The sequence below is a fragment of the Helianthus annuus genome, chromosome 2 (assembly GCF_002127325.2).
Source record: "Helianthus annuus cultivar XRQ/B chromosome 2, HanXRQr2.0-SUNRISE, whole genome shotgun sequence".
Taxonomy (NCBI): domain Eukaryota; kingdom Viridiplantae; phylum Streptophyta; class Magnoliopsida; order Asterales; family Asteraceae; genus Helianthus; species Helianthus annuus.
Window position 1 is genome coordinate 128,459,048 of NC_035434.2, and position 65,036 is coordinate 128,524,083.

General features: G+C 36.9%; 4 protein-coding genes, 2 long non-coding RNA genes and 1 other non-coding gene across 24 annotated transcripts; 6 read left to right on the forward strand and 1 right to left on the reverse strand.

Moving 5' to 3' along the window:
* Positions 1-6,911: 6,911 nt before the first annotated feature.
* On the forward strand, positions 6,912-7,017 carry LOC118490024. Its single transcript, XR_004888034.1, has one exon. It is a non-coding gene; the product is annotated as a small nucleolar RNA R71 (small nucleolar RNA).
* Positions 7,018-7,530: 513 nt separating this feature from the next.
* LOC118485716 lies at positions 7,531-21,242 on the reverse strand. Its single transcript, XM_035982129.1, has 2 exons — positions 20,533-21,242; positions 7,531-7,583 (listed from the first exon to the last, which is right to left on the reverse strand). Exons 1-2 carry the CDS (start codon positions 21,095-21,097, stop codon positions 7,531-7,533), a joined length of 618 nt encoding a protein of 205 aa, XP_035838022.1. The 5' UTR covers positions 21,098-21,242.
* Positions 21,243-25,796: 4,554 nt separating this feature from the next.
* On the forward strand, positions 25,797-29,382 carry LOC110921468. Of its 11 annotated transcripts, none has more exons than XR_004879592.1 (7): positions 25,802-26,230; positions 26,339-26,417; positions 27,083-27,177; positions 27,268-27,399; positions 27,471-27,749; positions 28,187-28,290; positions 28,354-29,382. It is a non-coding gene; the product is annotated as an uncharacterized LOC110921468 (long non-coding RNA). The 11 variants fall into 11 exon arrangements; XR_004879598.1 differs by having other exon boundaries at positions 25,803-26,230; positions 27,660-27,749; XR_004879588.1 differs by having other exon boundaries at positions 25,797-26,230; positions 26,339-26,931; positions 27,268-27,749.
* A 4,534-nt stretch (positions 29,383-33,916) lies between these two features.
* LOC110905361 (serpin-ZX) lies at positions 33,917-37,548 on the forward strand. The gene is made up of 2 exons (XM_022151170.1): positions 33,917-34,343; positions 36,672-37,548. Exons 1-2 carry the CDS (start codon positions 33,945-33,947, stop codon positions 37,458-37,460), a joined length of 1,188 nt encoding a protein of 395 aa, XP_022006862.1. The 5' UTR covers positions 33,917-33,944; the 3' UTR covers positions 37,461-37,548.
* Positions 37,549-39,154: 1,606 nt separating this feature from the next.
* On the forward strand, positions 39,155-42,849 carry LOC118486704 (ribose-phosphate pyrophosphokinase 4-like). 8 transcript variants are annotated; one of them, XR_004879603.1, is made up of 11 exons: positions 39,155-39,313; positions 39,376-39,575; positions 39,666-39,726; positions 39,810-39,905; positions 40,070-40,646; positions 40,822-40,921; positions 41,406-41,502; positions 41,603-41,865; positions 42,197-42,413; positions 42,496-42,558; positions 42,685-42,849. XR_004879603.1 is itself a non-coding variant. In XM_035983362.1 (9 exons), the coding sequence occupies exons 4-8, from the start codon at positions 39,866-39,868 to the stop codon at positions 41,483-41,485; spliced, it is 387 nt and encodes a 128-aa protein (XP_035839255.1). In that variant the 5' UTR covers positions 39,158-39,313; positions 39,376-39,575; positions 39,666-39,726; positions 39,810-39,865; the 3' UTR covers positions 41,486-41,502; positions 41,603-42,190. The 8 variants fall into 8 exon arrangements, 1 of the variants encoding a protein (XP_035839255.1); XR_004879605.1 differs by having other exon boundaries at positions 39,810-39,898; XR_004879607.1 differs by having other exon boundaries at positions 39,837-39,905.
* Positions 42,850-45,824: 2,975 nt separating this feature from the next.
* LOC110905371 lies at positions 45,825-46,303 on the forward strand. Its single transcript, XR_002573062.2, has 3 exons — positions 45,825-45,898; positions 45,994-46,096; positions 46,200-46,303. It is a non-coding gene; the product is annotated as an uncharacterized LOC110905371 (long non-coding RNA).
* Positions 46,304-59,636: 13,333 nt separating this feature from the next.
* Positions 59,637-60,101, forward strand: LOC110895489. Its single transcript, XM_022142816.1, has one exon. The coding sequence runs from the start codon at positions 59,637-59,639 to the stop codon at positions 60,099-60,101; it is 465 nt and encodes a 154-aa protein (XP_021998508.1).
* Positions 60,102-65,036: the final 4,935 nt, after the last annotated feature.

Genomic DNA, 65,036 nt, shown 5'->3' on the forward strand with positions numbered 1-65,036 from the left:
GTGAAGAGCAGCATCATGAGCTTCAGACACTCGTATGAATGCTTGATCAATGATCTTGTTGGCTTCAGCTATGTCTGCTTCAACTTCTTTGTCAATCAGCTCACTGTTTGTGATGCCTGCTGATGACTTTTGGCTTACTACTTTAACCTTTTTGGCAAGGACTTGTAGTTTAGCCAATCTTTCTTTATCTGAAGCTATTTTCTTCATAGCTTCTTCAATCTGTTCAGCTTCTTTGTTCTTATCTACTCCAGCAGATAGCATTTCCTTCTTTTCTTTACTCAACTTTGTGATAAAATCTTCTGCTGTGCTGATCTGTGTTTCGAAAAGTTTGACTTGTTCTTGAAGCTTTTTGTAGTCAGACTTTTTGGGAGGGTTAGAGGCTTTCATCCTCTGCTTCTCAAGTCTTTCATAAGCTTCATCAGTTTGTTGCCTAGACCATTTTGATATGGCTTCAGCAGTGCCTATCTTAGCATCCACCAACTCCCTTTTCTTCCTTTTATACTCAGCAGTGAGATCAGCAATGAGTCATTTGTACTTACTCCAGTTTGGAGCAGTTTTCTTCTTTGAGGGATCATTTTTGACCTTTTGGATCCTTTCAGCCTCATGCTTCAAAGCTACTAATGGCCATTCTTTAAACTGGGATTCTTCAGCTGGATAAAACTTTTCTTTCATGATGAAGGCTAGAAACTGTTCTCTCAATCTCTTCTTTTGATCAGCCTTTTCTTTGTCTAGCTCTTGTGCATATTCTTCCATCTGCTTAACCTTTGCAAGGTAGAACTCCAGTCTATTCGCAATGCCTTCTTCGCTTAGTTTTTCTTTCTCACTGTCAACCTTGGCTTTAACTTTAGCTTGCCTTGCCTTTATCTTGAGATAATCATTTATATCTTCTGGAGCTATATAGCCGATGAGTGAGGAGAATTTTCTTTTTGATGGGTCTGCTTCTGTATAAAACTGTCTCATCTCATTTTTTGATGGCATCAAGCTCTAGTGGATATTTTTCAGCATTTGGATCATGTATCCCTTCATCGGCAGTAATTGGCTTTCTTTTTCTTTTTAGGAGCTGTGGTTGTGATATGGGAAGAGATATAGGAAGAATTAGGACAGTTGTGGATGTCTGACTAACAGTGGTTGAAACAACTGGTGTCTCAACTGCTGTTGTCATTACAATTACTGATGTATCAGTAGTTGTCTTCTGCTTTTGAGCAGGGGATGGAGAATGGGGAATGATATTTGAAGGTGGTGATGGTGGTGGTGACTCATCATCAGGAATGAAGACCCTTCTTCTTTTTGAAGAGGAAACTGATGATGTTTTGGGTGGATCAGTGGTTTGTGATTGTGATTGACTAACAGTGGTTGAAACAACTGGTGTTTCAATCACTGTTGTCACTACAGCAGATGTTGTAACATCTGCTGTCTTCTGCTTTATTGCAGGAGGCAGTGGTGGTTTTTGTGTTATAGACACAGGTGGTGGTGGAACAGTAGTTATGATGGTGTGTGATGAGGTGGTGTGTGTTGAAGGTGTGTGTGTTGATGAGATGGCAGCTGTTTGGCTACTGACAGCAGTTTTTGTAACTACTGCTGTATCAGCTGTTGAAGTTTGTGAGGTTTTGGGTTTCTCTGGTTCAATGTACACCCCATCTTCTATACCTTTCTTTTTCAACCTGGTTTTCTCCCCCTTTTTGGCATTATCTGCCAGGGGTGTGTCCATGAAGAAAATGGCAGAAGGAGCTTTCTCTCTTTGAGCATTCTGTTGTATGCTGGCCTTTATAGCCTTGATGTCTGCTTGAGTGTCTTTGAACCGAGATTCCACCATGTTGGTCAGCATTTTTACTTGATTAGCGTGCTGTTTAACAGCCAATTGTTGCTGATGTTCAAGCAGTGGTTGGAGAATATTCCATAGCTCATTTGCTGCAAATGCTTGTGGAGTAGGTGCTTGAGCAGGAGGAGCAGAAGATTGGGCTATTTGAGCTTCTAACAGCTGCTGCACCATATCTTTTATTTCTGCAACTGAAGATTCCAGGTTTTCAACTCTGGCCGTCAATTCATTATATCTTGAATCATCACCTGAATTAACAGGATCATCTGAATCCCCACCAGCAGTGGTTGTATCAATGTTTGACTTAGGAAGTGAATCCCAAATATCATCCATTGATGCCCCTTGTTCTTGGTACTGGGGACTTCTTTCTTCAGCAACCGATAGACCTTTGATGGTACCAGTGGTTATATTTAACTTACTGGTGGTTACCGATGTTGCCATGGAAGAAATTGCTTTCAAGGGAGTCTTAGTTTTGAAACAACTGTCCAACTGAAGATCTGTTGATCCATCAGTTGTAGTTGCTGCTCCACTTGAACTACCACCAAGAGTTACTTGTAACTCAAGGGGTGTAACCTCCTCAACTGTTGCTGGGATAGCAGAGGCATTAACATCAGACCCATTCACTTGTGAAGGTATGCTCTCAGTAATAGGTGATTGAGAGGAACTGGTTTTTGTCTGTGCAATATCAACTGCATGCAACAGGGGTATTATTGATTGTGGCATTATTGTTGGTGAGGGTGTGGGGGTAGAAAGAGACATGTCCTTGGCATCAGGACTGTGGAAGATGGATCCGAGTGGATACAGAGCTTCATAATGTGGTGTCCCTGTGCTTACAACCTGACCCTTTTGTGAGGATGCAGGAGGAGTTTTAGGCTGGGGTTGAGATCTTTCTTCCAACTGCTGTGAGGAAGTAGCAGCAGTGGTTTCTTGCGACTTTTGTGTTGTCACTGGCATTAACTCTGGGATCTCATCTTCCAGAGTTGCCTTTGGTGTGGGTTTGGTGGGTTTTCTGGATGTTTTTCTTTTGGTCTTTTTGGTGGCAGGTGTTGGTTTCAAAGCAGTGGGTGTGCTACTTTGATCACTTGGAGCAGTGGGCTTAGCAGTGGTTACTACAGGGTCAGTGGCAGTTTCTAAAACCTGCTCTGCCTCTTTTGTTTTTAATTTTATAGGTGCCATCATTCTTGAAAAAGTTTCTATTGTTAAACAGTTTATTTTGAATGAGGCACCTTGTTTGGGCAGTTCTGCATCTTTCTCTACAAATGTTTGTTCAAAATAATAGCTTAGAAATCTCGGAAAGAGCAGAAAAGCCTTATTATCAACGTTCTTTACCAAATCATCAAATATTGTCTGGGAGTAGTTAAAATTTTTATCGTTTAAAATTGCATATTCCAGACATTGAATTTTCGTTGGTATCTCATTGAAGGACGTTGTTTTATTTGAAACACACATGAGCAGTGTGTGAAATAAAAATCTGGGTGCAGAAGGGAAGTAACCCTTTTGTAGGGTATCTACCTTTGGTTGTTCTGCATAACCCCTGTTCATGAAATCCTTTACCAACTCGTCTTTTGTAAAAGAAGTTTTTCCATTTAAATCATCGAGTTTAAAGGTTTCAGATATGGATTTCGGAGAGATTTTTACCTTCTTACCCTGTATCGAGGAGTTGATGGCGGCGGTGATATCTCCTTGTTTTTCAAGGGTATCATTTTTCCAGAACTCTCTCTGGGTATCAAGGTAAATAAGAGCGTCTGCTGTTATCAAAGTTTTGTACTTTGATGCAGAGAGAATGTCAAGGATGGAGTCGAATGTGTGGTTATCGGTGGGTTTTGTGAGTATACCCACATAATTGTGTGGAGCTTTGTAGCGTATCTCCATGGTTTCAGCGGCCATTTCAGTGGCTTCTGCTGTTTTGGAGGAAGATGATGAAGGTTTTGTTTTTGATTTTGATTTTGGCTTCGTCATTTTTGATGATGAATATCGAAGAAGATTTTTGGAGTTATGAGAGGGAAACTGTTTTGTGAAAAGAATGTTTGGAATTCAATTCGACAGTGTAATCCTCTGTTTGGATTTAATCAGGGTTTTATTTAGGGCAAAAGTGATTGCTGATGTGGCAGCGGTTATTTTGATCTGGAGGCTAAAAACTGACCACGTGTCAAACATCCGAGGAAATGGAAAATGATGGAAGACAGTTGTTTTGACAACTACTGATGAATCAAGCATTAGTAGTTACAACGGTAATAAATGAAACAGTGGAAGAAACAATGATTTTGAGCATCACTGTTTTTGAAGAACAGAGGTTGACACTTTAGCAGTGGACAGACTTTAGAGAGCAGATGTTAAGGCACAACAGCATTTTAGATACAGCAGTGGATAAAAACAAATGAGGGTCATATGTTTAGCAACTGTTTGTGCAGCAGTGTTTTGACTTTTGACAAATAATTTTAGCATCTGTTGATTTTAGATGTAGATATTGATTTTTGTCTTTGTGAAAACACAATATCTTATCTATCATCTGTTGGTTTCAGAAATGCTATTCTTAACAGGATACATTTTAGATGTATCATATCAAAATTAAATTGTCAGCAGTGATTCTCAGAAATTTTGTTCAAGGTTTTGCCATCTGTCTATTTTTCAGACAGTGGTTTAGCATCCCACATGATGGAGTCTTGCTCTACTCAGAACAACTCATTTTATGTCTAATTACTAGAACATGAGTGTCTTAGTAGTTCACAAATGAATTTACAATCAATTTCTGATTCGTGACAAACTAAACTTGAGCTCAACATGACCTTGATGAGTGAGTTATTTCCTTTTGACCAATTTTAAGGATAGTAATTTCACACAAAAAAATAAGGAGATTACATCCTGACCAGAGATGAACTTTCACTATTAAAAATGAGTAAAAGTTCAAAATACATTTTATGGAAATTAAAATGCATCTGGTTTTAAAAGAAAACACCTAAAAAAAATTAAAGGATGTTTTGGAACTAATCAAAAGGATCTGACACTCTTTTCAAGTAAATGATCAAATTATGCTCAAGTTATTCTGACCATTATTTAGGTCATTTTCTTGTCAATTGATTGTAAATTTCTTTTACACACAATTACTGGATATGCCATTGTTACCAGAACAATTTCTGTATTGATGAATGCACACAGTTGTATGATGCCCACTGAAGATCTAATTCTATCCTCACAAGTGTTTTATGCTAATACTCTTTTCTTTTGATTTCAAAAGTTTTGAGATAGCCACACCTTGAGATTTTTATTTCCCTATTTACCCTTATTATTCATATGTTCAGAAATACTCACTAGGAGATTTTATTTTGAACATACCTTGTCCATAATCACTTTGAAGCAATGTTTTAAGAAATCTGACCATGTTTGAGCATGTTTTAGTTCAGATCTCACATTACTTATGATTAGGACTGTTTTATCATTTTATTTTTCTCAATATGTGTTAGACAAGGTTGATTTGGTCCTTTTGAAGGTACTCATCTTGCCTTTGAACACATGAGAGATTTTGACTAAAGTTTTTCTCCCTCTTTTCGATATCAGCAGTATGCAGGTGTTTTAGATGAACACAAGTTTTGCTGATCTGAGGTACATACTTTAGTGTTTATTAAAAAAAAACATCACAAATATTGAAACAGCAATTGTAGTTCATTTTGAAACATTTAACGATCTCATAATTTATCAGATATTTTGCGAATCTGAAAACTATAAGTGACATATGTATGAAAACATTTGTTGTGTGAGATTTGTGTGTCATATGACATCTTGGTTGATTTACAGAGTTTTTGAATAACCATTTTGATCATGATTTGCTCATTACTCTGTATTTCAACTGAATGCAACCAACCTTAGTATCAATGAATTTTGAGCTGAACTGTTATGTCAAATTGATTGTTAGATCGAATTTGACTGTCCAGGCTCTGATACCAATTGTTAGGATCTGAGGCTGTCATGATTCGTGTTTGTTTGCATAAAACAAGTAAGTGCAGCGGAAATGAGTAGCAAACTATGTAAACACAAACAAAGGAATGTATAGATTGATAAACAATTGCTTTTCAATGATTCAAATGATTTACATAAAAGCAAAAGATTACAGTAAAAGCTTACAATCTAAACTCCCCCTCAGCCTGATACACCAGAGTTGGTTGCACAAGATGAAAGGATGAATTGAGGAGAAGAACTCACTCAAAATGATCAAGTGTAACAGTACAGAGTACTGTCATACTTATAGGCAAACCAAACTGCTGATATACTTCAGCTGACGTCACCATGATAGTGACATCTAACGACCTAACAAACTACAAATACTGTCCTATACAAACTACTGTTATGTAACATCTGATATTCACTAACATACAAAACAAAATGAAAACTACTGCTTCACGTTCCACTGTTGTAGCCTTAGCACAGATGTTGAGTCTTCAATGCTTTCTTCAAAGGTGATCAGTCTTTGAGAGGGCAGTGCTTGAGTCTTCAGCATCACTTAGGAAACAGTAGTAGATAGAGCAACAGAGTTTGTCTTTAGCAGTTGTTAGGTAATCATCAGAGTTTGGTTTATCAGTTGTTGTAGTTGAGCAGCACTTAAGATTATCAGTTGTTAGATAACCACTGTCAAGGGGAGAGATTAGAGTAAACTGCTGCTTATTTGAAGTCCACTGATGGGATCCGATTTTGGCTTTACATTATCTGTTCCTCTGTTAGGGTTCAATCCCAACAACTTCCAAAATTCATAAGGCAATCAAAAGCAACATGCCCCATATCTCCATATATTTCACATAACTCTTGTACCTGCGAAACAAGAGAAACATCCTTTCCCAACTTTTGGCAAATCATATCAATTTTCTTTTCTAATGCATCAAACCTTTCATTACTGGGTTGGTTATTTACAACTTTAATTTGATGTGGTTTAACACTTCGATCAGCGGAAGCTTGAATTTTTAAACCTTTACTTAAAGTTTCTAAAAAGTTCCATTCATAATTCTCATCATGAGTTAAAAAGGTTCCACCGCTACATGCAAAAACAACTTTTTGATCCTCGGTGACTAAACCATCATAAAAATTTTTGACCAAATCCCATTTAGGGATGTCATGATGAGGACACATTCTAAGCATTTCATTAAAACGTTTGAAGGCTTCATGAAATGTTTCCCCAACATGTTGACTAAAAGATTTGATAGCATTTCGAGCTTCACTAGTTTTACTCATTGGATAGTATTCCTCAAGAAAAGTTCTTTGCATTTCATCCCATGTTCGAATACTATCGGATGGTACAGTTGAAAACCATTGTTTAGCTCTATCTTTAAGTGAAAATTGAAAAAGACGTAATTTTACCTCTTCGGGTGTAAAGCCTTGTTTCCCAATGGTGCTAGATATTGCTGCATAGTCAATCAAATGCGTGTAAGGCTCATCTGATGCAACTCCCCTAAAGGTTGGTAAAATAGCCAAGTACTGAGGCCGGATTTCAAATACTCTCCCATTTAAAACCGGTGTAACAATTGGAGATGGGTTTCTAAAGATCGTCGGCCTGAAATGAGTGTCTACTCCGGGTAGTGGTGGATCACCTTCACCACCTGCCATATTTGTGCTTTCGGTATCGCTTTCTTCAGAATCATAAATGTATGAAGAGATTGGACTTGAAGTCAAGCTTGCTCTATGGACAATTCGGTTATGCCTTTCTAATCTTCCTATCTCCGGAACAAATGCTAATGGTGATGATCTTCCAGAATGTCTAGTGTGCATGCAATGAAACTACTACCTGCACAATCACCACACCAAACGTAATAAAGAGTAAAAAGATACAAGACTTATGATATTTTTGGATTTTTTGCAATATTTAACAAAAACATAAAAGCAATCAACTAAAAACAAACACCAAGCGCACGCGCTCCCCGGCAACGGCGCCAAAATTTGATCGACATCGAAGTACCGATCAAAGATAAAAAGATTATATGTTCCTAAGTACCCTAAATTAGTAGTGGCAAATAGGGTGTCGAACCACGAAGAGCTAGTGGTTGGTGTAAGATCTCAATCGATTGCAAAACATGGTAAAAACTTAAAATTGGATTTGTATTTTGATTTGAGAAACTAGAATTAACTACAATTGTAAATTCAATAAAGTAACAATGAGCACAACCAAGTATCAAGTTTGAAAGCACAATTAGTAATTTAAGTTTGTGAATCTGGTTTGGTAGATTATATAGACATAATCTTGTGACATCATATGTGAATTGAGTATTGAAAGACCTATACTTGTGTATCTAAGCTTACAACGATTGAACACCGATGTAATTAGTCTATCACAAAATGATCACCATCAAATATAAACATGTTAACATAACCTTCAATCATATATCTTGACATTCAATGATTAAACACCAATTAACTCAAAATACATGAAGTGATTCAAGAAAACAACGTCTAAGAACAATCAACACATGAAATAAAAAATAAAAACTTAGCAAATGTCATAGATCTCTAACAAACACCATGAATTCATGTCCAACATAGATAAACAACTCAAATTGAACTAAATGGCATACAAACCCTAGCCCTTGGTTGTGATCACAAGGGTTTTAGCCACACATGATCATGCTTGATGAAGAAATGTTGCGATTTCGGTAGCAATTGGAGCAATCTTGATGTTAGAACACTTTGTGAATGAGTATTCCTTGTCCCTTGATGTCTCCTAGCCTCCAATGGTGAAGAATGAATGAAAAATCCCGAAAAAACCACTTTATTTTTGTCCAAAACCAAACAAAACCGTTTTGCATCTGCACTCGGAGTATGGAACGCCTGGTTTGGGAGTATGGAACGCCGGGCAGAAACCCAAACGCCCATGCTTCACTGTCAAACGCTGGTTCAATGTTAAAGTGAACGTCGGGGTGTTCCAAACAAGCCTAGATCACTTTCCTTGAGTTCCTTTGATGTGTGTAAAGCTCCATGTGGTAGGTTTATGATCCGAAATCATCACACAATCTTCCACCGCTACCCTACGTGTAAACATGCATCAAAGTAACAAGTCTCGATACAAATTCGATGCTAAAACATATAAATATTAACCATTTAGGAGTACCAAAAGCATACGCATCAATAATCCCGATATTAACTTAAGTATAAGGAATCTTCCAACCCATTCCCGACCCTGGGAATCCCATGCCTTGGTAAGGGTGTGAACTCACCTTGGTTTGCTCGGCAGATACACAAAAAGGTCAAGTCTAGCTCCTTCAAAGGAACTATGAGGGTCTCATCTGACAGACACTTATTCAGATTCGACACGTGGAAAACATTGTGAACTGCCCCGAGTTCTGCTGGTAGGTTCAGTTTGTAGGCCACTTTGCCTATTCTTTCTATGATCTCGAATGGTCCGACATACCGCGGATTGAGTTTACCCCTTTTGCCAAAACGAACTACCCCTTTCCAGGGTGACACTTTAAGTAGCACTCGATCCCCAACCTGGAACTCGAGTGGTTTCCTGCGCTTATCAGCTTAACTTTTCTGACAATCACGAGCCGCCGCCATGCGTTGCCGTATCTGTGCAATCCGTTCAGTAGCATCAACTACCATTTCTGGACCTGTGATTTGACTATCCCCCACCTCTGCCCAACAGAGAGGTGACCGACATTTACGTCCGTACAATGCCTCGAATGGAGCGGCTTGAATGCTGGTATGGTAACTGTTATTGTACGGGAACTCCACTAAAGGGAGATGCTTTTCCCAGCTGTTGCCGAAATCGATAACACATGCCCGAAGCATGTCTTCTAAGGTTTGAATCGTGCGCTCAGACTGCCCATCCGTCTGAGGGTGATATGCTGTGCTCATGTCTAACCGAGAGCCAAAAGATTTGTGCATTGCTTGCCACAGTTCTGAAGTAAATCGTGCATCGCGATCAGAAATGATAGAGGTGGGCACCCCGTGCCTCGAGACCACTTCCTTCAAGTAGATGTCTGCTAATGTGGAGAACTTGTCTGTTTCTTTGATTGCCAAGAAATGAGCAGACTTTGTGAGTTGATCCACGACCACCCAAATAGTATCGTTCCCACGCTGGGATCTAGGCAGGCCAGTAACAAAATCCATGGAAATTTCCTCCCATTTCCATTGTGGTATCTTGGGTTGCTGAAGTAGGCCTGATGGTTTCTGGTATTCCGTTTTGACCCTCGCACAGGTCAAACACTTGCTGACGTAAGTTGCTATGTGGGCCTTCATGCTAGGCCACCAGTACGTAGTTCTGAGATCGTGGTACATTTTATCCGAACCTGGATGTACTGGATAGCGAGACTTATGAGCTTCGTCCATTACAAGCTCTCGTAAGTTGCCATATAGTGGGACCCAAATACACCCCGTTACATAATAGGCACCGTCTTCCTTCTATTCTAATCGCTGCCTTGAGCCGCGTAGGGCTTCAGCCCTGACATTTTCTGGTTTCAATGCTTCTACCTGAGCATCTCGTATCTGTGCAGGAAGACCAGACTGAATAGTAAGCTGTAGTGCTCGCAAGCGTCTAGGTAGAGTGTCTTTTCGACTGAGAGCGTCAGCCACAACGTTGGCTTTGCCTGGATGGTACTTGATGGCACATTCGTAGTCGTTCAGTAGTTCAACCCATCGTCGTTGACGCATGTTCAATTCCTTCTGCTTGAAGATATGCTCGAGACTCCTGTGATCGGTGTAGATGGTGCACTTGGTACCGTACAGGTAGTGTCGCCATATCTTAAGTGCAAAAATCACAGCTCCCAGCTCTAAATCGTGCGTAGTATAGTTCCGTTCGTGAACCTTGAGTTGGCGCGAAGCGTAAGCAATAACTTTATCCCGTTGCATCAATACACAACCAAGCCCCTGTATCGATGCGTCACAATAGACCACAAAATCATCCGTGCCCTCTGGCAATGAGAGGATAGGTGCACTGCAAAGTCTATCCTTTAAGTGCTGAAAAGCGTTTTCCTGAGTATTACCCCATCGGTAGGTGACACCCTTCTGTGTCAGTAGTGTAAGCGGCTGTGCAATCTTTGAGAAATCCTTGATGAATCGTCTGTAATACCCCGCCAAACCCAAGAATTGGCGTATTTCCATTGGTGTACGTGGTGCAGGCCAGTTCCTGATCGAATCTACCTTGGATGGATCGACATGGATCCCATCCTGGTTTACCACGTGGCCTAGAAAGTGGACTTCACGAAGCCAGAAGTCGCATTTTGAATACTTGGCGTACAACTATTCTGTTCATAGGAGCTTCAAAATAAGTCGTAGGTGCTGCTTGTGTTCCTCCCGACTCTTAGAGTAGATCAGGATGTCGTCGATGAAGACAATCACAAACTTATCTAGGTAGGGCTTGCACACTCTATTCATAAGATCCATGAAGACTGCCGGTGCGTTCGTTAGCCCAAATGGCATGACAAGAAACTCATAGTGGCCGTAGCGAGTTCTGAATGCAGTTTTGGAGACGTCCTCATCCCGGACTCTCAACTGATGATAACCTGACCTCACGTCTATCTTAGAGTAGTAGCTCGACCCTTGCAACTGGTCGAATAAGTCATCAATTCGTGGAAGAGGGTAGCGGTTCTTCACTGTCACCTTGTTCAGTTCACGGTAATCAATGCACATGCGGAAGGTACCGTCCTTCTTTTTCACGAATAATACTGGAGCTCCCCAGGGCGAAGAGCTAGGTCGGATAAATCCCTTATCTAAGAGTTCTTGTAGCTGTGCAGAGAGTTCTTCCAACTCTGATGGAGCTAAGCGATACGGTGCACGTGCTATTAGTGCTGCTCCTGGTGCTAGCTCGATTTGAAACTCGACCTGGCGATGAGGCGGTAGACCCGGTAAATCTTCAGGGACACCTGGGGAAAGTCGCGTACAACTGGAATGTCTTCCAATTTCTTTTCTTCTGCTGAAGCATCGGTAACAAGTGCTAGAATGGCAGTGTGGCCCTTACGCAAACACTTCTGAGCCTTTAGAAAGGAGATGATGCCAACCACTGCACCACTCTTGTCGCCTTGAACTTCGAGTGGTTCTTTACCAGAACGAGGAATACGAACGATCTTCTCTTTACATAAGATCTCAGCGCGCTGTTGGGATAACCAATCCATTCCAATGACGATGTCGAAACTACCCAAAACTATGGGAATGAGATCGATCGAGAAATTCTGACGAACGAGGATAAGATTACAACCCTGAACTTCGTGTGTGGCCTCTAGACTTTTACCGTTAGCTAACTCTACGACATGCTTGGTGTTTAAGAGAGTTGGTGCACGTTTTAACATTTGGCTAACTTTTAGAGACATATAACTTGTATCCGCACCCGAATCAAACAATACAGTAACATAAAAGTTGTCGAGAAGAAACTTACCATGACTACGTTGGGATCATTCCTTGCTTCTCCCTGCCCCAAAACAAATGCACGTCCCCTAGCTTCATTTCTGTTGTTGTTTCCACCGTTGTTGTTACCATTCCCCTGATTATTATTGTTGTTGCGGTTCTGGTTCAGCTGGGGGTAATCCCGCTTGAAGTGACCTTCAGCACCACACTGAAAGCATCCCCTGTTGCCTCGCTGTTGCTGCTGTTGCTGCTGGTTCTGAGGAGCTGGTGGTTGTTGTTGGTTCTGGTTCGCAGGTCGTGAGCTCCTGCAATCTTTAGCTTCGTGCCCTATCTTGAGACATCTCTGACAGCGGCCCTTGCGGCACTGACCACTGTGGTGTCTGTTGCACCTGTTATACAGTGGGTCAATTCCTCGATATCCACCCTGCCCCTGACCACCAAAAGTTTGCTGACCCGGGCTCTGGTAATCACTATTCTTACGCTGCTGCTGTGCCTAAGACTGAACGGTAGCTGAACCCTTGCTGGAATCCCCATCCCATTTCCGCTTGTTGTCAATAGGAGTAGAAGGAGTAGCAGAAGTGGTAGCGGTAGTAGTTGCACTAATACGTTTGGGCAGCTTGTTCTGTTCCACTGCCTGATCCGTGAGGCGATGAGCAAGACGCTGAATGTCCTGGATATTGTCGAGGTTAGCCGATGTCACATGGCTCTGAATCTCTGATGCTAGACCCTTGAGGTACAACTCGATGCGCTTGATTGGAGGGTCCACCATGGTTGGACACAAGATAGCCAGTTCGTTCGACCGTTTCGTATATGCTTCGATTTCCGACCCCGTCATTTTCAGATGATAAAGCTCCACTTCCAACTTTTGGATGTCATCACGCGTGCAGTATTCTCGCTTGATGAGTTCCTTGAAATCGTTCCAAGGGGTGGCGTTAGCAGCTGCCAGCCCTAGAATCTGAACTTGGGCGTTCCACCAAGTCAGGGCAATTCCTTCCAAAGTACCAGTGGCGTATTTCACCCTGCGAGCCTCAGGGCATTCACACATTTCAAACACCGACTCGAGCTTCTCAAACCAATGGAGGAGTCTCACTGCTCCTTCAGTGCCACTAAACGTGCTTGGACGACAGTCCATGAAGTTCTTGAAAGTGCAAACAGGTTGCTGTGCGGGTTGACCTATTGTGTACGAATAGGACAAAGTTAAACACAAGAGTTGGTTTAGGAGTGTAGGATCTAAAGATCCTAGTGTGAGTTATGACTACAGGATATACCTCCTGCTTGTGCGGCTGCAAGTGCCGCAGCAACTTGTTCGTTAATGAGAGCCGTCAACTGGGCTTGCGTCATGTTAATACGTCCAGACATGATCTTCATAGCAAAAGTAACATAAGTGAGAGAGGGGTTCGCGAAAAGTGTGATGACAAAGGAGAGTAAGCACACAAAGGTTCTCAAGCAATAGTGTTATGTGTATCTAAGCATACCCTAAGCAAAGTTCTATGTAATCTAACAAGTAGGCAATATAAACATAAACCATATTACCTAGGATGTTGAGTCTTGCACGTGGAGCGAAGCGTCGTTGTGGATCGTTGAGAGCACTGTTCTGGTTATAGTCTGGTTTTAATAAAAACGTTTTCCCCATATTAAAACCAAGTTCTCTATAACCAATGGCTCTGATACCAATCTGTCACACCCCCAAAATCCACACGCGGAGTACCACCGCTTGGAGGCGTGACATGACCAGGATCAAGCCACCAATCATATCAAACATAATAAGTAATAATAAACGTAAGTGTATATCAACCCATAATATGAAAGGTGTTCAAATAACATAGTTTAAGTAGCGGAAGCATAGCATAAAATCCAACGTAATTATTAATTTTTCAACTGTCATAAGTGTTTATCAAAACATCCACGATCCATGTCCACAACGACTGTGCCTCCCGTGCAAGCTCCAAGAGTACCTAAGGTCCTGCAAGGCATGTAACAGAGAGTCAACAACTAGTTGAGCGAGTTCACAGTGGTTTGTTCAGTTATAGTAATCGTATTGTAAATCGTATGTTCGTTTAGTAATCCATGTATCGTATGCATTTGTATCGCAACCCTCTAGGCATGTGTGCGAATATTAGTGGGAATTTCCCAAGTATTCTAGACTAGGTATATTTGTATCGCAGCCCACCCGGCATGTGTGCGAAGTTTAGTGTATGGTTCGCAGCCATTTTAGGCATGTTTGCGAAGATTAGTTCTATTATCGCAGCCATTCCCGGCGTGTGTGCGAAGAGAAGTATTTGTATCACTAGTCTAGTAGTATTTATCAATAACCTTCCTCTCCCGAGGCCCAAAGTACATAATCCCGATATTAACTTAAGTATAAGGAATCTTCCAACCCATTCCCGACCCTGGGAATCCCATGCCTTGGTAAGGGTGTGAACTCACCTTGGTTTGCTCGGCAGATACACAAAAAGGTCAAGTCTAGCTGCTAGTGGTCAACCACGTCCTAACAGGGTTACCATACAAGTCAGGTTTTGGTTTCGAGTAGTGCACATAAGTATCACATAAGCTTGCAGATTAAGAACACGCATTGATCATGGCAAATACACATAATTCATGTTATCACGTTGACAGTAGCATTCGAGTACTCATCATGTCTAATTTGTACGATCCAAAAGATAAAGCCCAATAACAGGCGGCCCAACATGTTGTGCGTTCAGCACAGCCTTGTGCGATCCACAACATGTTGTGTGATTCAGTTAAACACCCGGCCCAAAATAGTTTAAAGCCCAAACATAAAATACGCGGCCCAATCTAATAACATGTAAAAGTCTTGTGCGATCCGGATGGGCTTGTACGATCCGGTCGCCTTGTGCGATTCGTTTGGGTTGTGCGATCGGACTAGTCCACCCCAAATCGTATACACGACCTAATCGTTACAACTTGTGCAATCCAGTAGGCCTTGTGCGACTGGGGCTCCTTGTGCGATTGGATCATCTTGTGCGACCAAGAGATCTTGTGCGATTAGTTTAAATGTCCGGATTTCATATAATCGGTTACAATTAATCAATGGTTTCCAAATTTGTCATTTATCAATTAACAAGTTTCCAATTATCCGTTTATCATACAATCGATCAAACCAAACAAGTTGCTAATAATTCATAAGAACCCTAAACATAATCACAACATGAACATCAACCACAACTTCAACATATTAACAGATTTGTGTCCTTGATTTCTAGCATGCATTCGAACATATCATTACCACAATTCGTCTAACCTAAACACAATTATAGCCGATTACATTCAAGCATTTGGTTCTAGCTCATCATGCCAAACATAACCTCATCTAACCCTATATCGATCCATACATACTACTCATATGAGCCGGTTCCATGAACACCAAGTTCATCAATTTACATTGCGATTAAACATACATCATCATTGAATCATTATGTAAAACATGCAACCCATAATATCATCAATCATACAAACAAGGTGATACACTAACCGATTAAAGGAGAGAGGGCAAGGATTGATCCGAACACCACAAACTTCGATGGAGAAGATGTTTGGCTGCCGTCGGGTTCGTGAGAGAGAGAGAGAGAGAGAGAGAGAGAGAGAGAGAGAGAGAGAGAGAGAGAGAGAGCACTAGGGTTTGTGTAAAGTGTTTTGCAAGTTATCAGGGAACAACCCCAATGATGTGTTTGTTTTCGTTTAAGGGTAGTGGGCCGAACCCTCATTTGGGCTGCCCATTGATCCGTGTACAAAGAATAAGGCCCGAATGGGCTTGTGCGATCGGGTTTATGTTGTGCGGTTGGGTTCGAATACATAATAACACATAACATAGCATACATTCATTAATCATAATAGTTCACATAATCACATAGCGTTACACAAAGATAGTTTCGAAATACGAGTTGTCACACAAACTACCGACTCTGGAACTGCCATTCCAACAGCGGCAAGTGGCCGGAAAAGAGATGTCGGAGGAAGTGAAGTGGGTCAACCCGATTGAAGAAGCCATACCCAGAAACACAGATTGAAAAGATGATGATGATTAAAACAAGGGAAGATGATGAAATTGAATATCCTGGAGTCTGAGTAAAATGGTTATTTTTGGAAGGATTTGCATTAGATTATGCACTGGCATACAACATCACCAAATATTCCCATAATTCTTTTTTAAAAAATATTTTTTAAAGAATAAATTACAAGTTTTGTCCTTTAAATAAGTAAAAAGACTAAATTATCCATGTGTAATAAGATTTAACAGAAAAATTTAACTAGGTTAGGCTTAAAGGACGTAACTTGTAACAAAATTCTATATGAAGGGCAAAACTTGTCAAAATTCGTTGAAAAGGACACCGCCTGAAAATGGGTACATAGATAAAGGATAAAACTTGTAATTTGTCCAATTCAAATTTTGGAGAGTCCTTCCAACAAGTCCAACTAGTGTCTGCCCCCACATTATTTGCTTCCACTAGTTTGTTTCTAATGAAACTGATCGTCAAATGCTCTTTACTTTGCTCCCAGCCCTAGATATCATCTTTCGAAAAAAACTTAAACTCAAGTAAACAATCTTTTAACCCAGTAAGGCAGGTATGGATCCGATTTCCACTTTCAATTCCACTCGGTATCCATGTCATTACTCACCGCATAATCTTCCACCAATGCGAATGTATTGGCCACTAACAGAAAAATGTTCGGAAACCTTTTACAAAGAGGGCCCCCATCCAATCAGTTGTCGAGCCAAAATAAAGTCTTCGAACCGTTTCCCACATTACTCCACAGATTGTCAAGAATGGACAAATTTAGTTAGGAAAACTCCTTTTCAATGGGCTCGATAGCTTTCCACACTCCTTAATTTTCACTTGTTGAATGGAAAAGCTTGAACCGATCTACTACTAAAGTGAATAGACCGAACCACTCTCACCCATTAAGCCGACGGATTGTCTTTGAACTTCCACCACTATTCAGTTGAACATGTCATGGTTTGTAACTAATTTGAACATGTCATGGTTTGTAACTCATTTTAAGTGTCGATGTTTTCAAACAATGTTGTTATGGTATTTTCTAAACTCTTTTAATGGATAAACATCTCGTGTTTTTATCATACAGCATTGTTGTGATTGTTGCTATGGTATTAAGAAGTCACACCAAAATAACCATGCTTCCGCAAAAGTCAGGGTGTGACATTTTCTTCCCAACACTCCTCGATAAAAATCACATCATTGGCATAAAAAAGGTGCAACAAAGTGGGCCCCTCATTTGGTAATTTATCCCCCCGAAGAGCCCTAATCTTATCGCTTCTTTTCTTCATCGGACAAAGCCATAAAAAATCTTAATAACGTAACAAGTATGGTAAAATTGCTTTTGTTTATTGTGAAATTTCAGATGTTTTTATAAGTTCAAAGGTTACACGTAATTAGAAATTTGTTCGCGTAATAATTTGTGTGTGAGGAACATGGCAAAATCAGAGTGTGAATAAAGGTCATATCGACCGTATGGATTTGTTAGTGGTCACATTAATCATCTTGTCAATCAAAACATCACTTGTGTTATATGTTTTGGCTTTCAAATGATCCATATGAACATTTCTCACCATATCATACAACTCCTTTCTATCATATCATGCGGCACGTATGACATGTTAGTGGTGACCGAAATAAAAGGTGAAAATATGTCATACACAATCTATGTTAGTCTCTCTTTGTTAACCACTTAACCAATGTGCAGTGGTAATCCACATAACACCACATAATGTTTGGGTGTAGTGGTTAACACCACATACCTCATAAAACATATTCCCTAACTTACATTAACCCCGTTATCATCATCGCAGGAAAGAAATTTCACAAGCCATAATATCGGGAGAGGTGTTCCCTGACGCTTGATATTAGTCAAAATAGCATAGGGGTCTATGATTTGAATTTCATACTATCTTATTTTATCATTTCTCACTGTAGGATACGACTTGTTTCGACATCTTTTCACCATATCATAGTAAATTTATCCACGAAGTCGATATTTTGATGGAAACATATCTTGTAATAGATTCCGGTAACTCCGGGCAACAGAGCACGAGGCGGAACACGTGACGTGTGTATATATTAATGAAAGGTTGGTCATGAGTCAGCTCTTATCAAAGCAGGTCACGTGACCGTAGCAGAATGGCTCGAATTCTCTTCTTCTGCCACCTCACTTGTCTTTTCACTCAAGTACTAAATAAACTGACACTTGTGAGTTAACCCTCTAGATATGTTCTTTAATAAGCTAGGTGACGTGTAAACCTCTCAAATTTCCAATGTTTATTTATCTTAGAGTAAACTGCCATTTTGGTCCCTGTGGTTTGGTCACTTTTGCCACCTTAATCCAAAACTCAATTTTTTTGCATCTGGGTCTCTGTGGTTTCAGTTTTATTGACATTTTGGTCCAAAAATGAAATCAGGTCATATCTGCCTTATAAAATCCTGCTATTTTGTCATTTTCCGCAAGGGCAAAATGATCATTTCTCATTTATAAATAAATACCATATTTTATAAGACAAATATGACCTGATTTACCCCTGAGGAAAATGACAAAATTGCAGGATTTTATAAGACAAATATGATCTGATTTCATTTTTGGACCAAAATGGCAATAAAACTGTAACCACAGGGACCCAGATGCAAAAAGTTTGAGTTTTGGACTAAAGTGGCAAAAGTGACCAAACCACAGAGACCAAAATGGCAGTTTACTCTTTATCTTATTCTATTATGATCATGTCTTACAACATGCGTAACGGAACACATCCTACTTTTGGGCATAACGTCGTATGGCAGTCCAGTTAGTAATAAATTATTATAGGGCGTTTTTTTTTTAAATGGATGTAATAGGGATGTGAACATCATGGAACATTATGTTAAAAAGGGTGTTAAACAATTAAATAAAAAAATACCATAAAAATCTTATTGGCCAAACAAAAGGAGATAACTATGATTGGTCAAAACAAAATGAACGGGGCGTGGATTAAAGAACGCCTCAACCATTTTTTGGAAAAAACAACGCCCCTGGGGACAGTCTCCTAGGCGTTTTGGGGTGTGTATTTCACAAAAAACGCCTCCACTACGGATATTCTTATTAAGTTGTACATTTATGCTACACACCAATATTTGAATAAATCACTATCTACAAAGTGAAAATTTTTTAAGTGTTGTTTAACGATGATTTCAAGAAGATATTGTATCACACGTGTAAAAAGTTATATCATAGTGGAAAACTTCCAACTTTTTTATTGCAAGTGTAATGCACAAAATAGTAGTTTTCAACATTTATAGTTGTTTTATTTTTCTTATTTTAATTACTTTTCTTGGATTTTATTATATACAATAATTTATATGTATATTAGAAGTCTTATCAAAATATATACAATATAGTTTTAGGGATGGTTCAAATAAAAACCACTTTTATTGCAAAAACTCGAAAACTAACTAAAAAAAGACTAAAAACACACAATTTTTTTTTGTTTTTCAATTTTTTTAATAAAAATCGCAGGTTTTTTTATATAAGAAATTTTTTTTCAAAAAAAAAAAAAATTGTAGTACACATGTGTAATAATACACATGTGTAGTATCTTATACATGTGTGCTACATTTTTTTTTAAAATTTTTTTTATATATAAAAAGTGGCGAAAATTGGTATGCAAAAAAAAAATTTTTTTGTTACGTTTTTTTTTTTTTTTGGCTTTTTTAAGTAGTTTTCGAGTTTTTACAATAACTAATGGTTTTCATTTGAACCTTCCCCTATAGTCTTAAATGGTTTAAAAATATATCAACTTAAATAAGCAATTTAATAGAGAATATGCTATATTATCAAATATTTAAGCACTATAATTGTTTGAAAATATAAATAACATGAATGATATGATTATGAAAATACTTATTTATACATTGTTGGATTAAACATGAAACATGTTTCCTAGGAAACAACATGGTAACGTAAGAAATAGCAATTTTAATGTTGACTTGGATATTTACTGCTGGACCGAGCCGGCCCAAGACTACTGGATGATCTGATTTGGAAGGTCCAAGCATTTACTAACGACGAATCGAACAAAATATAGCCGTCCATATTGTTTTCTACAAGTTTTGCTTCTCATATATTATAGAGAAAAATGCTCGGATAGTCCCTGTGGTTTCGCCTTTTTTCACCTTTAGTCCCTAACTTTCTAAAACTATTTGAATAGTCCCCAACTTTTCATTTTTTGTTCTCGGATAGTCCCTGGGTCTAACTTCAGTTTGTTTTCTCTGTTAAGAGGATGTGAAATGACAAAAATACCCTTCCCTTAAAAAGGCCAAACCACAGGGACTATCCGGGCATCTTCTTCATTTTTATTTGTAAAACCCCACCACCACACTTCATCTTCAACCTCCACCCACCATCACCCTCCTCCACCCTCCACGACGCCGGAGCCTCCGTTCTCCGATCAGATTCCTCCACCCACCATCCCCCTCCTCGACTCGCCTCGACCACAATTTTCCCACCCGAATTCGTAACAAATGTTTTCACAGACGATGAATCAAATTTAGTTTCGGAAAATGACTCCACTGTTGTGGTGGTTACAGTTGTGGTTTCCGATGCAATCGCAAAGTTGTGTGACATTGAATGGACGCTGCAATTAGCTAACAGAATCATAACATACACCATTAAAGTAGGTGTTTGTGAAAACACCTGCTGAAACAACCAAACAAAAGAGGCGTTCATCTCCTTTTGAACTCTGACTAATATATGCTGTAAATCTTCGTAATATAAAAGCTCTCTCATCTGTAACGTGTAGCTTTGAAGCTCACGGATTATAAACACCATTGATGAAAACGCTTTTTTCACTGAACAATAAGCCGATTCACCTGCTTCTTTTATACATTGTTTTTTTCGCTTAATTATTCGTAGCGAAAACGGTAGATCTACACTGTTTGCTTTCCGTTCTATACTCGCCGGAATCATATCCCCCTGCCACTCCAATTCCAATTCCGATTCCAAACCGTCGTAGTTTCGGTTACTTTCAACGTCATCGGAAACCTGAAACCGGAGAGCTAATTCATTAATCTGCTTCGAGAATTCCTCATCGGGAAATTGAGCGGAAACAGATCGTTTGTAGCGATGGAGAAGGAGAGTGTGGGATCATCGAATGTTGCGATATGTTCAAACATTGATTCGCCATTTTTGTTCTCATTTGTGGATACAGAGATTGAAATTGGATTACAAAAGTGTGATTCAAGGATGAAAGATTATAGATCCAGTAACAGAAAGTGATATAACTTTCCTTCGAACCTGAAATGAGTGAACATAAAGGAAAAGGAAAACGAATTACAAAAGTCAATTTTCAGAAACAAATCTCAAGAATATAATCATTACAGCACACATAAACATAAACATACACAATCACTTTTGTGCATTAAAATCGGATCGGAATTGGTGTTGTTTAGTCGAGGCGAGTCGAGGCGTGCGAGGAATTTGATCGGAGAACGGAGGCTCCGGCGTCATGGAGGGTGGAGGAGGGTGATGGTGGGTGAAGGTTGAAGATGAAGTGTGGTGCTGGGGTTTTACAAATAAAAAATGAAGAAGATGCCCGGATAGTCCATGTGGTTTGGCCTTCTTAAGGGAAGGGTATTTTTGTCATTTCACATCCTCTTAACAGAGAAAACAAACAGGAGTTAGACCCAGGGACCATCCGGGAACAAAAAATGAAAAGTTGGGGACTATTCAAGTAGTTTTAGAAAGTTAGGGACTAAAGGTGAAAAAAGGCGAAACCACAGGGACTATCCGAGCATTTTAAAAATGAGAAAGTTAACTTAATTAAAAAGTAAACAGACCAATGCATACTTTAACTATATGTTTTGTTATTTAAGTCAACTAGTTTTTTACTATCGCCGCGTTGCGGCAAACGTATTTTGTTGTTTAGTTTGTGTTTACATGTGTTTTGAAATCACTACGAGTGCCTTGCGTACGGAAACCGCTGAATAAAAAGGAAATACAGAAAAAAACACTAAAAGATAACCAAAAGAAAATCAACCAAAAAAGTTGTATGATAATAATGTTGTTCGTATGAAACCTGTGGTTAGAGATGAGTAAATGATATTGGCTACCGGTACCGAATTTCCCGAACCGAAAGATCTTAAGTACCAATTCGATACGACTTTTGGCGTTCCCGGTTCCGGTTCGCTACCGTTTTTTACCTTCATATACCGATACCGTAATTGGTATTTTCGGTACCAATACCGATTCGGTATTGGTTGGCACCGAGCTCATCCCTACCCCTGAAACTAAAAAAAAAGAAATCATTAAAAGTTGAAAAAAATCAATAAAAAAAGTTGCACGATACCATTGTTGTTCGTACGACACCCGTGATCAGGGATGAGCAAATGGTATCGGGTAGCAGAACCGAATTTCTCAAACTAAAAGATTTTCAAAATCAGTTCGATGCCGACTTTCGGTGTTTTCTGTACTAGGCTGGTGTCGGTTTTTACCTTCATGTACTGATAACCGTACTGGTATTTTCGATACCAATACCGGTTAACACAAGCTTATCTAACTTAAAAAGTAAAGAAAATAATAAACATTATTAAAAAAACCTATATGTTATTTTAACTTTTTGGTCTACTGTTCAAAAATCACTGTTCAAAACGTAGAGTTTTTAATATATAGGAGAATGTTTTAAAAACCAGTTTTTAAATCATACCAGGTTGGGCTTTAAAATGGTCTAACCGGTTGAACCGGGTTGTATCGGACGGTTGAACCGGGTTACTAGTTAACCCTAGAAATTCCATAAAATACAAATTCATCTCAAATAACAATCCAATCTCAACTAGGATTTATGTAACTAATCATAGTTTTTTCTAAAAACTACTATTTTTATTGTAAACTATTAAGCATTTTAAGAATATTTTTATTAGTTACAAACAATATTGCATTATACGAGGTGAGTAACAATTTCAACAACGATGAAATATTGGAATAGAAAGCAGTAGGTTAATTACCGGAAATATGGAAGATCAATATTACCTTAATATTGTATTTTATTAAAATTAAGAAATCAAATCTTTAGATAATGCATACCGGTTCAATGGTTTGAACCGATAGAACCGGATTTACCGCCGATACGTAAGACATACCGTTTTCGGGTTTTACCGGCCTTTATCGTACCGGACTCGTGTCTGATATCCGGTTTAACCGGTATAACCAGCCAGATCATACCGGTTTTAAAACATTGGTTTAAGTGATACAACAACTATACCCAAAAAATTCCGTAATTAGCAAACCTATAGCTAAGATCTAGGAGATGGTGAAGTGGTGATTCCAAACAGACTCCTAACTCCAAAACACATAGCAGACAAACAAACAAAACTAAATATACATCTACTAATAACCAAATGAGTGGTAAGAGGGTATCTTAGTAAAAGTAGTAGCATATATACATGATAAAACAAGATATAAATACAAGCAAATTCTGTAGGAAAAACTAAGCCCCCAAAATACATTTGTACCTTGCCTTAAAAGTTATTAACCTCAATTCTACGTTCCTACGAACTTTTATCATGGACTATGTCCTTAGAGATGTGCAACTCTAGCAAATTCTGTCTAATTAATCCGCTCATCCAAATTAATTTTGGCATGCCTTTACTCCTCATCCCCTCTATAGTGAGGGTTTCCATTGCTCTAACTAGCGTCGCCATCTTCCTCCTTTTAACATGTCCAAACCACATAAATCTCCATTCCTTTATCTTATATGGTAACTAGTCACTCCTAAACTTTTCCTAAAAACCTCATTTTTCATCTATCTACGTGATGCAAATATATAAGCATACTAACTATTACTACTCTATCTTGATCTCACAACTCACTCGACCTGGAACACTTCATCATAATGGTGTGTTCAAGATGAGTTATCGAACCATGTTCGATATTGTTCGATCAATTGTGAGTCTTACAAACTCGCCTCAATCTTTTTGAATTGATCCTTGAAAACATCTGCGTGTATAGTCAAATATATTTTCAATAAAAAAGGTGGATAAGATGTGTAACTTACGCCATGGAAAGACTACAAAATAATTTTCTTAAGAATCTGGGTTGTGATGCCTACGTAAAGCGTGAGACTACCAATAAGTTAGAACCCAAAGACCGAAGTATATTTCCCTAAGCTGTCTTAAAGAAACAAAAGCATATTATTTCTACACCCATGTAGAGAATAAAGTTTTTGCAGTTGACGGGGCAAATAAAAAAACGATGAGAAACTCGAAGAATCTTACTTAGACTCAAGGGAATGATTATTAGGAAACCTTCTCTTACGTTACCATGTTTAAATCCACCCGTATGCCAAGTGCCTTCTTGCTTATTGCGATTATAAAATATAGCAAATGAATGTCAAAACCACTTTACTTAATATAAATTTGATGAAGATGTTATATGATGCAGTGTGAAGGATTTGTAGTAAATAAACACTTGAGAAAATCATTTATGGATTAGAGCAAGCATCTAGATGTAGGAATCTTCATTTTTTGATGAGAAAATCAAGGAATTTGGTTTAATCAAGAATGAAGATGAGCCATTTGGTTACAAGAAGGCCAGTGGAAGCGTAGTTGTTTCCTTATATTACATATACTAATTAGAAACGACATTCCAACCTTGAAAGATGTTAAGTGTTAGATTGGACTATACTTCAAAATGAATGATCTTGGCAAAGCCACATAGGGTGTGGTCATGACCATCATGACCCTTCACGTTATGGCCATGTAACCCATTTATAATCCACCATTCAAAACCACTACCCTAAGGGTGTGGTCATGACTCAAACCACTAGTCCTTCATTTATTTTAATTTATTTTTGTCTAAAGAAAAATGAAATGATTTGTTGAAAAATGGAAAGGAGGACCATGGTTGTCATGGTTTAATCCATGCAAACCATGATAGATCAATCAAGGGGGTGGTGTAGCCTTCCATTCATGTTCCTAGGTGGAAAATCATGTCCCAACCATGACCCCCACACACCTTATAGCCTAAGAAAAAGTTCTGTAGAGATAGATCCAGTGGTGGACCCAAGATTTTTTTTCAATGTGGTCTATTTTTTTCGGTGTTCAAAATTTTCTCAATAAAACGTTAAAATTTTGGGGCCGGTCCTCGTTCGGGTAGGGTCATAGCGAGGTTTGAACTAGATTTATTTTAGAAAAAAGAGGAAAACCGAGCTATACAAGGATCGAACCAATGACCACTTGTTGGTAAAGAGAGGGATTTACCACTACACCATGTTTCCTTTTCTTTCTACAGTGTCCACCATATTGTATTTATGGGGTCTTTATACACTTTAATATACCAAATTTACTATTTTTTTTAAAAACACTGAGGTTCAGGGACCGCGACTCACTCTATATGAGTCCGCCCCTGGATAGATCAAGGCAACTTATAGGCTTGGGTTAAATTGTATATACTAATAAGGTTATTTAACGTTTTTCAATGTTAGATTCCAAACGTGGTTTCTTGCCAATGGCATATGATATCATAGTAAATATTAATGTCAACGAAAGAAGAGAATAAGAAGGATGTAAAATATTCCTTATGCTTTGGTAAATCTATTATCTATATTAAAACAAAACATTTTGGTGCCACTTGCCATAATTTTAATCCACTAATTGCCACCCGGCATTTGCTTAAACCATTACTCTTCTTTTTGAGCGGCAATTTGTTTACAAGCGGCTTCTCAAACACGCATTATTCAAAAACCCTAATTATCATCTTCTTCAATTCTCTCAATTGAAATCAATCTCCAATTTATCATCTCTTCATCATTCATCAGTTGAAATCATTCTCCACCGCCTCATGCTCCAGCCGTTTCTCTCCTCCAAAGCCTGATCCCAAATTTGTTATCCTCCATTGATCGTCGCCTCCTCCAAACCCTAATTCCAAATTTGTTGTCCTCCATTGATCGTGGCCTCCAGTTACAGGTTTCTGGTATGTGGTCCCGGAAGAAGAAATCTCAATCTATCATCTTCTCAACTCTGAGCACCACTTCAGTTTGTTCAAAACAAAGTTTGAATAAGGCCCTGATTCTTCCGACTGGTTATATGTATTTGTATTAAAAATCAGGTATGTTTATTGATCGATTTTATGTTATTTAATAATTTGTATTTGTATTTTGGTTGATTTGTTTTAGATATTATGATTGATTAATTAATGTGTGGGATGTTGTTGAAGGGTTCGTGTGGATCGTGCTGGTCCTTTAGTACAACCGGGAGCTTTTGAAGAATCTCACTTCCTTCAAACAGGGGAGTTGGTTAGTCCCCTGTAAACAACAACTTGTGGATTGTGATCATGGGATTCAAATGGTTTCTCATTGGGGTTTTAGGTTTTTGTTGATTTTAATCTTTGCTGACGATCATATTATGAATCAGGTTTATTAATGTGTTGTTTATGTTAAATAAGATTCCTGCATTGTTTAGGATCTTTTTGGTTACAGAGTTGTACATTTTTTATGACTATATGAGAAATTGAGAAGTTGAAGTTATAATTACTAGAGGGTTTTGTTTGATGCCATAATCATAGTGCTTTTAATCCGTGTGTCATTTTGGAAAATTGTAGGTTGTATATAATTAACTAATGATTAATGGATGTTGATCAACATAGACTCTGTTTAGTGGGTGTTAAGGATGTGCCACCTCACCCCCATGGAGCGCCAAACACTACTCCGTGGGTACCAAGGAGGGGCACCAAGAATGGGGGCGCCGTGGTTATAACAGGCGTGAGAAAGTTGTGCAATCAAGTTTTTTTAGCCAATTGCACCATGAAAAGTTACACTTCTTTTTTAATTTTCTTTTATTTATTTTAGTTAAAGCCTCACTCTAAATGTCTGGAACTTTTTCATATTTTTTTAGTTGAACTACTTGAAGTTGGCTGGTGTTTGATTTGTGATATGATAGGCTTTTGATGAAACAATTGCAGAACTGGATACCCTAGGGGAGAATTCTTACAAGGACAACACCCTGATAATGCAACATCTTCGCGATAACCTCAAGTTGTGGACTTTCAACATGCAGGTTGGCTTTTTCTTACGGTTGGATCTTTAACTATAATGGGTTCTTGATGTCTATGTATCAACTATCAACTGCAATGTTGGTTTTATGTAGGGGCAGTGCAGAGGAAATTAAAGAAGAACCTAAGGCCGACGAGTAACAACTTTCCTTTTTTCCTCACGATCGATCTATGGGTTGTAACTGTTCTTGAAGAAATGATTATATTTAGAGATGATTTTAGGATCTGTAAGTACGTATAACCCTAATTGCTTTGCACAATTTATCTTTAACTTATATAACTTCCTGTAATTCTGTAGAATCTCAAAGTTTGTTGCGACTTTTACAAAATATGAGTGTTATTAAATTCATCTCATGTTTGTGCACTGAGGTAGGCCTGGCAGGAGTTGGCGATCTAAATGTACTCATTTTGTGTAGGATAAACAAATGTTTTTCCAAGCCTGCATCAACTGTAATTAACGCATTTGTATACTTTATATGCACTCCAGGTCCTCTACTAACGAAAAAGGGATTTCAGGAGTTTTTCCTTCAACACCTCTTTGGTCAATGTGATTACATTGTTTTGAACTTTAAAACATGTATACTTTCACTTCATGACTTGAATGATTGTTGTTCTATATCCCATCAGTCTATAGAGTAGCATAATTTCGTATCAAGAAGTTAACTGGATGTTTGTTTTTGCAATATAGTATCAATGAGTATTCAAATTATACATATTAGTAATTTTTTAATAAGGGTATATCTGTCTTTTTATTTCATGCAAAGTAATAGACTGGTGAACACTTCATTTTGATGATATAATACTGTTTTTTTTCAACATATTAAACATTCGAACTGTCCATGCTTTTTTTTACCCAAACAAAGGAATTAACCTTTTTAAATGATGAAAAAGCTTAGAACAAGCAAGCGATTTAGATAGTAAATTTTTTGTTTCTAATAATAGGTGTAACGATTGTCGTCTACACATGAATTATGGTTATGTAGTCTAATTCTTAGCATACACTGGTATCACTAGGTTTAGTACAGCTGCTGCTGCTTTTGAGGAACCAATAACTTCACATATCAAGGTTGAATTCACGAAACTCCTTATCAATGGACAGTTTGTGGATGAAGCATCAGGTAACTCAATTTGTGTGTGTGAATAATATGTTGTTAAAAATGCATATTGATTATTTGTAATAGTAAAGCTATAGGTGGGCCACGGGAGGTAAGTTGAAAGACCAGTTTTCTGCTGCCTATGATGCCTATACTAAAAAAAGCGTTGGTCTGGGAATGCTACAATAGGGTACGAGGGATAGTGCAATGAGACTTAAAAGTGGAAAGTGAGTGGTGATTCTGGTACATCCAGAATGAAGTCCTCAGTTGTGGGGGCTGCTAAATAACACAACTCTGAATGGCGACACTGATAGGTGGGGCTAGATGCATGACGGTTATGTGACGGACTTCTCTGTCAAGGCAGTCAGGCGTTGTCTAGCAGGGGATCGGGGAACAATACGGGTCAGTTTGAGTATCTCTAGAGTAAGATTGCAGTGCCAAAAGTTACATGTTTTGTGTGGCAAGAAATGAACAGGAATATCTCTATGGCGGTGGCTCTTACAGCTCAAGGTGTGACATTTGATGATGGGAAATGCCCAATGTGCGGCATTCGGGATGAGTCTGCAGATCACCTCCTTGCTGAGTGCGTTGTCGCCAAAAATATAAGGTGGCGTGTGTGTGTTTGGACCAAGACCCCACTGCCCGATAGTTCTAATTCAGTGAAGACTATGCTAAAGCATGCCTTAAACAACAATAAGCCAGCAAAGGAGAAACAGGTTGTCTACACCGTTTTTGCGATTACAACATGGAAGTTATGGACACGTCGAATGATAAGGTGTTCAATGAGAAGTTTCACTTGAAGGCGAAAATGTTGGCGGACATTAAAGAAGGAAGTTATGACTGGTTGCTGAGAAGGGGTAAGAGTGCATGGCAACCAATAGAGAACTGGAACAGTTTTGTCGTAAATTAGGTCATCTTCTTTGTCTGCTCCCTTTGTATGTTTTGTTCTTTGCTTCTGTATGTTTGACTGTCTTAGCTACTGGCTAAGATGGTAGTTTGGTAGTCATAAGATTCATATAATATTCTCATTTTGCTGGCAAAAAAGATTCTTCAAATTTGTAAAAGATATGATTATTTTACAAATCCAATACAAACTCCTTATAATCTGCTTCTCAATTTTATATGTTTACAATACTTCACAACTTTTCTTAAATGTAGTTTCTTGATGAGAGCTTTAAACTGGTCATTATCTTAGTTGACCTCAAAAGTCGAATAACAGGAAGATTGTTCATTTGATACTTGAAATTCCTACCGATTTCATTTTATCACCCATCAGAGGGTGTTACTTATAAGAAGGGACCCGAACTTCTTTATTTTTTTAACTTTTTTTTTTTACAAATTAATACATTAAATTTAAAAAAGTTTACTACAAACAACACAATTTTTTGTTATATAATTATAAAATCTTATGTCAATTTCTCTACTTACATTATAATTACGGAATAAAATACTCACCCAATTTAACTTATGACATAAAATATAATGTAAAAGAAATTAAATATAATACAAGTGGGTTAAACGGGTCAACTCATCGACCCATCCATGCTAAAACAAACTCGACCCGTTTAGCTAAACGGGTTAGCGGGTTCGACCTGAAACTAACCCGAACCTGTTTAAACTAAACCCAAACCTGCAAATTCCGTGTTAGGTTTGTGTCGTGTCAGAATTCACACCACTATGACCAATTTATGGGTTCCGATTATATGTAGTTATGTACTATGGTTTGATTTTGGCTACTGTTTACTTCTAATGATAAAGTTGATTGGTCAAGTCATCTATTGTTGCAACAATTGGATCTACAGGTGGCAAGGTGTGTGGGACAAACGTGGTGTATAAGAAGATTTCTACTTTGTAAAAAATGACTCATCTTATTTTCTTAACCAAAATTTTAAGGAGTTGGTTGGGGAGGCCCTATGAAGTGGAAGTTGTTTATAGGTAGAAAACCATAGGTCTATTGATAGTGGGTTTAATTCCTATATTAATAGAATTAATCATTTACCCAGACCTTTATATGGAATGTGATTAGTAGGAAGTTGCACCAAACTTTAGTGAAAATTTAAAACAATATAATAGTCTTGAAATAATTATATGTTTAAGCATAAAACTGCATCTTTATATAAATAGGTGGTTTATCGATTTTCATTGATATCTTTATATAAATAGGTGGTTTATAGATTTTCAATGTGTTTTTAAGTGGGAGAGTTGAAGTTACATGGTAATAGGTAGTATGCTAATTGAGAGACCAGACTTCATTGGTAATAGGTAATATTTTGTTTTACCAATTTGACATGTTATATATCGACTCATTTATTTATAAAGGGTCAAACTTTTCACATGTGATGGAAGATGCAAAATAAAAAATGGTAGCATGGAGGTCACTTGAGATGTTACAGAAATATTCTTCTTTTGACTTTATAATAGATTCGATTAAAGCAAGTCATTTACATATAATATTAATGACCGTAAAAATAGTGTGTTTTATTTTACCTTTCAGATACGTTGGGACGTGTGTGTAAGAGCCGAACGGTATTTGTATTGTTTGTTTAATTAGATCGTAAAAATAGTGCGTTGGTTTTCTAACTTCGTTTGACATTACGTACCCGTTGGTAGAGGGATGGATTTCGTTACTTGAACGTTTATTTCTTTCAAAGAATTATTTCAACAATTTTAAGTTATGTATTTGTGTGTTAGTCCACCCGCGAAATTCGTGGGATCTTAAACTAGTGGATCTAGGCGGTCCGTTATGGCCCCCCGAGCACGCGTGATCATCGCCTAGCACACCGCCGCCGCCATTAAAAGCACGCGTTATATTATTAACGCGTTTTGTGTATAACGCGTTGAAGATTCAAAAAATGGAACGTTGGATGATGACCGTTGGGGGCTAACGGTAACTTAAATAAAAAAAAAAATTCACTTTATTTATATATATATATTCACATTGTATGTTTTTAAATTATGTTTCTAGTATGTTAAATTCGCTTTATTTATATATATATATTCACTTTATTTTTTTAAATTGTATGTTTCTAGTATGTTAAATTCGATTAGTAGGTTTTTTTTTTTTTTTTTTTTTTACAAATTGTATGTTTCTAGTATGTGAAATTGAAGTAGTATGTTTTAAAATTAATGAAATTTTTAATTTAGTGTTTTATTTTTATTTTCTAATTTTAAAATGAAAATTAAAAAAATTGGGAGGGAGTGATGGAATTCCATCACTAGTGATTCCACCCCTAGTCCATTTCTATCACTAGTGATGGAAATTGGATTGATGACATGGCATTAGTTGATTGGATAGTGGGAGTGATGGAATCCATCACTAGTGATTCCACCCCTAGTCCCCTTAAGGTCATGTTATGCACTAACGTGTCATATGCTCGAGCATGATGGGCATGTATCAACAAAATCATGATGAAAGCCATTGGCGGAGCCACATAGACTCTGGAAACCAATCTATTTCCCGTGTTATATAAAATATGTATGAAAAATATTCGAAACAATATAATATTAGATAGATATTTGTGAGATAGAATCGAATAAACATGAAGACAACAAAATGAATAATCAAATTGAATGCTTACATTGATAAAATTATATCATAGCTTTACATGCCAATGCTTTAAAGTGTATACATCTATCAATTAAGCCCCATGCCAACCCTAGGTGAGCTCCCATAGGGGCTAGTGATCTCACTATGAACACACATACAAATGAACAAGTAAACCCATATTTATAGTGTAGCCTCTATATGAAGAAGTATGCGCTTCCTCTTGAGCTTATACTAACCATTTAGAGTGTGTACTTCTCAAGTACATGCTTGTAAATCCAGGTTCACGCTTGACCATAAGAGTGCATACTTTCTATTTGCGAATAGTAAGTTGCACATTTTGGACCTAACAATCTCCCCTTTCACTTATGATTTCTCTATTTGACTCTTGATAACCATTAGTCGCCATATATGGTCCTTACAATCTCTTCCTTGACTAAAGATATCATTTTTTTTGTACTTGTCTTCCATCTTCGTCAACTGACCGATGACCCAAAACCTTTCATTTCAATTCTTCCCCACAAAATAGGTCCCTCCTATTTTAGACAAATGATAAAGGCTTGAATCTCCATCAATTAGCATCGAATCACCAACTTCATCACAACATGGAAAACTCTGTCAAAATTTTGTAACCCATTATTATAAAAAAAAACCTTTGTGTTCTACAATCTCCCCTTTTCTTTTGCAAATTTTCTGGCCCCAATATTTTTTTAGGCAACCTGGTCTCCGTGTTGACCAAATAATTTGTCAAAAGATTTTCAAAGCAGCCCATATTCCATTTAGTCGGCCCATAATGAGTAAACGTCAACAGCCGATGTATTTAGGTAGCGCAAATTTTAATCTAATTCTTTGCAAGCCCACAATAACACTTTTACAACCCAATATTTTGTTTGGTATTTTCGTTTTTGTTTTCACTAATATTTATTGTATCTTACTTTACCTTTAAATAATTAAAGATAAAAAGTAAAAACATAATAAAAAGAAACCAAATCTTGAATAATATTTGAATTGTTGTTTTAATTGAGTAGGGAGATTAAAAAAGAAAAAGAAACAAAATCTTGAATAATATTAGAATTGTTTTAATTGAGTAGGGAGATTAAAAAAAAAGAAAACAAATTCTAAATGATAAGACTATCTCCACTGCGTTCAAACCATGAACGTCTGAGATGATGTGGATTTCATCCATATTTACAGATGCATTAAAGCCCATCCAAATTATAAGCAAAGTCCGTCTGCAAGGGCTAGTAAATCTTGGTTCTTGTGCCATTAATTCATATATATTTATTTTACTCTTTGTCAACAAATTCTCAATTAAATTATTCCAGCATCTTAGCCCTTTAATATATTCACAACTTTATATATGGACTACACTTATTTGTTTTTTCAACTAATCCACTGTATTCGATTGATCCAAAATTAAAAGAAAAAATGGGAGTATTTTTTCAGTTTATTTTTAATATGTTTTTTCTTTAAATCTAGTTTATTTTTATGTAATGTAGTTTCTAGTTTTTATAATGTACTTTACCTTTTATTTTACGCATTACTAAACGACTTATACTAATTATTTAAATACATATGGATAATCTAAGTAATTAAACTAAAAGAAAATATGGTAAAAATTTTATATACACAAATAATATTTACCAAATCCACTATATAAAAATTAAGCAATTTCAATATTATGTTTATGTTTTTTTTTCTTATTCAAATCCTTACTTATATTTATTTATTTTAAAGAAAAAAAACAAGTGATGTGGAAATATAAGGATGTGTAAGGATGTTTGTATGGTTGGAGAAGAAATTGAGAAGTTTTAAGGATTCTAAGGATTTTTAAAGATTTATAAGGATATGATGTGGCAGCTGACTAGACAGCTAAGGGCGCCTAAGGACACCCTTAACATTGGAGATAGTCTAATAAGAGCCTAAATAAAACCCATTTTTAACTAACTATTCGATTGATTAGGGATGATAAAGAAAAGGAAACGATATTTTAAATAATATTAAAAGATATTTGAAAGGTTAATGGTTATTAAATACGTATCTTCGATCGTGTAATTTTGTGTGTATATATATATATCTTCATCATCCACGTCCATACCTAAAGACTTCCTCTCGAAATTGGCATCCATCTACAATGGCTGAAGCTGCTGACCTTCAACAATTAATCAGAGATCAAACCCATGTCTCAACCACACTCGCTGCCCACCTTCTCTCCAAAAAACACGACTCCAACGTTGTTTTCTCTCCACTTTCGATCCATGCCGCCCTCAGTTTACTAGCCCAGGGTACCACAGGTCAAACACACGACCAACTCCTCGCTTTCCTCAAAACAAATACTACCCACAACCTCAACTCTCTTTATTCACAGTATGTGTCCTCTATCTTTGGGGACAGTAGCTCCAGTGATGGCCCTCAGTTGTCTTTTGCAAACGGGGTTTGGATTGATGAAACCCTTTCTTTCAAACCTTCTTTCAAACAGGTTGTCGACGACGTCTACAAAGCCGTTTGCAAACAAGTCGATTTCCAAACGAAGGTCAGTTTAACTTTTTTTTTTCTTTTTTGTTCTTCTATCAGAACGTAGATAGTTTATGGTACATAATCCAAGTTTTGTGCAACTTTTAGGAGGTAAGTTTTAGATCATATTTACTAGGTTTACCTCAATGAATGATCATGATAGTATTAGTGGCGTCTCAAAGGTTGCTGATAGATACCAAATTCGAGATTGGCGATCTCCAGTTGAACAAAAAATGCAGAAACGTAAAATAATAATATTTGCCTCAAACTTTTCTTAATTCATTCATCCAAAGAGATTGCATATAAATTAAACAACTTACGGCATTCTAAACTTTAAGAATACGAAACTGAAAACAAGGGAAAGTGTAGCATTAGAAAATTCCTTTGAATTCTTGGTATGCTACACCACAATTTTAGTGTAGCATTGTATATATTGTTTTTTTCAATATGTTACTTTCATTGTAGTGTATATTATTCTTTTTAATTTTTGACTTTCTGATAACTTATTAATCTAGTTTTATGGTAATAAATAACATCTAATTTTACAGCGGATTTATTTACCAAAACTATGTAAACAGAATTTGATTCAAAATTATAATTTTATCCCCCCACTTGTGGTCTAGTGGTAGGAGACTTGGGTTTTCCAATGGAGACTCAAGTTCAATTACCACTTGTGTCATAATGGGGTGGATATTGGGCAATGATGGTGACAAACCCACCGAGGGGGGTTCGATCCTGAGCCGCACCCCGGTTTTCATCTGGCTGTTACTTCAGCGAGGCAACTCGTGTGGAGGCAGTACGGTTTCCGGAGGAACGCCGTAACCAAGTCTGGCCAACCCAGCGCGGGCCCGGTTAAGACAACGTAAGTCTGGGCAGACTTGGATAGGGCCGCCGATTAGGCGGTGTGACATTGGGTCACTCAAAAAGAAAGTCACCGTTCAAAAAAAATTATAATTTTTTGCGTGATTTATTTAAATTCCTAAACTCTATAATTGCTTTATATACGGGTGTGTAATATTACACATTTTTTCTGCAAACAAGTTAAGTTGATAGAATGGCTGATAACAACGCGGTTGAAGACACCGTAATTGTTTCATCTCATAAATTGGGTACCGCGCTTGAAGACGCTGTAATTCCTTCCTCTTCAGCAGATGAAGAAGCAAGCAGTGTCATCAGGAACATGAAACGCCGCCACACAGACAATTGCTAGTAAACGCAGCCCTCATTGAAGTAATTTATCCACTCCCCTTCCAAGACGTCAACTTTGGTTGGAGAAACAAAGGTGACAATATCCGATGACATTGCACTAATCGGAGTATTGCAATACGGAAAGAAATGGCTAACACCCTCAGCTATGTTCGGGTAGCGCTAAAAGAATTCGTCACGATTCATACGAGGACCACGGACACGACTAACTTTTTCTCGGCCACTCATGAATCAAGAGAGTTGAGGTTATGAGTCGTGTCCGTGGTCCTCGTATGAATCATGACGAATTCTTTTAGCGCTACCTGAACATAGCTGAGGGTGTTAGCCATTTCTTTCCGTATTGCAATACTCCGATTAGTGCAAATGTCATCGGTGATTACTTCACCTTTGTTTCTCCAACCAAACTTGACGTCTTGGAAGGGGAGTGGATAATTTACTTCATTGAGGGGTGCGTTTACTAGAAATTGTCTGTGCGGCGGCGTTTCCTGTTCCTGATGACACTGCCTGCTTCTTCATCTGCTGAAGAGGAAGGAATTACCGCGTCTTCAAGCGCGGTATCCAATTTATCAGATGAAGCAATTACGGTGTCTTCAACCGCCTTGTTATCAGCCATTCTGATCAACTTAACTTGTTTGCAGAAAGAATGTGTCATATTACACACCCGTATATAAAGCAATTATATAGTTTAGGAATTTACATAAATCACGCAAAAAATTATAATGTTGAATCAAATTATGTTTACATAGTTTTGGTAAATAAATCCGCTTTAAAATTAGATGTTATTTATTACCATAAAACTAGATTAATAAGTTATCAGAAAGTCAAAAATTAAAAAGAATAATATCTACACTAAAATGAAAGTAACATATTGAAAAGAACAATATATACACTGCCACACTAAAATTGTGGTGCAGCATGCCAAGAATTCAAAGGAATTTTCTAATGTTGTTTACTAGCAATTGTCATCAATTCAAAGGAATTTTCTAATAAATGTGTAAAGTTGTTGGGTCGGGTAACCGCATGGATGGACGGTTCAAGGTGGATGATCCGTATCAGTTGCTCATTAATAAATGTTCTATGACTAGAGATATAAATCTTTTGTTTTTGATATGGCTAACATATTATTTATTGATTATCGAAGGCTGTCGAGGTAGCCAATGAAGTGAATTTGTGGGCTGAAAAACAAACCAATGGCCTTATCAAAGAACTCCTTCCTGCTGATGGAGTAAGCAGTTTCACCAGGCTCATCTTTGCAAATGCCCTCTACTTCAAGGGAACATGGTCGTACACGTTTGACCGAGTACTGACAAAAGAATCCGATTTTTACCTCCTTGGTGGAAACAAAGTTCAAGTTCCCTTCATGACCTGCGGTTTAGACAAATTTGTGTGTGAATATGATGATTTCAAAGTACTAGGTCTTCACTACTTACGAGGTGAAGATAAACGTCAGTTCACAATGTACTTTTTCCTCCCAGATGCAAAAGACGGCCTTCAAGCTTTAGTACAAAAAATTGGTTCCACATCTGATTTTTTAGATAGTCACATACCACGTAAAGAAGTAGAAGTTGACCGGTTTTTGATACCAAAATTTAAGATCGAATTCGGGTTTAAATCTTCTGATATGTTGAAGGAATTAGGGCTTGTATTGCCATTCACGGGTGAAGATGGTTTGACTGAGATTGCTGATTCGTCTAATGGTGAAAGGCTTCATGTTTCGAGCATTCATCATAAATCTTTCATAGATGTGAATGAAGAAGGTACAGAAGCAGCGGCCATTGAATACGATCCGTTGTGCGGTTGTATGTTGACTGAAGAGGAGCCCAGAAAGGTGGATTTTGTGGCAGATCACCCGTTTTTGTTTGTGATAAGAGAAGACGTGACAGGAGTTGTGTTGTTTATGGGACAGGTAATTGACCCCAGTGTTGGTTGAAACACTTATTGAAATCTCTATTTGCATGAACACATTGACTTTTGTTTTTGGTTGGACTCCTTTATGTTAAGCCATTTTTTTTGTGTTTGCTATTGACTTTTGTACCATCTGGTTTTTGGACTCCTCAAACACACTAATTGTTACATCGAAATCGAAGGTAAACAACCAACAAACTGCACCGCTATCCCATAAGACTATTGCATCTTAGGTCATATGTTTAATTCAAAATAGTGATTGTGCTGCTCTTGCGGCGGAAATGGTGATGTGGTTAAATCTCAGTTATACATCATTGCTGCTACGTTACTTAATAGATTCATCCAACTGAACCCAAACTCAAAGGAGGTTCAAGCATAGCATCTAAAAACTTTAATGTATTTATGTTAATATCTTCTTGCTGAACAAGAACAACTTCGCAGGTCCTATTTTTAAAATCTCAATACAATATATCAAATAGTAGTCTACAATTCAGCAACAAAAGGAATGTGGGAGCCATTGTAATTGTTAAGTCATAATTTTTTTTTTTGAATGGCTAACGTTGCACACCATGGGGATTGAACCCCTGACCTCTCCTATCCTAAGCTCTATCTAAACTCACCAACAACACTGGGCTATTCCCAATCTAAACCAAACGGTAAGCATAAGAACTTACCTTAAGCTACAGAGCCCGTTAAATGAAATCTGTAATATACGAATTGTCGAGAACCCTAAATGGGTGTTGCTAAATGCACTCCTATTTTTCTAAATTTTACTAGATGTACTCCCCCTTAACGTTTTTAAATAAATACAATCAAACATTTTATTTTGTATTTTTGGAAATTTCATCCACTTTAAGTTTTTAAACAATTCAAATTAAAAAAGATAATAAAATAATGCAACCAAAACTTATTATCACTGCATTCATGAAAACAAAATTTATTTGAATTAATTTGTATATCGCTTTTTTGATTGCTAACCAATATTAATCTGCATAATATATTTTTTTTTTTAATTTGATTCACTTCATAAAAACAAGAAACTTCGAAATCCATTGTTATAGCCTCCGCACTGCTTTACCAAATTGTATTTTACATGCATTTGATTGATTAAAAATATTTGAATTTTTAATAATTTAATTCTTGTTCTAATCTAACTTATATTCAAATACACATACGTAACCTATTTAAATTAGGGATGAGCTTGGTCTAAGTCAGTGTTGGTATTGGTACTGAATGTACCGAATCTGAAAATGTCAAAACTGAATACAGGTACCGGTATCAAAAATTCAAAATGATAGTTTTTTAGCAATCAAATTGTGAGAAGGTATAATTTTGCATAAATAAATTGAGTATTAGTATATATATTTATATAAATATATTACATAACAACATTTGATTTATATGTATACCCAAATAGTTTTCTTTTAAAATAAAATGAATTTTGTATTACTACACACCAGGTGGTCTTATATTTGACTTTTCCTTTTATTTCTACTTTTTTATTTTTATAAAACCTACATCTACTTTAAGTTTTTAAATATTAAAAAAAAATTAAATCATATAACTAAGTCTTTTCTAAAATTTATATACATTTCAAAAAAACTAATCTATATATATATAATAAAGCAAACCATTGGGGGACACATGTCACCCTATGGTTGATGCCAAATAAGCAACCACATCAGCATACATGTGGCATAGCTCATAGGGGAGGATTGAATTTGGCTTCTCACATACGCTATACTATCTCTCTCTCTCATTCTCTCATAACCCTAATTCAGTCTCTCTCTCTCTTCTCTTCTCTAGCGAACACGGCGACGAAAGATAAACCAATACTTTTGATCAACAATCAACGTATTTGAAGACTCTAACTCTACGGTACTCTCTAACTTGACGATTTGATGATCGATTATAGATTTGATTTGAGGCTTTTTTTGCAGGAAATCAAATCCTAACCGGCTGCGAAACCCTAACCGGCGATTCGTATAGTCATCAACCCTAATTTGCGATTCCTCTAAGCATGGAGTGATTGTGTCTAGCGGCGGCAGTGGTGGTCTAATGTTGATGGTGGAGGAGTCGCGGCGGCGGTGGTTTTGTGGTACTTGAATCTTCCTCTCAATCTTTCGCTACGCCTTCTAAGGTTTTACAGTTTCGATTCGATTTTTGAATTGGGTTTGAATTCTAACTGGATTATAAGTTATATTGATTTTGATTTTTGTGTTCTGTATAGTTTCAACGGAATCCATCATATATTCTAATCATCTGTCGTCAATCAACATTTATAATCGAAGGTATGTTGTAAAGTTCTTTGATTTTAATGTTAATGTAATCAATCTGTTTTAACTTTTATTTCTTTCCCACATCATCGTTGAAGGGTGTGCTAACATAGATATATGGTTAGATCTGGTGAAAATCTCTGGAGGATTCTGGATGTGGTTCTTGATTTCCTTGATTTTGGTTCTGGTATAAGGTCTATTCTTTTATTTGTATGATTATGTTATAAACTTTATGAATTGGGATCTGGGAGGAGCTTACCAATCTGGTAGTTGGTTTTCTTGACTAACTACAATGACACCTCTGATATGCTAATCTCACTATGTTTCTTCTTTAATTCGACTTGGATTTTGTAACTAGGTTGTTAAGTTTGATTTATGAGTTGTTATCAAAGCCCTAATTAAGGGTTTGCATAATATCCTCTTTTTTCTAGATTTTATGTTTTCTTTCTCTGAATCTAACGATAGGTTATCACAATATTTGTATGTTATTTGAAGCCAACAACTTAAATTTTTGTCATTGATGCTTCGATTGTGGTTATTAACCATTGGACTGGACCAAGTGCGTTTCTCATCGATTTGATCTTATTTTAGTTCTATTTTATTGATTTATTGTGATTTTAACTTTGGGTGTGATGTTTTCACTTGATTTGATTTCAACAGGGATTGTTCTCTCCATTGATCACTGCTTTATTCTTACCATAAATTTAAACGACCTTTGATCAACTTTAGATATATTGACGATGGTAGCAGCGAACTTTATTTAGTTATTGTTGTAATTAACTTTAGATATATTGACGATGGAACAGGTGGTTTGTGGAAAAGTTCACGAGGGTGATAAACAAACTGTACGGGTTAAAGAAGGTAATCCTAGTGGTTGCCATGTGGTTATCGTTTATGATCTGGTGCAATCTGGAGGTACTTTAATTGAATGTCAGGTACTTTTTCAACATGATGTATGCTTACTTATTTGTTTTACTAGGTGTCTGGTGCAAGCTGTGTTTTACCTTATCCTTTTGGTTAGCAGGGTATTTGTGGATTCGAGTGAGTTTACATGTACGGGTCAAAAAACGAAAAATAGTAATAATAACAATACTAATGCTTTTGTTGCAGAAAGTTTTGGCAACTCATGGTGCAACCAAGGTCAGTGCATATGTCACTCATGTAGTGTTTCCGAAGAACTCTTGGAAGAAATTTGTTCGCAAAAACGGTGGTAAGCCTCTCTCTTTAACGCTCTTTGTGTCTTTCTATTTTACATTACACATACATTTGCAAAAAAAAAAAAGAAAAAAAATCTGATGTAAAATAAGAGGTGTTAGTTCACAGTCCCCAACCTCGCGAGAAGGTAACTATTTCTCCATTGTTTTTAAATTCTTTGTTTTTTAAAGTTAAATTGAGCCCTAACTTAAAAAAGGAACCAATTGTTTCTTGTGCTTAGATTGTTATGTTTGTTTCACATCATCGCCAATATGACTATTTATTTTTTGATATAATTGTAGAATATGTTGATGTTGTGTGTGACGATGCTCCTGTCGTTTTGAGGGGTAGGATTGTCGTATATTTTGTATGATAGAACTAAATGTGATCTATATGTCAAATGTTTAGTGTAACTAAAAAATAAAAACTTGCTATAAGTGCGTGCAAAGATTATTTATGATCATAAATAATATTAGAAAGTTGCATTTCATGGTATGTAGGAAGCAGGGATCGATGTACGCCTCTGCGATATAGGTGCTGCAATTCAAGAGGTCATGGAATCATACGAGATAGAAATTAATGGGAAGGTTTTCCAAGGTATGATCTTCACTATAGCGTCATGATACTTTTTGCAACACTTGCTACACGTGTGTTGGTCACTCAGTAATCATTTTATGCTTTTATTCATACGTTTTAGATAGCAGTTAAGCAACTGAAATCCATGAATTCAAAAGCTGAGATGGAATTTGTTGTTGAAGTGGAAATTCTTGGAAGGGTTCGACACAAGAATTTGTTAGGACTCAGGGGTTATTGTGCTTTGGCTGAACGACGACTTATAGTCTATGATTACATGCCTAATCTTAGTTTGTTATCTCATCTCCATGGCCAATTTGCTGCTGAAGTTCAACTTGATTGGAAAAAGAGGATGAAAATTGCCATTGGATCGGCAGAAGGACTACTGTAAGTTTCCATAAGCACTCTTTTTCAAATACTTATTATTAGCTTTTAAACTAAAAATGCTCAAAATTAATATAACTAAAGGTATCTGGATTACCCACCCATAGTTATTTCTTAACTACCGGCCAATCAAGGATACCTCAAATCGTCAACCATTAAGCGATTAATGTTCCTTGGCTGCTTCGATAACTTCTCCCCTGGAGCCGAACACGAACTTGCCTAAGCTCGATCTTGGCTGGTTTAACTTAAGCAAGCTCGAGCATGATAGGTTTAAGTAAAGAATTTATAATTGTTTATATTTATTTTATATATTCTCTTAATTGCTTTCTTTAAGGTTAATGTTGTTGTTGATGACTGATAATGGAGGATCTTGGTGGCTCGGTTACATCCAACAGAAGAGTTAGCAAACATGTAATAACGAAAAAAGTCAGAACCGTATTTTACCATCATAAATAATCAAGAAACACTTATATGGATAACGCGATCAACTAGAGCTTGGGATATATCTTCTATGGGCTAAAAGAAAGCTTAAGAGATGGTCGATTTTGTGGGTGAGTCATGTTGCTTTTTGGCATTTTTTATGCATATATTATTTAAATAGTTTATAACATCTTTTGGTCTCTTAATATACAGATGAAATGCCTTGCATTTTAAAAGACAATAAATATGAGGCAAAGTACAGGACTGACTTAAAAGGTACAGTACCTAGGCAATACTACTTAGGCAAGCTTAGTATCGACACCAAAGTTTATATTATATAGTATCAACACTAAAGTTTATATTATATACTTAAACACTTATAATTTGGTTCTTTTTTTGTAGAGGGAACTCAATTTACTAAGGGAACGTTTTTGGTAACTCGAAGGATATGCATCTTCAAAGGGACTCGACTATCTTTAAATTGTGTATCCACTGTATCACTAATTTATGTAACATGAGACTTTGTATTTTATTTTATTTTATTTATACACTTGATATTTATCTTAATAGTTTTCTGTTTTTTTCTTCCAATGTATGCGTTTGTACAAAATATTATATTTCAAAGTAAATAATATGGTTTTGGATGAAGCCGCGCATCGGGCGGGCATTAACCTAGTCTACTTATATATTAAAGGAGAAGTAAGGCTGATGTAAGTTTGCATACGTGTCAACTATCCAGCTATGCCACGTAGGATATGCTGATGTCATAAATAACAATTAAAATCTTAATCTATATTGTATTAACTTTTTTTTATAATCAAATATAAAATATATATTAGCATTGGAGGGAAATTTGAATTGTATAGGGATGTGTTATTTGCATTAATTGTCTCTGAAGACCATCATCATACTTCCTCTCAAATGTCATATATCTCACATAACCCTAATTCTCTGACACACACAACTGGCCTCTCTTCTTCTTCTTCAATCTCTTTTTTTTCTCTTCATATCTTCATCATCAATCTACAATCTACATGGAGATGTCAAAATCGGCTTAATTTCTCGGTTGTGGTTGAATCACAACAATCACAATAATTCTCATCCATATAGAAAGAAACCCTAGAGGTAGATGATCTTTAAGTGATTCTCAAATCTAGAGCTCTCAAATTCCCCAGGAACCAAGATCTAGATCTGTGGGCTCTCTCTCTATTCACTGTTAAATCAGTGAAGAAGAACATCAATCCATTTGCTGATGTCGATTCAAGCCTATATCACCACAATTACGGCCATTGAGATCCGTAACTTTCTTGGCGAGAAGAAGGTTCACTCTTATTCTTTCTTTATTAAACTATTGTTTGTTTTTCGGTTATTGCCTATTAATCGTCTGCTTACTGTTTATACAATTACACATTCAAATGCTTTATCTGTATGAGTTAGGAGAAACTTTTATGTTCATTATACGTGTGTGCATAATAATATTGTTGTATTTATGTCATTTGTTTGATTTAGATAAGGATTGTATTGTAAGAACTATTTTTCATCTTATGTTTTAGAGTTAATTACACTGTTAGTCCCTGTGGTTTATAGGAAGTAACAAGATCAGGTACTAATAGTTTAAAATCACATTCTAGGGTACCAACTTTTAATTTTGTAACAACTTAGAGTACTAAGACTAACAAATGTTAGTTTTTTTGTTAGGTTCAAGGGCATTTAAGTCCTTTTACATCTAAATGACCAATTGTGTAACTATATGGTTAGTTAGGGACTGTTTTTGTAAAAGAAAATAACATTACGTGAAGCTTACAAAAACAAATATAAATCCCTACCAATAATGATCCCATTGCCCCAAACACACCAGCACCAACAGTTCTTACGTAAACAACCAAAACTGAATCGGAAGCTGTCAAAATTTCTAAATCAAATAGATTAAGAACACTTAAACATGAATCGGTTGAATTATGTATTGACTAGAAATAGCGTGCAAGACAAAAAGATATAATCGGAGGTAGTCGGCACAAATTACCCCTAATCGCAACCTTACAAAATATTGTAGAAAAAACACTCAATTATAATCGAACAGAAGATGGGTTCTTTTTATTGTAAAAGTCTTCTCTTATAATGAAGTAGCAGCTCCTCTCTTTATCTTTTAAGCTCGCACAGAACTGTAAGTCCAACGGAATCATTCCGGCGAGTCCGAAATCACGATGTGTGAGTGAAATTAAGTGGTTTTCCTGATCGTTCCAGCAGCATACTCCTATGAAGCTGCAGATTAATCCTCAAGTGTTGTTCAAGAAGTTCCAGTTCAATAACTTCTATGATTGATGCACACCTCGTAAACACTTAATGGCGGGTCGGTGGTGGTTAAAAGGGTGGGTTTAGAACTGGTTGGGGAAGAAAGCCAGAAAGGGGTGGTTGAAGAAAGAGAGAGAGAGAGAGAGAGAGAGAGAGAGAGAGAGAGAGAGAGAAAGATCTGGGTTTATGTTTCTAAAATCTGATTTATTTGTTAAAAATTATTTTAGATAAATGAGTATTTTACACAAGTGGTCCTTGAAGTTATAATGGGTGTTTTTTGTCATTTCATATAAATTTAACATGAAAACTAACATTTGTTAGTCTTAGTACTCTAAATTGTTACAAAACTAAAAGTTGATACCCTAAAATGTGATTTTAAACTATTAGTACCTGATCTTGTTACTTCCTATAAACCACAGGGACTAATGGTGTAATTAACTCTTATTAACTCTATGTTTTATTTAAGTTTTTCATATATTTGTTAGATTATACAACATTTTGAAGATTGGTCATTGATTATTGTATTCATATAATTTCAAAAATTAAAGTGACATTTATGTTTTTTGATGTGTAAATTGGGTAATTTGATTTTTACAGTTCTTTTTTTTTGATGTAAGCATATAGATTTGCCATATGTTTAAATTTCTCGGGTTTGTGTTAGTTCATAGGTGGTATTTTGTGTGTATAAGTTGAAACTTTAACTGCTCATCATACCGAATGAGTGAATTCTATTATGTGTATGTATCGACTGTTTGATTTTGATTAGGGATTGTATTGTAAGAACTGTTTCTATCTAATGATGTTCTATGGTTATCATATTTAGTTTGTATTATTATTCATGAAGAAAGCTCAATGATTATATTGTATTCTTATTTAAACTATAGACATTCGGGTTAAGTTACTCTACAAAGGCTCTTAAAAATAAAAAAATGTAAAGCGACAAGTGTCCACGAACCTAGAACCTGAACCCATTACACCACCACCACCCAAACAAGGGTTTCGACTATTGATCTATTTCTGCAGACAATCAAGGTAAGATTCATTCATTTTGAGTCCGTATTTCTAGTGGTTTTATGGCTTATCATTTGCATTTCTTAGGGTTGCTATCATTGTGTTTAGATAGACAGCTTGGGTTTCTTGTAAAGAGTCGCAACTCTCTCATAACATATGGGATAATTTTGAACCTGTGACCTTTGAAGGATAAACATAATGTAGGCTTTTTGCAATAAAGAATGTTTTTTTTAAATCTTTAATAGGTGCCTCCAACAGAACTTGAAGCTTTGCTACTAACACACCCTGAAATCGACGATTGTGTTGTGATCCCGTAAGTTTACAATTCTGTTTTTTCTTTACCACAGGCCCACCTGTACTCACCGATAGATCGCAGCTTAAATTCTGTTTTTATGATGTGTCCCATAGGTTTCCTGACAAGGATGTAGGGCAGTTTCTGATGGCGTATGTGGTGAGGAAAAATGGAAGTGGTCTAACCGAAAAGGGCGTTATGGACTTCGTTTCTAAACAGGTAATTATTTTATTCCAGCTTTCGGTCATAAAGTTTGCGGGTTTTTTTTAACATATTTCAACCAAATATATGAGTATAATCATGAATGCTATGCTTGCTACAGGTGGCTCCGTACAAGAGAATAAGGCGAGTAACCTTCACCGGGTCGGTCCCGAAGAACCCGTCTGGGAAGATTCTGAGGAAAGATCTGATACAACTTGCAACTTCTAAATTGTAAGAAAGAATATGAAGATACATGGACGGGTAAATTCATTAAATAACTTCATCATATTTTACATATATAAATGTACGCTTACATTCAATGTTTACGATGTACCCGCGTTCATCGGACGGGTGTCCACCTAGTTATATAACTAAAGCAAAGGAACTGGTTGCATCCGTGAGAGCTATAACATATTAATGCTTTCTTTTGAACGGGTTCCGGACTGCAATTCAATTATTTATTTATGTATTGAAATAAAAATAAGAATTTTAACAGGGGTGAAATTTGACAACTTCAAAACAATTTATTTTTAGAAAGAGAGTGCAACTAGTAAAAATAGGGGTGTATTTAGCCTACCCCTAAATCAATAGAGATCAAATTGATATTTCGAAAGTTTAATCCGGTTGGCAAGTAAATAAATATAATGAAAATTGGATTTATTCAATTAAATAATGGAAAGTTGGAAACCAATAAGTTAAGTTGGTTACAAAATTCGTTCAAACTATAGTAACTTTAACATGTAATTATAAGGTAGTTTTTTTAACGGCAAATTTCTTACTCCTGTCGTCTGTGGGACTTAAACCCAAGATCTCCTCCTTCCAGGTGTTTAAAGGGTTTACCTTTGCCAATGGACCACCACCCCATTGGTGTAATTATAACGTAGTTATAAGTAGAATTGCCCATGTCATTATATCCTAGTGGCATCTTTGGGTGGGATAAGGTTTAAGGCCATTAGGTCCTGAGTTCAATTCCTATAAGGGGGTTTTCCCAAAATTTATTGGGTTTCCTCCTGAATTGGTGTATAGACATTGTTGCCTAGTGGAGATGGATATGATCGGGTGATTCCGCTGGTGACACGATAATACTACAATGGTCCGTCAGTGATCCAAATTTGCCGTTTAGAAAAAATTATGGGTAGAATTAGTTTAAATAATCTTGAGTTTAACGTACATAGTTAAAATCATTGTTAATAAATTTCAATGAAGTAGTACTTTAATTGCTTTATTAAATATCAAATATAAACTAGTGAGATTTTACCACGTTTGGCGGTAAAAATTCAGTTGGTATCGGCAGAAACTCGGTTAGCATCTGTTCGATTCGTCACGGTATCGACACACGCTAGGGTAATCGTGTCACACCCTGCAAAATCAGAGTTGGGCGTAGACTGTTATCTTTATTGCACAACGGAAGTATATAATGCTAAGATGTAACACTCGTCTTATAATTCTATTGTTTAATCATAAAATACGGACTTTTTTAAAACGAAATACATAATTAACAAAACCTTAGTTAATAAACTAAGATGTATTTCATTATAGTGTCTAAACATAGTCAACTAACTAGATTAAGATATTCAACATTCAACATTCAGTAGAGTTTACAAAACAACATGGTTTAAACTAGATTAGATTAGCGCGGAAGCATTCAAAACTTGTGTTCGGTTCTTGATTCCCTTGCTTGATCGACATCCACAACAAAACGAGCATCACCTATGGTCAAAACCACAACAATTGTTAGTTTTGACATCTTAATATCAAGTAAATACAAGTTCTATTGCTTAAACAATGAAAAACAAACAAAATTCTGCAATTGCGGGCTGTAGCGCCCCGCGACAGACCAGGGCCAAGCTTTTGCGGCCCGCGACATCCGTCGCGTGACGTGACGATGATTGTGTTTTGGCATCGCGCAGCGCGACGGCTTCATTTCGGCAGAAGGTCTGTTGTTTGATGCTGTATGTTTGCCCAGCACTTTTATTTCCATTGTAAAACTTTAAACTAACATAACTTTCGTTCTACATGTCCATTTTAGCCGATTCTTTTTCCTATATATCCGTATTAAAATTTAGGATCTAACCATGTAAATTTCACTTAATGAAAAACAGTTTACGAACATGTGGTTCACAAATTCCTTGATTCAATTATTCGACCCATTAACTAGTGTGAATATACACTTCCTGGGCATTCTAGACTCATTCACCCATTTCCCGGGCTTGCAGTTCTTGACATATCCGTACCATTACACGGCTTTACGCTCGCATTCGAGTTTCATGCTTGTTTTCTAAAAATACAAGCATGCCACTTTATGCAACTCTTGCATTTAACCTCTACCATTCGACCCGATAACACGGATTCATAACTTGGCTTAATGTCACCATTCATTGCTAAATTGCTACCTAGGACTAGCGCAATATGATACTTTCAATTTTCTACGCACAAGAACGTTTTATGAACATAGTAGTGACCCGTTTGGTTGACGAGTGAAAATCCTTACCTTAATGTCAAACCAAACTGTTTTAACTAATATTTTGACCCGTTTGAGTGTCGAGTGAGTTTCGCCACTTCAATGACACGTACCTTTAGAGCACACCCTTCAACCGTGTATCCTCTCCAGCTTGTGCACTCGATGATCCGGATTCTTTGCCTAAAGAGTTCAAGTCACAACCAATTTAGAACTCTTTTCATAATCTTTAACGCATAATTCGCTATAAAAATCAAATATGCGTTTTCATCCGATTTTTAACATATTAATCCTCACTTAGACATTTTAACGAACACCTAGCGGGTCTAATTTTTATCTAACTAGAATCAAGTTTAGAACTTGTTATTTTCGCCAATTTATTCACACATTTCGGTTCTATCATGTCAAGCATGCATACAAACATTAAAATCATCATATAGATACCAAGTAATACTACTTGTGACAACTATAATTCTAGTATTTAGCCTATTTTGCAAAACTCACTTAACCTATGAATGGGTTATCATAAATTTCATAATTTTTGACATTATTCATGTAATTATCAACTAGTATTCATTCTTAAACTTGTTTTCATTACAAGTTTCATCTATACATCACATAATCAAGCTCAATTTCGATTTTCACAATTTGTCTAGAATTTGAGATAAATCAAAAACACTAAAATTTGCATACCTTATGATCCCTTCAACGAGGTGATCACTAATTCGTTCTTGAAACTCGATTTGGAACTGATTATGGCCTTTAATTTAATAGAAATTGATTAAAGTAGGGTTTGGTGGGGAGCTCTTGTGTCGCCCCTGTGTTGAGATCGACCAGATGCATACTGTTGTGTGTGTTTCGTGTGATTATTTTTGTTTTAAAACCTTAAGTTTCAAGTTTTACACTTAAGTCCCTCGACTATTGTTTAGTTCTTATTTTAGGTATTTTAACCCACTACACATTACCACAAGACTCGTAATTAACTGGGTTATTTATTTCCTAGTTAGCTTATTCTCGTTTATTTTGTACTTTATAATTCTAATATAAAGTTTTATAAATTTCGGGGTGTTACAAGTCCACCCCCTTAAAAGGGTTTCGTCCCCGAAACCAGAGTACGTACCGAATAGTGTAGGGTAGAGACGTCTCATCTCCTCTTCGGATTCCCATGTAGTATCCGAACCTTTCCTGTGCTCCCATTTGACCTTTACTTGGCCAATTTCTTTGTTCCTCAAACTCTTCATCTTACGATCTAAAATCGCAATCGGCTTTACTGCGTAGTTGCGACTATCATCCACCTCGATATCGTCGTAGTGGATATAAGCGGTTTCATCTGCTAGACTTTTCTGAAGATGTGATACGTGGAACGTACTATGTATCCCACTCAACTCCTCAGGCATTTCGAGACGGTATGCTACCTTACCAACCCGTTCAAGGATTTTAAATGGCCCCTTAAACCTTGGGCTTAATTTTCCCCTTTTTCTAAATCGAATGATCCCCTTCCACGGAGATACCTTCAGCATCACTTTATCTCCAACTTTAAACTCAATCGGTCTTCTTCTCTTATCTGCGTACGATTTTTGTCGATCCTGAGCCGCTTTCAAGTGAGCTCGGACCAAGTCAATTTTCTCATTCATAATTCGGACTACATCCTTATGTGCAAGCTCACGTGGTCCTATCTCATCCCCACACACCAGGGTTCGGCATTTTCTACCATAAAGCATCTCGTACGGAGCCATACTGATGCTTGCGTGGTAACTATTATTATATGAAAATTCAACCAACGGTAGGTAGACATCCCAACTACCCCCAAAGTTGATAATGCATGCCCGTAACATATCTTCTAACGTCTGTATTGTCCTTTCACTTTGTCCATCCGTTTGTGGATGGTACGCGGTGCTAATGAACAATTTAGTTCCCATTCGCTCTTGGAATTCTCGCCAAAAGTACGAAGTAAACCGAGTATCTCTGTCGGACACAATAGATATCGGTACCCCATGGCGTGCCACTATTTCATTGGTATACACCTCAGACATCTTTTCGGATGTATAAGTCTCACGAAACAGAATGAAGTGAGCACTTTTTGTCAATCTATCCATAACTACCCATATAGCATCGTATCCGCGATTGGTTTTGGGCAATTTGGTCAACAAATCCATTGTGATTTGCTCCCATTTCCATACTGGGATGTCCAACGGTTGCAGTTTACCATACGGATTTTGGTTCTCCGCTATGACTTGTAAACAGGTCAAGCACTTCTTGACATACTTTACGACATCTCTTTTCATTCCGGGCCACCAATAATTTTGCTTTAGATCGTTATACATCTTGGTTGCCCCCGGGTGGATAGAATAACGGGATTTATGGGCTTCGTTAGGTAGAAGTGTCTTGACTCCACACGAATTTAGGACCCATATCCTCCCGAAATGAGTCCTTAACCCGTAGTTACCAATCACTAATTCTTTCAACTGACCCACCATTCTTTCTTTCTTCAAGTTTTCCTCTTTCATTGTTTCACCTTGAGATTTTCGGATTTGTCCAAGTAGACCCGATGTCACAATTAGTTGCATCGATCGTACTCAAATCAGTGTATAGTCTACCTTTCGGCTCAACGCATCGACCACCATATTAGCTTTCCCGGGATGGTAACGTATGTCACAATCGAAATCTTTGACCGTTTCTAACCACCGCCTTTGCCTCATGTTTAATTCCTTCTGGTCGAAGAAATATTTCAAACTTTTATGGTCGGTAAAAATAGTGCACTTTACCCCATACAAATAATGCCTCCATATTTTTAAGGCAAATACCACTGCCGCCAACTCGAGGTCGTGCGTAGGGTAATTCTTTTCATGAGTTTTTAGTTGTCTCGAGGCATAGGCTATAACCTTGCCCCGTTGCATCAGAACACACCCAAGACCCGAATGTGACGCATCCGAGTAAACTACCATGTCGTCAACCCCATCCGGCAATGTCAATACCGGAGCATGGGTCAATTTTTCTTTAAGTGCTTGGAACGCTTTCTCTTGATCTTTGCCCCAAATAAACTTTTCGTCTTTACGAGTTAGTTTGGTCATCGGCGTAACAATCTTGGAGAAATCTTGTATGAATCTCCTATAATATCCCGCAATCCCCAAGAAGCTTCTGATTTCCGAAGGATTCTTCGGTGGATTCCATATCACCACTGCTTCTATTATTGACGGGTCTACCAACACCCCTTTCGCACTAATTATGTGCCGGAGAAATTGCACTTCTCGTAACCAGAAAGCACATTTCGAGAATTTTGCATATAATTTCTCTCTTCTTAGCGTCTCCAACACTTCACGTAAATGGCTAGCATGTTCTGCTTCATTCTTTGAATACACTAAGATGTCGTCGATGAACACTATCACCGACTTGTCCAACATTGGTTGCAAATCTGGTTCATGAGGTCCATGAAAGCTGCGGGTGCATTGGTCAATCCGAAGGACATCACGAGGAATTCGTAATGTCCGTACCGAGGACGAAAGGTCGTTTTCGGTACATCTTCCTCCTTGACCATTAACTGATGATAACCCGACCCAAGGTCGATCTTTGAGAACCAACTCGCGCCTTGTAACTGGTCAAATAAGTCGCCTTGTAACTGGTCAAATAAGTCATCAATTCTTTGAAGCGGGTATCAATTTTTCACCGTGAGTTTATTTAACTCCCAGTAATTGATACACATGCACATGCTCCCGTCATTCTTTTTCACAAATAGTACCGGTGCACCCCACGGAGACACACTCGGTCTAATAAACCCCTTGTCGAGCAGGTCTTGAATCTGAGACATTAATTCTTGTAGTTCTGATGGCGCGAGCCTATACGGTGCTTTGGCTACGGGTTTCGCACCCGGAATCAGTTCAATTCCGAATTCTACCTCCCGTTCGGGCGGTACCCCCGGTAAATCTTCCGGAAACACATCTACATACTCACGTACTACCGGTACGTCTTCAATCTTCAGCAATTCCTCCTCGGGTTCATTTGCATAAATCATGAACGCTCTACATCCGCGCCTCATAAGTTTGTGAGCCTTTAGCATTGAGCACATAATGGGATTACCCCCTTTCTCGCCATAAATGGTAACGTGTTTTCCACTTGGAGATGTCAGTTTTATCTCCTCGCGGAAACACACCACCTTCGCGTGATGTCCGGATAACCAATCCATCCCGACCACTACCTGGAATCCTCCCATTGACATTGGGATCAAGTCTATTGAGTATTCTTCACCATCGATACTCATCTTACAACCTTGACAAACGTCAGACACAATAAAACTTTTATTGTCACCTATTTTTACTTCTAATGGCATAGGTAATTTTGTCAGTACAAATGAAGGATGTCGAATAAATCCATGTGAAATAAAGGATTTATTCACACCCGTATCAAATAACGCATGTGCGGGAATTGAATTTATAGCAAATATACCTGAAACCACATCGGGTTCCTTCTTTGCCTCGGCCGCGGTTAACTGAAAGGATCTGGCTTTTGCTTTCAGAGTTTCTGCTTGCGGATCCTTGCCATCCTTCTTCCCGACCAACTCCGGGCATTCTGATTTCTTATGACCCGGCTGATAGCATTTATAACAAACCGACACTTTCCCCGGGCATAATGCAGTTGTGTGCCCTGTCTTCCCACATATAGGACACGACTTATCTCTAAACCGGCACTCGCCCTTGTGCCCTTTCCCGCAAACCTTACAACTCGGCGAACTGCTTTTCCCTTCCTGTTTCTTTGACGACTCCGTGGTTCGTGCTTTCTTTGCAGGGCTTGGATTAACAGACTGTGCCCTTCTTTCACCTCTCTCGATTTGCTTTTTCAGTTCAATTTCTCTTTCCCGAGCCGTGTTTATGATCTCGGTAAGAGTTTCATATTTTGAGGGAGTCATGAACTCCCGCTACTCTGCACTTAGCATATTATAGTAATAATATACTTTCTATTCTTCGGACGTCACCAACTCGTCACAGAATCTCAGTTTGTCAAGAAAGATCCCCGTGATCTTATCGATAGATTCACCTTTTTGCCTTAGCTGAATAAATTCCTCCTTGATTCGGTTAATAACTGCCTTGGGGCTGTGGTGTTTAAGGAATGGCACCTTAAACTCGTCCCACGTCATTGCTCTTGCCGTTTCGCTTCCAATTTAATTTTTCTTGTTATCCCACCAATCCTTTGCTTGACCTCTTAGCTGACCCGTATCATAAGCTACGAAGTCGTTTGCGTTGCAGTGGGTTCTCTCAAACACCCCTTCAATATCGCTCAGCCATCGCTGGCATATTATTGGATCCACTTCTTTGTTATAAAGTGGCGGTTTACATGCCATGAATTCCTTGTATGAGCAGCCCTTGCGCTCTCCCGACTTTTCCTTTATTGTGTTGGCACTATCTTCCAACTTCTTGATTCTTTCTTCGACTAACGAAAGTACCGTGTTTTGAATCTTATCTATGAAACCAGATAGGCTATTTTCAATTGCCTTTCCTACTTCCTCGGCAATTACTTCTTTCATTTGCTCGGTGACTATCAGCACCGCATCATCATTACCTTTATCCGTCATCTTTGAAACTGAAATGTTTACACCAATCATTAAACATTTCATCTATAACATATACTTTATTTTCTCCGGTTTAGCCAAGTTCGCGACTTGCTTTAACCGTTCTCGTTTAGTGCACTTTCCAGGTTTGAGTGTGTTAACATGCTCTTCCCGTGCACGTCGCTTCATATTTTTCTTTTACATTAATAAACCTACTAAAATAATAAACTCTTACCGGATGTTGATCAATCTTGAACCGAACACATTTTGTTAACAACCTTGAGCTCTGATTACCAACTTGTAACACTCGTCTTATAATTCTATTGTTTAATCATAAAATACAGACTTTTTTTTAAAACGAAATACATAATTAAAAAAACTTAGTTAATAAACTAAGATGTATTTCATTATAGTGTTTAAACATAGTCAACTAACTAGATTAAGATATTCAACATTCAGTAGAGTTTACAAAACAACATGGTTTAAACTAGATTAGATTAGCGCGGAAGCATTCAAAACTTGTGTTCGGTTCTTGATTCCCTTGCTTGATCGACATCCACAACAAAACGAGCATCACCTATGGTCAAAACCACATCATTTGTTAGTTTTGACATCTTAATATCAAGTAAATACAAGTTCTATTGCTTAAACAATGAAAAACAAACAAAATTCTGCAATTGCGGGCTGTCGCGCCCCGCGACAGATCAGGGCTAAGCTTTCGGCAGAAGGCCTGTTGTTTGATGCTGTATGTTTGCCCAGCACTTTTATTTCCATTGTAAAACTTTAAACTAACATAACTTTCGTTCTACATGTCCGTTTTAGCCGATTCTTTTTCCTATATATCCGTATTAAAATTTCGGATCTAACCATGTAAATTTCACTTAATGAAAAACAGTTTACGAACATGTGGTTCACAAATTCCTCGATTCAATTATTCGACCCATTAACTAGTGTGCATATTGTTCAATATACACTTCCTGGGCATTCTAGACTCATTCACCCATTTCCCGGGCTTGCAATTCGCGACATATCTGTACCATTACATGGCTTTATGCTCGCATTTGAGTTTCATGCTTGTTTTCTAAAAATACAAGCATGCCACTTTATGCAACTCTTGCATTTAACCTCTACCATTCGACCCGATAACACGGATTCATAACTTGCCTTAATGTAACCATTCATTGCTAAATTGCTACCTAGCACAAGCGCAATATGAGACTTTCAATTTTCTACGCACAAGATCGTTTTATGAACATAGTTTTGACCCGTTTGGTTAACGAGTGAAAATCCTCACCTTAATGTCAAACCAAACTGTTTTTAACTAATATTTTGACCCGTTTGAGTGTCGAGTGAGCTTCGCAACTTCAATGACACGTCAAACGCATATTCTACATTACGACACCATTAACAAGCTAAAAATAAACGTTTATACGTAATGTGACCGGGACCAAAGTCACGTACCTTTAGAGCACACCCTTCAAGCGCGTATCCCCTCCAGCTTGTCCACTCGACGATCCGGATTCTTTGCCTAAAGAGTTCAAGTCACAACCAATTTAGAACTCTTTTCATAATCTTTAACGCATAATTCGCTATAAAAATCAAATATGCGTTTTCATCCGATTTTTAACATATTAATCCTCACTTAGGCATTTTAACGAACACCTAGCGGGTCCAATTTTTATCTAACTAGAATCAAGTTCATAACTTGTTATTTTCGCCAATTTATCCACACATTTTCGTTCCATCATGTCAAGCATGCATACAAACATTAAAATCATCATATAGATACCAAGTAATACTACTTGTGACAATTATAATTCTAGTATTTAGCCTATTTTGCAAAACCCACTTAACCTATGAATGAGTTATCATAAATTTCATAATTTTTGACATGATTCCTGTAATTATCAACTAGTATTCATTCTTAAACTTGTTTTGATTACAAGTTTCATCTATACATCACATAATCAAGCTCAATTTCGATTTTCACAATTTGTCTAGAATTTGAGATGAATCAAAAACGCTAAAATTTGCATACCTTATAATCCCTTCAACGAGGTGATCACTAATTCATGCTTGAAACTCGATTTGGAACTGATTATGGCCTTCAATTGGATAGAAATTGATTAAACTAGGGTTTGGTGGGGAGCTCTTGTGTCGCCTCTGTGTTGAGATCGACCAGATGCATACTGTTGTGTGTGTTTCGTGTGATTATTTTTGTTTTAAAACCTTAAGTTTCAAGTTTTACACTTAAGTCCCTCGACTATTGTTTAGTTCTTATTTTAGGTATTTTAACCCACTACACATTACCACAAGACTCGTAATTAACTGGGTTATTTATTTCCTAGTTAGCTTATTCTCGTTTATTTTGTACTTTATAATTCTAATATAAAGTTTTATAAATTTCGGGGTGTTACATAAGAGTTCTAGAAAGTTGAACTCCCGCTAAGTACCCGAATCACAATGGGTTCTCCTATTCCAACTGTGCCATAGTTTGAATGTGTAACCTGAGTAATAACATGAGAAAAAGTCAACATAAAGTTGGCGAGTTCATTGTTTGTTTGAAAAAGATTTAAAATAAATCTTTTTGGTAACTGGTTTAAATACTGTTGAGAACGTAATAACCATTTTCCTCGGCATGTTATTTGAAAATCTTTGTGCTTGTAAAACTTGTGTAACCGTCAATGTCCGTGTACGACAGAGACAACATGCCCACATGAGCCTATACCAACCTCTAGCTAGTAGTGCCTCCCCAACCGTGTACTCAAGATGGTAGACTAACAGTCGGTTATAGTTCCGATATGTAGCGAGGACTTCACTGTACAGTTTTATGGACCCTACGACCCTTACAGTTGAGTAGAGGACAATCTGGTCATTATGTTCGTATGTAGGACAATCCAGTCCCTGTGGTTGTATGAAGGACAACTAGTCCTGATGTTTGTAAGTAGGATAACCCAATCCCATTGTTTATATATAGGAGAATCCAATCCCATTGTTTGTGTGTAGGACAACCCAGTCCCTAATTATACCTAGGACAATCTCGTCACTAGTCATGAAACTCATGCACATTTCGACAATACGCGTTTGTTTTGTAAAACCGGTATGTTTAACATAAACCTTTCATAAACCAGTTGACTTAGTTGGAATTTGTTTGCAGCATGGTTTAGAAATATGTAATTTTCGTTAATCGAAATATTGTGTGCTTTTGCAAAACTTGCATGTCTTTCCACCCTTGGAAATATTTATAAAAATGTAAAACTTTAAAAAGTGGGGGTTATGAACTCACCTCGATATCCAATGCAAAGCTAGCATAATACAATCCATAATGGCGTTTCCAAACGTAAACTCGCTAGGCATGCAATCTATAACATTCCTATCAAGGAATAAACTCATACGTTTCTGCTAATATGTAGCTAAACTACGTGTCACCGAGCTCTACGGAATCGTTAACCTATGATTCGATGGGAAGATGTTGTTAACTTGGTGGAAACGATAATGCTATCCTCGTTTAATTCCGTTTATAGTGGGTGATAAATACTAAGTCTTGGAAACAACTTACTTTCCAAGAGGATTAGGGTATGTAAATATATATTTATATAAAAATGTAAATATATTTATAAAATCGTGTTAGTCGTCCCGGTTGGTCGTACGTGTATGTAATCAAATGTTAATACAAAAATGATACACGTTGTAAACTTGTATAAAGTGTTTGTATTGTTCCCAAGTAGTCGCCATGTATGTAGATGGGTCAGTTCACGACTCGTCGTACGTGTCGCCGGTCGTCGGAATCTTAGAGAGAGAGAGCAGGGAAAGTTTGTTCGTGGGGGGCTAGGGTTTGATAATGAATGGATGAGATGGGATAAGGAGTATTATATCTAAGGTTAATGGAGTGGGGGCCTAGAGCCCATTAGCACGTTCCTAGTCTTTGTGCGGCCAAATGCATTTCCGAGGCCCGTTTTTGCACCCGAACTTCGTGGAACATCGTAATATATTTATTTAGGGTAAAAAAACACGTAAAATAATGTCAGAAGTCGATGTATGACGTGTACGTTCATCGGTTGCGTTAAAATCTCGTAAAATGCTTTGGTTGTCGTCTCTAGTCTGTTTTTCGATTAGATTTCAAATTACAAAGCTAAATATATTATAATATTTCGGTTTTTAAGATAATAAAAGAGTCCGATGCTTCCATTTCATTGTCGATGCGTTCCGTCGGTCGCGTTTTTCATTCACGTATGCGTTCTGTGGCGTTTGGAAGCAGAAAATTTCGCAAATAAATTCATGTGTATAAAATACACGTATAAAACTCGTATTTTCCGGCATTGTCAGTAATTCTTCCGGTGTCAGTTTGTTATCGTTTATACGTTCGACAGTTTTCCTGCAAATCACCATTCGCGTACTGTAAAAACGAATAGACGTTCCTAGACTTTCCAAAGGCCTAATTAAGTTAGTTTGCATCTAAAACACTACTTATAATTGTCTTAACGTTTGTTATGCGCGTAATTTATTACTGAAACTTACCGGTTGTCACAAATCGAAAGAGAAAACCTTACATGGATCGATAACAATAAAAAATGAATATCAATACTAGTACCGATGTTGTTCAGTTGCGCCGCTATGACATAGCAAACTGAACCAAAACCAATTGTACAACACGTGTATCGGTATAACAATCGTTGCCAATCGACACGTGTTTTACATAATGTTGACGTCGCGCGTTGCGGTGACAAGGAACAAATGATAATGTAAAACAAACGTTATTTGAAAATGAATCATGTTGTTTTGAAAGACAAGCCATTAGAATCGGTTCTGTTTATCATCGTACCATTTTACGATACGAAATAAATACTTAATTTTGAATACAACTTTGTTTTTAACAAAACTTAATCCATAATGTCCAGAGAAAAAAATTAACGAAATGAAGTTATTAAAGGGATATCAAATTAATTGATAAAGAAAATAATTAAAAAAAGAGTTATTAGAAAAAAAATAAATGATAAAGGAAATATGGTTTAAAAAAAAACATGTTATAACTTAAAATAAATATAATAATAAACTATTATAATATTAAATAATAAAATATTAAAAAGCTATATATCATTATAAAAATAAAAGCACTATTCATAGCCACTTTCCAATTATATATATTAAATAAATTAATGTTGAACCACATATATTATATTGAACCCAACCAAAGTATTTAAACCTTTAGCACCAACCGAACTAGTTTAGTCATCTTGAACCGTGGTTTCTCGACTTCATAAATCATAACCCATGTAACATTAATCACAATTGTAATCATCGACCCATGTAAATTCATCACAACCTTTGGACATTGAAAAGCGCTACTCGTATTCTAATGGGTAGAAATTTATGGATATTGCAATGACGGGCGTCTACAAAGTCAGACACCGACACAAGGAAGTGATGTTTGGTACTCGAACAATAGCAAAAATCACGAGTTCAGCGTAAAGTGTGTCAAAGCTTCATTGGGTCAACAGTTAGACTTAAATTCAACAACTTATGAGTTCGGCTGGAACAACTGGGTGTTTAACAAGTGTATAATGTTCGTATCGCGTGCAATAGAGGAGAAGATAGCGTCTGCTACGGCTCTCAGAAATAGAGGTTTAAGCGTTCAGGAGATCGTCTGCAAAACATGTGGAGCGGATGAAGAATCTGCAGAACATATTTTACTTAAATGCAATTTTGCAAAAAGAACTTGGGAGATGGTAACGAGTTGGCTGAAAATTCCGATGGTGAATGTTGATGGCAGTTTGAAAGATATTTTGATAGAGATAAATGAAATTCAGCGGAGTAGAAGTATGCGGAAAGCGATCCATGCAGTGGCAATTCAAACAATGTGGCATCTGTGGAAGACTAGAAGCGAAAGGGTTTTCAAAGGCAGGCAAGGCAAGGTACAGACTGTTATAGAAGAAATTAAGGAGATATCTTATCAAGGGGTGAAGCTAAGGTCAAAACACGGCTCGATATCAAGACAGGAATGGTGGGATTTTAATGTAATGTTGTAGTTGATTGTGTCTTTTATTTTTTGTTTGGTTTTGGGTTGATGTTGGTTGTCCAGCGCCTGGCTCCTGGCTGGGTTTTTTTTTTATTTGTACTATGATGACTGGTTTTTATAATGGAAGTTTCATTTGCTATTAAAAAAAAAAAAAAAACTCCACCACTCGAATTAACTCAAATACACAACTTATAAATCCATATTCATTAGAATATTAGAATATATGTAAATACTAGATTAGAACCCCGTGTATTACACGGGTTGAATAAATGTAAGAGTTAATTACAAAGATAGTCCTTGTGGTTTACCAAAACTAACACCTTTGGGTACTAACTTTTTTTTTTTTTTTGTAACATGTTCGGGGCTTATGGTTAGAAAGATTTTTTTAACAATAGATAAACCCGTGTAATACACAGAGTTTTTAAAGATATAACATTTTTTTTATCATCTATACTATATAAAATTAAATTTATTACACAGAGTTTTTTTTAATATAACTTTTTTATTATTTAATATATAAAATTACATTTCTTCCACCCATGAATACACAAGGTTTTTTTTTTTAATATAACTTTTTTATTGTTTGTTATATAAAATTACTTTTATTCAACCCGCACAATACACGAGATTCTTAAAGATATAATTTTTTTTTATTATTTAATATATAAAATTATATTTATTGTCAACTTCCGTTAAAATTTTCTGTTAAGTTTTGCTTAAATGACCAAAATGTGCTACAATAACATTTGATTTTAGGAATAATTTTGTAATTTATACAAACTGAAACTGGAATTATATATTAAAAAATTGCATTTTGTAAATTCCCAATTCCTTCATCATCACCGGAGTTCCATCCATAACCATAGAAATTATATATTAAAAAAATGTAGTTTGTAAATTCCCAATTCCTTCAACTTCGTCGTTATTATCTATAATTTTAATTTTATAATTATCTTATAATTGATATCAACTAGCAAAATTACACCACGCTTCGCGGTGAGAACTTAGCTGGTATCATTTTCTTTCTTTACGGTAATAACACTTGCAATAGCAATTGAAGGGAAAACTCATTGCTAGAGTACTTTTGGATCAAACGAATAAAAAATGAAATGTAAAGAAAAGTAAAAAAGAAATAACTTTTATAGAACTTATTTTGGATAGCTTATGCTCTCACTCATTCACATTCACAACAAAGAAAATCTTTAAAAAATAAATACTATTACAGAAATAATAATTTAAATAACATTGAGTTTGACATATAAATTTGTATCAAATAATTTAATTGTATGAATTATCTCTTTATTAAAAACTTTTAGTTTCATAAAATAAAGAACAACACAAATATATGTATTTATTATAGATATTTATTTATACCTTAAGCCTGTATAAACAAAAAAGCAAAAAAACATATAATACTAATAATAGACGTAAAAAGAATATGATCTGATCATATTTAGAAAAAATAAAAAATTAACTATTGTAATGACTTGGGAGGAAAGGGTGAAAAGTTTGGTGGCTAAAACTTAATAAGTCAAAAGTAAACTATTGTTCACAATGTTTGAAATCTATTATATATAATAAATATGATATGAGGGCTTGGAAAATGATGTGGCATCACCTTAGGCATTCTAGAAATTGGTTTTGGCTCCAAAATTTCGGGTCTTTTTTTTCTTCATATGGGTATACACGGGATCCGGATTTTGACCCGGGAATATATTGTTTCTAAAATTTTCTTTTCATTCAAGAACACTACAGAACTCTTTTCTCTCTATCCCCCTCTCAAAACCCTAGTGCCGCCTCTTCTTCCTTCGTCTCATTTTCTCTAAAACCTAAATCTTTAACATCGCTTAATCGCTGTTACCACCACAAACTTGGATTATCTTCTTATTTTTGGTGGTGGAGACAACCGACTTAAACCCTAAGTTAAGGTTCTGATGATTCGAACAAAATGGAAAGAGCTTTGTTTGAGAGGTATGTTATTTTGGTTTGATTTGCATTTTCGTTACATAATTAGGTTAAATTTGTTCGTTAAGCTGTTGATTTTGATTTTGATTGAACATCATCTGTTATATCTTCGTACTTATTTTGTTTAGATGTACCATGAAACTTGGATCTTGATGAGGTATCTTTCGTCTTTGAGGATTCGATCAAAATCAAAATCAATTTGAACTTTGACATTTTTATATCAATTTGAGTTGAACAAGTTACACATCTCTACTAATTAAAGGATTAAGAAATATCACATAATTTGTGATTAGACTCCTAAAATTACATATACTCATCTTGCTTTTGTATGTCTTTATGACTCTTTACAACAAGAAAAATTTTAAGAAACCGAATTTAAAAATTGTGGTGGAGAAAAGGGAAAGAGGATATTTTAGAGGTTAAAGGTTGTAAATTTAATTTTCCTACCCGGAAAGTTTCCGGGTTATAACCTAGTTAATACTATATATATAGTAATTATCTATAAAAAATATAGCTTCAATGAATGACATATGTATTTCTATTGGTTTCTTTTATTATATAGGATAGATAGATTGTGTCATTATTGTAAATAAATATCATTATGAAATAAAGAGTAAACTGCAATTTTACCCCTGAGGTTAGGGGGCATTGGCATGTCTACCCCCTTAAGGAAATAATTGCAATTTTACCCCCCACTGTTTGGGGTTATGTCGCAACCTTACCCCCTGTTAACAGATTCTGTTAGTCAACGTTTGTTTTGATTATTATAATGTGTGAAAAGTCATTTTTGCCCCTGTCTTATTAAAATTATATAAAAAATCAAGATTCATGTTCATTAGTTCATTCTTTTCTTCATCATCAGTTCATCATCAACGAAACAAGTTCATCATCATCCAGATCAACGAAACACAAAATCAACGAAACAAGTTCAGATCCACAACACAAATCACAAAATCAACGAAACAAGTTCATCATCATCATCCTCATCATCATCAGGTTCATCCTCATCATTATCAGGTTCATCATCATCATCATCAGTTCCTTCTCCATTCAAAACCCTAACTAACCACCAACAAATCCACCAAATGTATATTCATCCATCATCGTCATCTTCTCCATTTCTCCGGTGACTGAGTTGCCACAAAAGATATTGACTGCTGTTCTTCAGATTCAACACTCATGGTTTCCTGCATCTTCATCGTCACCTCCAAATCTCCTCTTGAAGTTGATCATCGCCATCTTTATTGGGCGTGGATCTGGTTGCATCAAACACATAGTTGGATCTGGTTTCATGCAGGTTTCCTGTAGGTCATCACCACCACCACCTCCTTCTCCATTCAAAACCCTAACTAATCACCAACAAATCCAACAAATCCATGGAGAAGATGACAATGATATAACAGACCCGAACAGGAATTAATACCTGATATAACAGACTCAAATCAAATCACAGTCTCAACCCGCCGTTAACGCTGGGACTAGCTTACAATCCCAACATTATTATTACCTACATCTTCTTCCATCATTCTCAAATCAAATCACAGTCTCAACCCGCCATTAACCCGAACAGGAATTAATACCTGATATAACGCTGGGAACACTTGCTGGTGTTAGTTTCTCTGAATTTTCTGAATATGTTATGTTTTCATCTTGTTTCTGAATAGGCGTCCTCTCCCGTGACAGTTGCAGGTCATCAAGAAGAAGGGATCTAGGGTTTAAAGTCGGTGACCGCTATGAACTGAGTGACGGAGTTCAGATTTGGATTTGGGTTTATTTGAATTGGACTGGGGTTTGTATGGTAGCGATGGGGATGGAGATGGGTTTATGTATGGTAGCGATGGGGATGGAGATGGAGTTCAGATTTGGATCCTTTTGGTTTCTGTTTGTGAAACGAAGAAGAAGAAGAAAACGGCTGTTGAACATTATCTTAGGGTTAGGGTTGTTTTGTTTAAATAATAATAATAATAATAATAATAATAATAATAATAATAATAATAATAATAATAGTAAACTGCAATTTTACCCCCTAAGGTTAGGGGTCATTGGCATGTCTACCCCCCCTAAGGAAATAATTGCAATTTTACCCCCCACTGTTCAACCTTATGTCGCACAATTACCCCCCGACGTCAAAGTCAATGTTATCTTTAAACGGTCAAAGGGCATAAAGGTAATTTCACCATTTGGATATTTATAATCCCCCTGTACTTCTCTTCCACCATCCTTCTTACCCCCTAAGCTTAAGTCACTGTACTTCTTCTTCTTCACCCACCAACGATCCAGCTCCACCTCCACCTCCATTGCTCCGGCGACCACAACGTCAACACCCACCGGCTTCCACTCCAGCTCCGGCGACCACAACGTCAACACCCACCATCTTCCACTCCACAATGAGTGAATCGCAGAACCCCATGCTTCCACCTCCACTTCCGGCGTCCACTCCAGCTCCGCCGATGCAACTGGCTGCCGGAGACAACCACCAATCCTCCTCCTCCCTATTGTCTCTGATTTCAGGTATAAACATCGATCTTTCTGAACAAGTAAAAAACAGGGGGTTATTGAAACATCGATCTTTTTGTGTTTGCAGTGGACATGAGGATTCGGTGGTCACTCCGATCGATTGTGGTGTCCGTGGTGTTGAAAATGCGGGGCCGCCCTTTCCTGCACTTCCAGTTTCCCCCGCAGCAGGAAATGGTTGTGTAGTTGATGTTTTATATATTAAGATCTTTTGGTTAAATATATTAGGATCTTTTGGTTTAATACTGATCTAATTGTATATATACTAGAATCTTTTGATTTAATATAATGTGCCTAGTTATGACCAATGTTTACAGGTAATGTGTTATTGATAAGCCTTTTTTATACTCTGATGATGGTATATTGGTGTTCTTGATACAGGTTAGGATCAAAATGTGCCTAGTTATGATACAGGTTAGGATCAATATGATGGTATATTTGTGTTCTTGATACAGGTTAGGATCAA

Coding starts and splice junctions, on each gene's coding strand:
- LOC110905361 (XM_022151170.1), top strand. CDS start 33,945: ATGGCTGAAGCTGCTGACCTTCAACAATTAATCAGAGATCAAACCCAT. Junction 34,344..36,671: donor AAGTCGATTTCCAAACGAAG/GTCAGTTTAACT, acceptor TGATTATCGAAG/GCTGTCGAGGTAGCCAATGA.
- LOC110895489 (XM_022142816.1), top strand. CDS start 59,637: ATGTTCGTATCGCGTGCAATAGAGGAGAAGATAGCGTCTGCTACGGCT.
- LOC118485716 (XM_035982129.1), bottom strand. CDS start 21,097: ATGATTCCGGCGAGTATAGAACGGAAAGCAAACAGTGTAGATCTACCG. Junction 7,584..20,532: donor GAGGGTGGAGGAGGGTGATG/GTGGGTGGAGGT, acceptor GTGATTGTGCAG/GTAGTAGTTTCATTGCATGC.
- LOC118486704 (XM_035983362.1), top strand. CDS start 39,866: ATGTGGTTCTTGATTTCCTTGATTTTGGTTCTG. Junction 39,899..40,517: donor TTTCCTTGATTTTGGTTCTG/GTATAAGGTCTA, acceptor ACGATGGAACAG/GTGGTTTGTGGAAAAGTTCA. Junction 40,922..41,207: donor ATTTGTTCGCAAAAACGGTG/GTAAGCCTCTCT, acceptor ATATAATTGTAG/AATATGTTGATGTTGTGTGT.